The sequence below is a fragment of the Silene latifolia genome, chromosome Y, assembly GCF_048544455.1.
Source record: "Silene latifolia isolate original U9 population chromosome Y, ASM4854445v1, whole genome shotgun sequence".
Lineage (NCBI taxonomy): Eukaryota > Viridiplantae > Streptophyta > Magnoliopsida > Caryophyllales > Caryophyllaceae > Silene > Silene latifolia.
The window spans coordinates 42,655,746-42,727,834 of NC_133538.1; the positions used below are offsets into that span (position 1 = coordinate 42,655,746).

The 72,089-nt window shown below is 40.2% G+C and overlaps 3 protein-coding genes across 3 annotated transcripts; all 3 read right to left on the reverse strand.

The window, feature by feature from the left end:
• Nucleotides 1-40,430: 40,430 nt before the first annotated feature.
• Nucleotides 40,431-41,482, reverse strand: LOC141627932 (uncharacterized). Its single transcript, XM_074441125.1, has 2 exons — nt 40,868-41,482; nt 40,431-40,523 (listed from the first exon to the last, which is right to left on the reverse strand). Exons 1-2 carry the CDS (start codon nt 41,480-41,482, stop codon nt 40,431-40,433), a joined length of 708 nt encoding a protein of 235 aa, XP_074297226.1.
• Nucleotides 41,483-48,020: 6,538 nt separating this feature from the next.
• Nucleotides 48,021-48,686, reverse strand: LOC141627933 (uncharacterized). Its single transcript, XM_074441126.1, has one exon. It carries the CDS (start codon nt 48,684-48,686, stop codon nt 48,021-48,023), a length of 666 nt encoding a protein of 221 aa, XP_074297227.1.
• Nucleotides 48,687-50,745: 2,059 nt separating this feature from the next.
• LOC141627934 (uncharacterized) lies at nt 50,746-51,789 on the reverse strand. The gene is made up of 3 exons (XM_074441127.1): nt 51,339-51,789; nt 51,166-51,221; nt 50,746-51,060 (listed from the first exon to the last, which is right to left on the reverse strand). The coding sequence occupies exons 1-3, from the start codon at nt 51,787-51,789 to the stop codon at nt 50,746-50,748; spliced, it is 822 nt and encodes a 273-aa protein (XP_074297228.1).
• Between the last annotated feature and the right edge of the window lie 20,300 nt (nt 51,790-72,089).

Sequence of the window (72,089 nt, forward strand, 5' to 3'; positions counted from 1 at the left end):
TTAGGTTTATTTACATGTGAAAAGGCCAGATAAATAAATTATACAAGAACGATATGAAATAAATATGAAATACAATTACAATCAATTACATGATATGAATAAAATACAATAACTATTGAATTTACATCATAAACGTGCTCAAAAGGGATATTAGAAGTAAAAGAAAATAAATAAAGCAAAAGGAATAAGATAATTAAAGTTTGAAATATAGAAATATGCCGGAAATATGGCAATAATACGGATAATAGTTAATTAAATGCCTAAAAGAAAGCCTACGTCAGGACGAGAAATAGTTCAGAGACAGAACCCATGTAATACCTCAGATTTATGAGCTGTTGGGTACTCTATCGACTAGGACTTACTCTGTCGAGTAAGTTAGTTTTGCATTCTAGAGTACGTTCTGCCTGATGGGTACTCGATCGAGTAAGGTCAACTCGATCGAGTAGGCGGTACTCGATCGAGTACCTTAGTTACTCGATCGAGTATGTCGGGTTTTACGAGTTTTCGGCCGGGCTTGATAGTAACATGTGAAGAGTTATATAAAGAGTTTTCGTCAGTTCCTTTTTACTTTTACCTTATTTCTAAACCTTTTTACAAAAGAAAAGCAAAGCAACGTCAAATTCTCTTCTCACATTGCTATCAAACCAAGGGCTAGAGTTGTCAGATTTCGGAGTTCTTTATACCTTTGTGATCGTCGTATTGTGGATAAGATCTTTGTACTGTTTTTATGTCAAATAGTTAATATTGTTTAAAACCCTAATTGGGTAATTTGGGGGTTGTTGGGTTTGATTATATGATAGATTGTAATTATGTGATTAATTGATTATAGGAGGTGCTTTCATAGAGGAAGGTTTTTGATCTGCTGTGTTTGGTTGATTGTTGGTGATTTCGCCTTAGGTAGGATTTCCCCACTCAGTTATTGTGTAAATATTATAAGATGGTTGTTTGATTGATTGGCATGTTATTCTATCATTAATTGGTATTGGCATGGTTTACATTGGTATTGTGGTTGGTGGTTGTTTGTCTATGGTTCGCGAGGTGCGCCATCGGCTGAGTGGAGTCACTTGGCGGAGTGGCTTCACGCCCTTGATTTGCCCCTTGCAGTTCCCATCACAATGGGGATGTGCACATTAATGGACATGGGTTATTCACTCGATGGAGATGAGCGGGGCTTAGGTGGGAAAGGCTGCGGTCCCCCACTGGCGGTGTGGAATATCTTTTACGATGGATATTCTGGCAAGGCTACACACTTTAGTGTGTAGTCAGATGTTTGGTAATGTGATGGGGTTAGAGAATTGTGATTGTGTAACTGTCTATTGTATTGTCTTATATTGTTTATGCAGTAACTAACCTCGTTTAAATGTTTTGAAAACTGTGGTAATCCATTAGGGGATGGTGAGAAATTGTTTAGCAGGTATATCTTGGATACGCGTGGGATCTAGCTGGGGATGGAGTCACCACGTGTCAGAGTCGTAGTCTTCCGCTGTTTTGTCAAAACACTTTTTGTTATAGTTGGATTTTGGTTTTGAGGCTTTGTATTTTACATTTCAGTTGGTTTTTATGTACGCATATTTAAACTTAAGTACTTAAATATGTTTCTTGATGGTCACTTTTTATTATTATTCCTCGGGTAATCGAGATGGTAGCATTATCGTTTAGTAGGTGGTCTTGGTAAGGCACCTTGGTGTATGGGGGTGTTACAAAGTTGTATCAGAGCGACGATTTTTTACCCTGTAACTAATGAACCCAATGAATGTAGAGAGTCAAATTAAAATGAACCCGGGTAGGGGTTGTTAGGAGCTAATGAAAAGGCTTGGGAGACATCCTAAGGTCGCGAACTCGCCCTACAACTTTGGACCGGTCATTATGAGGTGTCATGGGATCGCTACTTGTCTATTGTTAATTCATATGCATATGTTGGATGAAGTGTATGATGGATGATTCGGTGGAAAAGGTGAAGTAATATTGTATAAGAATATGATTTCATGATTTAAGCATGTTTATGTGATGGAAGTGAATTTATAATGTGGCTATACTAGTAATATGCGGTTAGGGAAATGTGATGTCGTATATATATGTTGTTGTTTTACGTAAAGTATAAAGGCATGTGGGTATTGTAATCGTGAGCATGACTTGATCGAGTAGGGTGGACTCGATCGAGTAGGCCTGGCTCGATCGAGTGGATATGTGTATACGTTGGAGCAGTAGATACTGGAGTCGTGCTACTCGATCGATTAAGGGGAGTACTCGATCGAGTGTCTGGTACTCGACCGAGTACGTATCTGACTCGGTCGAGTATGTTTTATGTCAGTTTTGGGCAGCTTCTGGACTTGGGGTACTCGATCGAGTGTGTCGCTTACTCGATCGAGTGACTCCTACTCGATCGAGTATGTGTGGTTACTCGATCCAGTTCGTCCTTGTTCGGGTCATATTTGTTTTGAGCCATAGGCTATGTGCTTACATTTATCTCCCTTTTATAGCTCAAAGATATGCCATCAAAGAGATCAGCTTTGTATGTTAAGGCTCAAGAGATGAGCATCGAGGATATTGCCAAGATGCTTGAGCATCAAGACGCGCTTACTGAAACTCTCGAGAATATGGGGAAACATAAGGAGGCTGGGGTAGACTTTTTCAAGATGAGAATTACGATATCTCGTTTCAATCCCACTACCTATGTTGGTACAGTTGCGCAGATTTTGCTCGACAACTGGCCTCGTGAGATTGAGAATATCCTAGGGGTGGTACATTGTCCGGAGGAGTTTAAGGTGGAACAAGTTGCGTTCTACCTAAGAGATTCAGCCGGAGAATGATGGGATAAGGTGAAGGACAATGCCTTAGACATCTATAGGAAGTAGGGTAAGAGTGCAATCCCATGGTCCGAGTTCAAGAGAGCTATGAGGCGGGAGTTCATTCCGGAGCATGTTTGCAGCAAGCTACGTGATGAGTACGATTCTTTTAAGATGACCGGGAACATGACAGTGACGGAGTACTACTACAAGTTCAACAAGAAGGCAAGGTATGCTGAGGATATGAGGCTAAGTCAGGAGAACTTAGCACTTCGTTTTGAGAAAGGGTTAACTTATCAGATCATGGAGAAGCTATCGGCGGGGACTCTTACTAATGTAAAGGAGGCTTATGAGAGAGTTGGACAGGCTGAGAGGTTGGTCAAAATGGCCAAGGAAAATAAGGAGAAGGGCTTGGAAAAGAGGAAGGCTGAGATTGATGGCGGTGTCCAATCTGGTTACAAGCGTGGTAACCATAATCAGTCAAGGGCTTATTCATTTGGGTCAGGTTTTAGTGGAGGATCTTCTTATGGGCGTGGTTGTGGTAGCAGCGGCAGCAAGGGTATCGCGTGTTTCAACTGTGGCGGTGTAGGTCACAAGAGGAATGAGTGTACTAGTGCAGTGGGGAAGGGCTTTCAGAGACAGTCTCAGGGGACCTTTTTTCAGGGAGCGACGCAAAGCTATGCTAGTAACCGGCCAGCTGGGTCGTGAAACAACCAAGGAGGGCATATTAACAACAATGGTGGGTTCAACCGCAATGGCGATAATTATTATCAGAAACTGGCGGCTATACCAATCAGGTGTCAGCTACCAAGCCTTGTACATCAGCTAGTATAGTGCAAGGGGGAGGTCAAAAGAGCAGTGGAAAACTGTTTATGATGGACAAGCAAGCTCTTGAGGATGATGCACACGTGATCACCGGTACTTTTTTTGTTAACAACGTCTCTACATTTAATTTGTTTGATTCAGGGGCGTCACATTCGTTTTTATCGTCAAGTCAATGCTAAGTCTATGGGTTTGAGAGAGTTTGAGTCGGTAAAAGATGAAGTTTTTATACCGTCTGAGGAGTCAGTGTCTTGTAGGAAACTGTATAGAGGGGTGTCCGTGGTTATTGGGCAAGTTGATCTTCCAGTTGACTTATTGGAGTTTTCTATGGATAGTTTTGAGATGATAGTCGAGATGTGATGCGTGCATTTTATATAGACTTATTGTACCATATTTGCACGCATCTTTATGCATATTTATTAGTAGTGTTTAGCTACAAATGTCCCCCGAATTGTCTACTTTGGTTTCTCTTGTCTTATTTGCAGGTATGAACCGGAGAGAAGCATAATCAAACCTAAAACGTGCCCTATTCATGCATTTAGGAGATGAGTAGAGTCGGAGCTTGGAAACTACTAATTGTGATGTGCAAAGAAGTAAGATAGCTAGGCGAGCAAAATAAGAACTTAAAATTACTAGTGCCTAATTTGAAGAGTCATATCTCAAGTTCTACAACATATTTTCAAATGATTCCAAAAGTAGGTAAAATCCTGTCCTCTTAGATTTCCAACGCCACCGGAAACGCTCTGTTTGCCCAAGTAACGAAGAAATGGCGGCCGTTTGAAGTTCAGTGCGCAAAGCAGAAATTATGCGCTGGAAAACACTCGATAGAGTAAATTAGTGTTCGATCGAGTAGTTTAAGTCTTCGATCGACTGGCTTATTTTAGATAGTGTTCGATCGAGTACCTAAAGTCCTCGATCGAGAGGTTTTAGCTTGGATTTGTTCGATCGAGTGATATAAAGTTGCTCGATCGAGTGACTAGCTTATATACTCGGGATTTTTATTCCGTGTTAGGTTTAATTTATGTTAATAATTACTTCCCTATATAAAAGAAGTCGGGATTAGGTTAAAAACATCTTATCATCTCATACACTCTAAAAACACTGTTTTTCTCTCTTAATTGCTGCTACTTTGTTCATGCCTCTCTTTACTGCGGATCTTAACTTCTAATTCTCTCTTTACCCTCTTTAATTTGCAATAGTTATTATTTCTTCATCTCTTGTTCTTGCTTTATTTATATTTATACGTAGCTAATTCCCGAATGCTAGGATTAGGGGAGTCATGGTAGTATAGCGATGATGCTTTATTGGTTAGGAGATTTTATGTGAGAATTGTTTCGTTAACAATTTAATTACAATCGTTTGGTTGAATGCATGCAATTGAACTAGTTAATCTGGTTAAGTTCAATCCTAGATCGGAAGATTGGAATGAATAGACCTGTTATGAGCAATAGACTACACTAGTGAGGGCGGAAGCTAAGCTAGTTGTATTTTAGGGCGGATAGCGGACCGGAAGGACCTTTCCTTTACCCTTCTCACATTAGGTCGACTGGCCTATCTTTAGCTGACTTGTGCATCTATCATGATAACCCGACATCCTGGCATTTTTCTCTCTTTTTGATTTCTCTCTTACTTCATCCCTTGCCTTGCCTTCATTAATTTAGTAACAACACTCAAACCCCCAAATTGTGACCGTAGACAGATCGAATTGACAAGTAGATAGTGACCGCCTCTCTGTGGAGATCGACCCTACTTACCGCTGATTTCTCTTAGTAGTACTTAGGTATTTATTTTTGGTACTAAAACAATGGTATCAAATTTTGGCGCCGTTGCCGGGGAGGCAACTATTTTATTTACTTGTTTTATTTTTGTCTGTCTTTCGCCTCAAGAGATTTATTCCTTGAGGCAGTTCTTATCTTTTTCCTTTAGTGTTGTTTTGATAGGTCCTTCAGGTCCTACCTAGACAGGATTCTAGGGAAAGGTCGTCAAAGGGAAGGCTTGAGTACCTTTGATTCTTCTACCAAGATGACTAGCGTCTCCAGAATTATAGCACAGTTTGAAGCTCAAAATGCAAGATCTGACCAGCTGGAGAGTAGGATCTTGGGGTAGTTCACCTAAGTCCCATACTATGGCGCATCAGGTGGTCCACTGTGAGAGATGTGGTGCTGCGGAGCACGATGCTGTCATTTGTTTAGCGGATGAAAATGTAGTCTATGCATTCAGGCGGCGTAGACAAGCTAGTCAATCTTTTGCTTATGTGCCACCACATCCGTTGCAGCAACGAGGCTATCAAAAGCCTCCATTTATTTGGCCACCACCACAACAAACTCCTCCTCCTCCTGATAAGCAGAAAGAAGAGATTGTTGAATTGACATCTTTAGTAAAGGCATTTGCACTGCAAATGCAAGAGGTTATGCAATCTAAAGACGCCATTATCAAGAGACTTGAGACTCAGTTGGCTCAAGTAATTGTCGAGCAAACTTTTAAGCAACCTGAGACGGTCTATGCTATTTGCACCTGGATTGATACTCCCTATGAAGGACCAGTTCTGCCTATTGATGCTGAAAATGATGGCTCAGATGCCGAGGATACCGTTCAAGACGGATAATACAATGCAGTCTCGCCTACCCATGTTCAAACATTCGATCGAGAGCCCTGCTTTGCTCGATCGAATGAAATTACTGAGTTAGTACTCGATCGAGAGGATTACTGTTCTCGATCGAGCAATGAGGAAAATCAGGTCCTCGATCGAGTGACACAAGTTGCTCGATCAAGTACAAATGCTGAAAAAGTACTTCGATCGGGTTACATAAGTGCTCGATCGAGTAATTTTTTTGCTGATAATAATAAATGGTCATCTAAATTTATTTCAGACGATCATTCTTCAATTAAGGTTAATTTCTTTGTTACTTCTTCTGCAGGTACTAATATTTTGACGGACCCAGGAGGTGGGCATCATACATTGAATTTGGAGACTGGAACAGTGTGGATTGATGACCCAGGCGGAGGATTGGACGAGGCTAGGCTGTACACGAAGAAATCGCGAAAGAGAGACAAAGGAGGAGGCCATTATGCTGTAATAAGTTGTTGTTCTCCTGTTGATGCGATGGTATGGAGGCTTAAGGTCAAGCTGATGGACGCTGAGGGGACCTCATTCAGTCAACAGCCTTGTCGTGGGCCATTGATTTCTGTCAGTGGATGATAAGAAGAAAGTCGAGCTAGGACCTATCCGAAACTAGTGCTGTCCGGGAGGCAACCCAGAGTTTAAACTATTTAGTTGTTTTTTAAAACATTTTAGTTTTTATAGCATGCTTAATAATTGGCTTTTACACCCATAGACTATGAACAATTTTGAACTTGGTTTTTGGTCGAAATTTGTAGCCTGCAGGACCATTCGATCGAGTAATTCTTTTCTTCGATCGAACATTTTGGAAACTGATTGTACTCGATCGAGTATTATATCTTCTCGATCGAGTATCACGAGTAGGCCTGTTTTGTGTTGCTTCTTGTGACGCTATTCTGGAGCTATTTGTGACCTCTCATGCTGCTGGCTTGTTTGGGGAGGTCCCTACTTCGCGTACTTTTGTAAGTTTTCTGAGCCTCCCTCTCCGTTTTAGTTTCAATTTCCTTTCTCTATTTTTGGTACAATGAGGGAATTGTACGGTTTGGTTTGGGGAGATTATGCATCCATATCTGTGTCTGCATGCTGTTCTTATTGTATTTCTGTTGTCACGTTTAATTTCTGTATGCATGGTTGTTTATCTTTATAAAATTCAAAAATCATAAAAATTATAAAATTTCAAAAAATTCAAAAAATTTCACGTTTATTTTTGTATATAGGTTGAGTCGGAACGGTGTATTTCGATGATGATATTACACTATAATTCGTCCTTTTGCTTAAGCCTTGCATAAACTAATTATCTTTTGCTTTGTCTTCTGCATATCTACGAGTTTATTTTATCATTTAGCTGAGCGAATAGACTTGACCTGAAATTTTGGCAAGCTACTTAAATTTCTAAGTTTTAGAGCCGTATAAACTGGTGTCATTTATGACCGGTTTCATGTAGGATTGTGAGTAGTATACTCCTTGCATAACATGTTCACTCATTTGCAAGTATATGAAATTAAATTACTTTTTGCCTACATACATTTGGGTTAGTGGTTGGTGTCACATGCAGGGAGGCGCTTACATTCCCCTTTCTTTCATTTTTACCCATTTAACTCCACATTTAGCCAAATTTGCCTTTTGACCCTTAACTACATCCAGATTTAGCATGCCTTGTCAAGCTAGTTTAGATTGTTTTGTGGTATATTGTTTATTGTGCCCAGTTTGGTTCGTACTGTACTGTCTTGGAGTTGGTAATTTATGAAGGAAGGAGGATGATAGTTACAAAAAAAAGGGGGGGGGGAACGTAAAGAAAAAGCGTAAAGAAAAAGAAAAAAAAAAAGAAAAATCCGAAAACCGTGAAAAAAAATGAAAAGAAAGAAAATGGAAAAAGTTTGGTTGTTGACGGTTTTTACTCCTATGCTTTTACCATTATCTATTGAGGAGTATGTTTAGTTTGGTTTGGTGAGTTTGTATGCCAAATTTAGGGCATTATGCTTGAATTTTAAGATGGCTAAGAATCGGATGTTGTCGTATGGTTCCGTTAGGTAGCTAGCTTGACTATTACCTCACATTCCCAAAAAAATTTTGCCTTTTCTTACCCATAACCTCACTTTACCATATTTTTGTAAGCCCTCGACTGTGACGGACCTTGTTTGGTTGGAGTGTATGTGTACGGTAGCTAGAATTGTCTATCATATTAGTTGCAAGCATGTTTATGTGGGTCATAGTTTAGGTGATCGACTATATTTCTTTCTCACTTACACTCATATGATTACCCTTTGCTTCATGAGAGAAGAGTGACCCGTGAGAGTCCATCATTAAAGGTCTTGCAAGGTCGACGGTTCAGCTTTATTATAAACATCTCACAACTCGTTTGCATTAGACTATTTCGCTATAAGTGTTAGTTGCTGCACTAAATTGGTTTAAGTGGACAATTTGTAGCTAGCTCTGAGTTTTCCTTTCTGTTCCGTTAGTTTTGCATATAGTTTGCTTAGGGACAAGCAAAGGTTTGGTTTCGGGAAGTTTGATGCGTGCATTTTATATAGACTTATTGTACCATATTTGCACGCATCTTTATGCATATTTAGTAGTGTTTAGCTATAAATGTCCCCCGAATTGTCTACTTTGGTTTCTCTTGTCTTATTTATAGGTATGAACCAGAGAAGAGCATAATCAAGCCTAAAATGTGTCCCTATTCATGCATTTAGGAGATGAGTAGAGTCGGTGCTTGGAAACTAATAATTGTGATGCGCAAAGAAATAAGATAGCTAGGCGAGCAAAATAAGAACTTCAAATTACTAGTGCCTACTTTGAAAAGCAATATGTCGAGTTCTACAACATATTTTCAAGTGATTCCAATTAGAGATAAACGCTTGTCCTCTTAGCTTTCAACGCCACCAGAAACGCTCTGTTTGCCAAGTAACGAAGAAATGGCGGCCGTTTGAAATTTAGTGCGCAAAGCAGGAATTATGCGCTGGAGACCACTCGATCGAGTAACTTAGTGTTCGATCGAGTATTTTAAGTCTTCAATCGAATGGCTTATTTTAGATAGTGTTCGATCGAGTACCTAAAGTCCTCGATCGAGAGGTTTTAGCATGGATTTGTTCGATCGAGTGATATAAAGTTGCTCGATCGAGTGACTAGCTTATATACTCGGGATTTTTATTTCGTGTTAGGTTTATTTTATGTTAATAATCACTTCTCTATATAAAGGAAGTCGGGATTATGTTAAAAACATCTTATCATCTCATACACTCTAAAAACACTGTTTTTCTCTCTTAATTGCTGCTACTTTGTTCTTGCCTCTCTTTACTCCGGATCTTAACTTGTAATTCTCTCTTTACCCTCTTTAATTTGCAATGGTTATTATTTCTTCATCTCTTGTTCTTGATTTATTTATATTTATGCGTAGCTAATTTCCTAATGCTAGGATTAGGGGAGTCATTGTATGTAGTATAGCGATGATGCTTTAATTGGTTAGGAGATTTTATGTGAGAATTGTTTAATTAACAATTTAATTATAATCGTTTGGTTGAATGCATGCAATTGAACTAGTTAATCTGGTTAAGTTCAATCCTAGATCGGAAGATTAGAATAATAGATCTGTTATCAGCAATAGACTACACTAGTGAGGGCGAAAGCTAAGCTAGTTGTATTTTAGGGCGGATAGCGGACCGGAAGGACCTTTCCTTTACCCTTCTCACATTAGGTCGACTGGCCTATCTTTAGCTGACTTGTGCATCTATCATGATAACCCGACTTCCTGGCATTTTTCTCTCTTTTTGATTTATCTCTTACTTCATCCCTTGCCTTGCCTTCATTAGTTTAGTAACAAGACTCAAACACCCAAATTGTGACCGTAGACAGATCGAATTGACAAGTAGATAGTGACCGCCTCCCTGTGGAGATCGATCCTACTTATCGCTGATTTCTGTTAGTAGTACTTATGTATTTATTTTTGGTACTGAAACGAGTATCAGGATGGACTAGTTGGGTAAGTATAAGGCTAGAATAGACTGTCACCAAAAGAAATTTTCTTTGAGAGGTCCTAAGGGGGGCTAGTGTGTCTTCGTGGGTTTGTCATCAAATCCAAAGTCAAAGTGATTGCAGCGGTGACATTGAAGTCTTACTTGAGAAAGGGATGTCCTTTGATCCTATGCCATGTAAAAGATGCTAGTATGGTAGAACCGACAGCAGCTGAGATACCAGTGGTGGGAGAGTTTCTAGATGTTTTTCCGGATGAGATATCAGGTTTACCACCGAAAAGGGAGATCGATTTCAGTGTGGAGTTGAAACCAGAGACGGGACCTATCTTTAAGGCCCCGTACCGTATGGGTCCTAAGGAGTTAGAGGAGCTGATGAAACAGCTAAATGAGTTGGTGGACAAGGGGTACATTAGACCTAGTGTATCGCCGTGGGGTGCACCAGTCTCTTTCGTGAAGAAGAAAGATGGGAGTTTGAGGCTGTGTATCGACTATAGAGAGTTGAACAGTGTTACAGTGAAGAACAGGTATCCTTTACCAAGGATAGATGATCTTTTTCACCAGTTGAGTGGAGCAGGTGTCTTTTCAAAGATTGATCTAAGGTCGAGGTACCATCAGGTGAGGATTCGGGACGAAGACATACCAAATACAACTTTTTGATCGAGGTATGGTCACTATGAGTACGTGGTGATGCCGTTTGGGTTGACTAATGCACCAGCAGTATTTATGGATCTGATGAACCGGATTTTTAGCCAGTACTTGGATCATTTTGTGGTGGTTTTTATAGATGACATCTTAGTTTATTCCAAGACTAAGGAGGAGCATGAGGAGCACTTAGGATTGGTGTTATAAACTCTACGTGACAACAAATTGTATGATAAGTTGTCTAAGTGTGAATTTTGGTTAGAGAAAGTGGCCTTTCTGGGCCATGTGATCTCTAAAGAAGGTATAGTTGTTGATCCTAGCAAGATTGAGGCGGTGTCTAACTGGGAGGCACCAAAGAATGTGGCTGAGATCAGGAGTTTCTTGGGTTTGGCATGGTACTATCGACGGTTCGTGGAAGACTTTTCAAAGATTGCCAGACCTATGACAACTTTGATGAGGAAAGAGAACGGGTTTTGTTGGGACGAAAGTTGTCTCTAGTCTTAGCTTTATCTGAACGGAGTGAGAATTTTGAGGTGTATACAGATGCTTCAAAGAACGGGTTGGGTTGTGTGTTGATACAGAATGGGAAAGTCATTGCCTATGCTTCTAGGCAATTGAAGTCTTATGAGCAGAACTATCCGACGCATGATCTAGAGTTGGGTACAGTTGTGGTTGCTCTCAAGATTTGGAGACACTATCTATATGGGGGGACCTTTAAGGTGTTTTCTGATCACAAGATTTTAAATTACATCTTTACTCAAAAGGAGTTGAACATGAGACAGAGGAGGTGGATGGAGCTCATAGGAGACTATGACATGGATATTATATACCATGAAGGGAAAGCTATGGCTGATGCGTTGAGCAGGAAGAGTGTGCATTCTCTATGCACAGCTATGTCACTGATGAGACTAAAGGATGAAATGACCAAGATGGGGATACATGTGATCCAGAAGGGGGGTGCTAGGGGAGATTTGACTCAACCGGATCTCTATGATGATATTCGCAGGAAATAGGCTCTTGATTCTAAGATTCAAGAGTGGAGAGCTGGTGTAGAGAAGGGGACATTGTCTCGTTTCTCTATTCATTCTTATGGGAGTGTTCGGTTTGATGGGGGAGATGGTGTGTACCTAAGGATAAGGAGCTGAAAAATATAATCATGACAGAGGCTCATTGCACACCGTATTCAGTGCATCCAGGTGGTGAAAAGCTTTATAGGGATCTTAAGAACACGTTTTGGTGGCTTGGGATGAAGAGGGAGATAGCTGAGTTTGTGGCTCAATGTTTGACTTGCCAGAGAGTCAAGGGGGAATAGCGAAGACCGCAAGGTAATATTCAGTCTCTTGAAGTACCTAAGTGGAAATGAGAATCAATCTCCATGGATTTCATTGTAGGATTACCGATGAGTCGGCAAGGTAATAACATGATATGGGTGATCGTTGATCGTTTGACCAAGTCAGCTCATTTTATTCCCATGAAAGATACGTGGAGTAAGGTGCAGTTCGCAAGTGGCTACAAGAAGAATGTTGTGAGGTTACATGGAGTGCCAAAGGACATTGTGTCAGATCGGGATGCGAGGTTCATTTCTCTGTTTTGGCAAGAGTTGCAGGAATTGATGGGGACTACCTTGAAGATGAGTACTGCATTTCATCCTGCGATAGATGGGTAGACAAAGAGAACAATCAAGACCTTAGAAGACATGTTAAGGGCTTGTGTGATGGATTTTGGTGGTAGCTGGGAAGATAGGTTGGATTTGAGTGAGTTTTATTACAACAACAGCTACCATACGAGTATTAGGATGGCTCCGTTTGAGGCATTATATGAGAGGATAATAATAACAACAACAATAATAATAATAATAATAATAATAATAATAATAATAATAATAATAATAATAATAATAATAATAATAATAATAGTAATAATAATAGTAATAATAATAGTAATAATAATAGTAATAATAATAATAATAATAATAATAATAATAATAATAATAATAATAATAATAATAATAATAATAATAATAATAATAATAATAATAATAATAATAATAAACCCAAATCCTTATAATTATAACCCAAAATCACACCCATTATAAACCCAAGATTCCTTTAAGCCCTAGATGAGAACTACTCACACATGTTTAACAATGAAAACCCAACAATAAGATGGAATAAAACACAATCAAACATGGTAAACATGGTAAAGTTTACTACTTTGGATGAATAATAATTAAATAACATAAGAAATATAAACTAATGAAAGTAAATGTAAACAAAAGATGAGAATTATACCAACTAAGAAGAAAGTAATAAACTTGGATTGATAAAGGAGATGAATTTCTCTTTGTCTTCCAATTACAACCCAAAACTAAATGTAAACTAATGAAAAGAGAAGAACTTGGATAAACTAAAGAGTAACTAAACTATTAATGACGAAAGATTACAACTTTTATTAACGGAGAAAAATAAGAGAGGAAAATAAACTAGGGTTCTTATCACTAGAAAAGTAAACTAAGGTAGTCTAATGTAATGTATCCTCCTAAAAATGAGAGAGGGGCAATATATAGCATCCTCTAATTACAAGTTTAATTACACCAATAATAACAATAATAACAACAACAACAACAACAACAACAACAACAACAACAACAACAACAACAACAACAACAACAACAACAACAACAACAACAACAACAACAACAACAACAACAACAACAACAACAACAACAACAACAACAATAATAATAATTAATCGAATAATTGGAACAAGGCAAAAGACGGAAGCAGGGGACACATGCCAGTCCATCGGCGGGCGGGGTAGGGGCCGCAACGAGCATATGGATCAAGGGGAAGGAGTAGTGTTGCTGGGTGTTGCGAGCCGGCTTGCCGGCATAAGGTAAGCCGACATAGAGAAGCAATTGCTTCATGTTTTATACGGTCTTGAAAAGGGAGAGTTGTGGGAGCCACTTGGTCGGCCGCCGGTTACTTGGTCGGCCGCCTGTGACCAGGTTGGCACCGAGCATTTGAGGAATTGGAGAGAAGATGTGGTGCTGCCAGCCGGTGGAGAGGGCGGCTGTCGGCATCACATTAGGGGCATCAACAACCCTTCATATGTATGTCGATTAAGGAGAGTTGTGTCAGTGGTTGCTGCCGGTGATGGTGGCTGATGATGGTCACGGTGGATAGTGCACAGTCAGGAGAGGAGTGGCTGCCACGGAGGTTGGCTTCAACGTTGATGTAGTTAAGTCATTGGTTGGAATTTGTCAACCTTTGACTTTGCTATATTGTTTATTTGGTTTTCGTCCCGTCAGCAAGCTTGATTGTAATAAAAGTGTGGGCTAGGCTTGTAACAGTGAACCTCTTCACAAGGGCAAGTGGTATGACACTCACACTTGCTAGGTCACACAAGGCACTATCTACCTTTTGGTCACCGATGGTACATGGCATTAAGAAACTCCCAGGGTCATCAAGTTTGAAGGTGATTTCTTTATATTTGACCACATTGCACTCCTCACTTGAGGCATCAAGCTTATGGCCACCAATGTCCACCCTTCTAGAAATGACTTCTTCAAGGAATTCGGAGTAAAGAGGCATGTCTACCAAAGATGGGTTAGAGACCTCCATTTTCATGATCAAGTTCATAAATCAATCATATCTAGAAGTGTCATTTGCTCCTCCTTGCTTGTCCAAGGAGTGTTCTTCTACCATCACCATCTCTTCTTCTTTCGGGTTCTTATCATCATCACCCCTTGCATTTCTTGTTTCAAGGATCTCTTCTAGCACAAATTCTTCACTCATAGTGATTGGTGTAGTCATAACCATCTCTCCCTTATCTAGGTCGACTTCAACATCCAAGCTTGTACCATGAATTGTCATTATTTGCTCAAGCACATAGCCTCCCATGCTTTCTTTTCCGGGCTCATGGTCAACTTCTTGGAATGTTTCTATAGCCATGGAAAAGGGAGTAGTGTATGATGACTCATCTTGACTTGGCAAACCACATGTCTATTCATTTTCCACTCCAACTCCAACCATGATAGCATTGACTTCCTTGGCCTTTATAGGGTCTCTTCAACTTTGCCCTTGTCCTAAAAATCCTCTCGGTGGTCTTTGAGAATTTATGAGAGCTTGTGGAGCCACTTTAGCTTCAAGATTCTTCATTTGTTGTTAGGTATTACTTGCCAAATCCCCTATTAACTTTACTAAGTAGTCATATTTAGCATCTCCCATGGAATTACTTTCTTGGGGTGGTGGTTCTTGGTTGAAGGTTTGGTTGGCAATTGGAAGAGGAAAGCCATATCCTTGATTTCTAAAGTTGGAAGTTTGGTTGTTCCATTGTTGGTTTCCTTGGTTTTGCCTTTGGTTATTGTTGTATCTTTGATAGTTGTTGTTGAAACATTGATTTTGGCTTTGATTGTATCCTTGGTTGAACCCTTGACCAAACCCTTGGTTGGCTTGGTTTTCTTGGTAAAATTTTTGATTACCTTGTGTGAATACCCAGTATCTGCACCTTCCAAAAACCACCCGATGATGATCGGACTATAACGTGTTTTTGATATGCGTACGTGGGTTGGCTACATCAGATGGTTTAATGCATTACTTAAATATGAAAAATGATTTCAAAAATGGTTTTCTAACTTCATTTGCATTAAAATAACACTATTTCGAGTTAAAACCGTCTTCGGACCCAAAACCAACTCAGAAACCCGCGACTCGAGTCAACCTGAGTCAACCCGAGTCAAACCAAATCTCAAATGTCGAAAATAATGCCATGAATGTTTTTATCATGCCATTTGCATTAAAATGACCCTAATTAGAGTCAAAACCGACACCGGGCCAAAAACCGACTCCAAATTCAAATCCCGACTCACACGGGTCAAACTCGAGTCAAGCACACAAATTACCTACCCCAAGTAACACCAAAATCATCTTATTAGATACCCATATTGTTACACGACATCTTATATAAACACCACATATCAAACCAACCAAACAAGGGATAGAGCAAAGGCCATGTCCAAATTGAAAAGGACAATACACCCATTTCTATCACAAGGTAGCTCGCGCCTAAAGCAGGTGTCTGCTTAGCCTCTAAGCAAACTCAACCAACCTACCTCCCAACATTTCTCTATAAATACCCACCATCACACATCATAATACTCACGCGAACGTCCGCCCCCTCGCCTCTCTCTTAAACTTCTAGACTCGACTTCCTAAGTCACAAAATCGACACGTGTTTACGACCTACCGATCGTAAACACAAGCCTTACACATTTTGTTTGTTACCGTCACCGTGCATTCGACCGACATATTTGACCAACTCAATTCATCAATCAACATGTTTTTCAACAAACATATTTTCAAAACAAAATCCTTTTTTAAGGCACTCTTTTAAACTTCTTTGATCGCGAGTAGTCACAACGAGAAAACCGTCTCTAAAGTCGTCTACGTCGCAAACATCAATACACGTAAGTTTGAGGGTGTAAATATCTCATTTATTTCATGTCTTTACTGTTTTTATGAGTTTATATGCATGAACAATTCATGACATGATTCAAATATAGGTTAGACGAGCCAAAACCGAGTTTTAGCCCGAGACAGAAGCCCTTTGCTATGCAAAGAGGCTCGTGCCTCTTGTGGGTCTCGGGTCAGACTCAAAAGTGTTTGTTCTCGCCTTTCCTCTTTATTTCATTTCTTATTTGTAATCGATTTTTACCATTTCAAATGTTCCAAATCATTTTTATGACAAACTTTTTAACCATAAATCATAATCATCCTTGGTTCCTTATACCATGACGGTTTATTCCGTGACTCCATGATATTATTGGTTAATTACATTTTAATGGGTATTTTAACACCCTTTTATTTTACTTAGAATCTTTCTCATTTATTTACATTTGCAAACATATTAGTCATAATCGAAAATCATCCTTGGATCTTTATACCATGTCGGTTTAATCCGAGTACGATGATTAACTTGACTAATTACAAATAATTGAACTTAACATAATTAGTTCAAATCAAACATTTTCCTTTTACACATTTTATTATGCTTTTCAAACTTGCAAATCCAACAACGAGTATTACTAACATAATAGTAATTATTCCGAGGCATGCAAACAATACTTGCAAATCATTCATTACAAAATACGGTTTTTTCATAACCTTTTTAACAACCAGAAGACGCCCCTTGGGTCGACTCATGGCTCGCGCTCCAAGAGGTCGTATGTTTTCATGTTTCAAAACCTGGACAGGCCCCATTCTCTCGCCAATAAGCTCGCGCCCCAATGTGGCTGTCTGGCACTGTTCTGTCCCGTTTTAGTACTTGTCTAGGACGATCTCGATTATGGTTAATCCAAATACACGATGGATCAGATTGACAAGTTTATTTTTTTACACTTTATCCTTTAAACACACTTTTTCAAATAAATGGATCGTGTTAAGCACCATAACCCGAATTTGGTAAATGGATGTTTAATTTTCATTTTCACATGCAAATCAATCTAAATCCAACTTTGACACCAATTTCTTGGTACATGCATAAACAACTGACTTAGGAAATGTAATACTACGGTTTTCATGAGTCTCTAGGTACTCTATCGAGTTGGGCTTACTCTGTCGAGTAACTGTGTTTGGTATACGAAACAGTAGTCTACCTCTAGGGTACTTAATCGAGTAGCCTTGGCACTCGATCGAGTACGTGACTTACTCAATCGAGTAAGTCGGTTATCGGGTGTTGTTTGACGGGTTTTGTTAATAAGGCGGATTAATATATAATACCTTTCGTCATCTTCTTGAAACACTTTTACAAAACCTAATTCACTGACTAAGAGAGATTTCAAGTTATGTTGCTTTGTTCTTCCGCTTTATTGGCAAATCCCGGAGCTAGAGATGTCGGTTTCCTTTGTTCTTTATACCTTTGTGATCCTTGACCTTTGTGATCCTTGCGTCAAGGGAAAGTTCTACATATCATTTTTATATCAAATGTTTAATGTTGTTTAAACCCTAATTTGGGAATTGGGGGTTTTATGATTGTATTGTTGTGGTAGTAATTGTATGAATATGTGTATATGAGGAGGGTTCGTAGAAGAGAGGTTTTGAGACAGCTGCTAAATCGTCTGAGTCTGTGATTGCATTCCAGGTAGGTTTTCCTACTCGATATTAATTACATGATATGTGTGGTGGTTGTATTATTATTGTTGATTTATCGGACTGTTGGTGATTGTGACGGTTGTTGACTCATATCGTTGACTGTTGTTGTTGTATCTGTCTGTGATCTTCGGGGTACGTTCCTGGCTGATTGGAGTCACTTGCGGGAGTGGCTTCACGCCCTTGATTCGCCTTCTGTGGAACCTGACACAGAAGGGATGTGCACATTAAGGAACATGGGTTTATCGCTCGATGGAGATGAGCGGGGCTTAGGTGGGAACGGCTGCGGTCCCCCACTGGCAGTGTGGAGTATCTGTTGCGATGGGTACTCTATTAGGACTACATACTTTAGTGTGTAGTAAGTTGTGTGGAGTTTGATTATAGAGTTTGGGGTTTTATGTGACGATTGAACTGTTTGGCATTATTTTATCGTGATTTGTATTGTCTAATTAGTACTGACCCCGTTGTTTGTTTTGTAAAATTGTGGTGATCCATTCAGGGATAGTGAGCAGTTATTAAGCAGGTTTGATATGATGCATATGGGCTAGCTGGGATGAGTCATCACTTGCAGTTAGAAGAGTCTCCCGCTGTGTCAAACGATGTCCTTTAGTTATTCAGTTTTATTAGTAGACAGTTTTGGTTTGGTTGTATTTCACTTTACAGTTTGGTTTGAGACATGTAATCACTTAACCTATATTTACTTTTAAAGTACGTTTCTTTATTGTCTTATGATATTCATTGCCTCGGGTAACCGAGATGGTGACTGTGGACATGGGCCACGTCACGTCTCGGTCTGCGGATTTGGGCCGCAAGCCGATCTGCGGTCACGGGCCACCTGCACGCCCGGCCAATCTGTGGACATGCAGCGGTCTCTTGAAAGCCAAGCTCGGCGGCGTAAAATGCTTTCGACCGGATCGCTTTAGATCGGTCGGTTTTGTCTCGGTAAAGGTCTCAAAACGATGCAGAGATGTTCGGAGTTGCCACCAAACATTTATGGGATGCTTGGAACCCATTCGAAATCCACTTTATACCTCGATCAAACGAAGCACAAAGCAGTGTTTGACATAGGTACTAAAGATAAAGACTTGTCCCCTTTTTAGCATTCTATGCCTAAAATGACTCTCGTGCGCCCTGGATAAGGTCATCCACTATCCAAAGGTTCTGAGTAAGGGGTGAGGGTACATATTGGGAAGCCCTTTAATCGGACACCCAATCCCGCCCGCGTTAGCGGCCTCTACTGATCGATCGTGGTTGTTTAAGTGCAAGAGTTGATAAAACGGTGTAAATGCATGAATGCACATCCAAAAGTTTTAACCTAACACGTGAGCTTTCTAAGTCGGTTTTTTAATCCAAATATCAAGCATAAGATGTCAAGTTGGATTTAATATTGATTTGCATGTGAAAACGGAAATTAAACATCCATTTACCAAATTTGGGTTATGATGCTTAACACGATCCATTTATTGAAAAAGGATGTTAAATGATAAAGTGTAAAAACGTGAGCTTGTCAATCTGATCCGTCATGTATTCGGATTAACCGTAATCGAGATCGCCCTAGACAAGTGCTAAAAACGAGGTAAAACAGTGCCAGGCAGCCTTGTTAAGGCGCGAGCCTATTGGCGATAGAAGGGGCTCTGCCCTGGTTTTGAAATGTAGAAAACAGACGGCCTCTTGGGGCGCGAGCCATGAGCCGACCCAAGGGGGCGTCTCCTAGTTTTTGAAAAGGTTGTTTAAAATCGTATTTGTGATTAAATAATTTGCGATATTGTTTGCATGACTCGGAATAATTACTATTATGTTAGTAATATCCGTTGTCGGACTTGCATGTTTGAAAAGCATAGTTTACAAATAAAAAAGTAAATTGTTGATTTGAACTAAATATGTTAAGTTCATTTCTTTGTAATTAGTCAAGTTTGTCATCGTACTCGGATTAAACCGACATGGTATAAAGAACCAAGGATGATTATGGATTATGACTAATATGTTTACAAATTTAAACAAATGAGAAAAATGGTAAATAAAAGAAAAGGGTGTTAAAATACCCATTAAAATGTGATTAACCAACAATATCATCGGGTCACGGAATAAACCGTCATGGTATAAAGAACCAAGGATGATTTTCTTAATGGCCAAAATATGTTTATCATAAAAATGAATTAAAATGGTAAATAAAAGAATAGAAATTCCTTTAAAATGTAATTAACCAATTAATATCACCGAGTCACGGATTAAACCGTCATGGTATATGGAACCAAGGGTGATTATGATTTATGGTTAAAAAGTTTATCATAAAAATGGTTTGAAACATTCGAAATGGTAAAAACCGTAAAAGGAAAAAAGTAAAAATGAAAGAAAGTGTTGAAGGAAAGACGAACTCAAACACGTTTGAGTCTGACCTGGGCACCCCATTGAGGCGCGAGCCACGTTGCACATTAAGGGGCTTCTGCCTCAGGCCAAAACTCGGTTTTGGCTCGTCTAACCTATATTTGAATCGTGTTATGCATTGTTCATGCTTATAGACTCATAAAAACAGTAAATACATGAAATAAAGTGAGTTCTTTACACCCTCAAACTTACGTGTATTGATATTTTGCGACGTAGACGACTTTAGAGACAAGTTTTCTCGTAGCGACTACTCACGATCAAGAAGTTTAAAAAGAGTGTCTTAAAAAAGGATTTTGTTTTGAAAATGAGTTGAAAATATGTTAATTAAAACATGTTGATTAATGCTGAGTTGGTCGAATGGGTCGGTCGAATGCACGGCGACGGTACCAAACAATATGTGTAAGGCTTGTGTTTACGATCGGTAGGTCGTAAACACGTGTCGATTTTGTGACTTAGGAAGTTGAGTATAGATTTTTAAGGGAGATGTGAGGGGGCGGACTCTCGCGTGAAGTTTATGGTGTGTGATGGTGGGTATTTATAGAGAAATGTGAGATGTTAGGTCGGTCGATTTTGCTTGGAGGCTAAGGAGACACCCCATTGAGGCGCGAGCCACCCCGTGACTCAATGGGGTGTACTGTCCCTTTCGCAAATTTGGATTTTGCATTTGTTCTAACCAATGTTTTGTTGGTTGTGATTTGTGGCCTTTGAGGTTTGCTTAGCCTTGTAAGCTTCCTCTTAGGTGATATTTGGGGTAGGTATTTTGTGTCTTTGACTCGGGTTTGACCCGTGTGAGTCGGGATTTGAATTTCGAGTCGGTTTTTGGCTCGGTGTCAGTTTTGACTCTAATTAGGGTCATTTTAATGGAAATGACATGATGAAGACATTCATGGCATTATTTTTGACATTCGAGATTTGGGTTGACTCAGGTTGACTCGAGTTGCGGGTTTTTGAGTCGGTTTTGGGTCCGAAGGCGGTTTTAACTCTAAATAGAGTTATTTTAATGGAAATGACATGATAATGACATTCATGGCATTATTTTTGACATTCGAGATTTGGGTTGAATCGGGTTGACTCGAGTTGTCGGTTTTGGGTCCGAAGACGGTTTTAACTCTAAATAGTGTTATTTTAATGCAAATGAAGTTAGAAAACTTTTGAAATCATTTTTCATATCCGAGTAGTGCATTAAACCGTCTCATGTATAGCCAATCCACGCACGCATATCAAAAACACGTTATAGTCCGATCATCATTGAGTGGTTTTTGGAAGGTGCAGATATTGGGTATCTACAGAGCCCCCACTTTGACTGAGGCTTGGACAGGGCGAAAGTCAAAGTATGATCTCCAGGTCAATCGAAGATTACAACCTGAAGACCATTACGACGTTGAGGCGACTCAAAAAAGGTTTGAGCCAAGGACCTGCCGTCGGGAAGGGCGACGTCGAGGTGACTCGAGGATTCGAGTCAAGGACCTGTCGTCGGGAACATTTTAGAGTCTGTCGACTTCCGATTCGGGTCGTTTAAAGTCCATTAGACTACGTATAAAGGCTCGCCAGCCATAAGAAGCAATCATACCTGAGGCATCTTCGGGATACGTCCTTTAATCATTTGCGCGCAAAGGCTCGCCAGCCGGTGTTGAAGGTGATGTGTTTTGAGGCTCGTCAGCCATAGAAAGGAGTCATACCTGAGGCATCTTCGGGATATGTCCTTGAGTCGTATCTCGTGTGCGTGCAAAGGCTCGCCAGCTGTGATAAGGAGTCGTACCCAAGGCATCTTCAGGATACGTCCTTGAGTTGTACCTTGTTTGCGGACAAAGGCTCGCCAGCTTGTGAAAAGGAGTCGTACCTGAGGCATCTTCGGGATACGTCCTTGAGTTGTATCTTGTTTGCGGACAAAGGCTTGCCAGCCATGGTGGTCGAAAGATCGACTGTGGGAAACAGCATGTGTGACATCCATTTGAAAATCGGCACTCGCTGGGGAGTTAGAAACTTCTCAGGACTCGTCGGGGATATGAGTTGCTGCTCGCTAGGAGGTAGCGTATGCCATGTAATCGACGGGGTTAAAGCCCTTGGACTTGATGGGTCACCGTTTGTTGGAAAGAACCCAGTACTCAATTGGAGTGAGTTTGTCTTCTCATGATTATCTGTATGGTTAGTGACCACACAAATCCGCAGTCGCATAGATAAGCACGTTGAATGCAAGCATATAAGCACATAAGCATGTAAGCATGTGAGCATGTGAGCAGTTAGCATATAAGCAACTATCATGTAAGAATATAAGCATATGATCACATAAGCATGTAAGCAATTAGCACGTAATATCTCGCGTGAGAGGAGATATGAGTTTTGATAGTTGTGAAGCTTAAAGACGAGTCTTGTTACTCGTAGATCTGTGATTTAATAGATTGGAGACACGTGGCCGTTGGGACACGGACTCACACATACGCATACTGATCGACTGACAAATGGGCAGTCGTGAACGTGATGCCAACTCAGTATTGACATGACACGTGGGTGACTCTGACAGACTTTGCACATGTAAGTGCAACTCCTAGCCAAGAAAGGGTGTCAACGCGCATAAGATCATCGGAGTAGAAGATCCGCTCGGCTGGGGAATAAGAATTGATTATCTTCGTCAGACACCTTTGCCTCCGTTTGCTTGTTTGAGATCCCTCCTTGAGGCATGATGATTCGAAAAACGGAACCAAGACCTTGTCATCGTCCGAACCGAGCACTAGGCTAAAGGTGGTTTATTTTGTACTGTAGTCGAGACTCAAAAGATGTTTGAGGATAAAGGACGGGTGACGTCTCGAAAGAGAAGCCCCTAGAGTGAGAAGGTGGGAATTTGACAAAACAAGGAATGGGCGACATCTTAAGGAAGAAGCCCCCAGTAAAGAAGTATAAGATTAATATTTGCAACTGGGTGGGCTACTTTTGAGGATTGATGTTGATGGTTGAGATTGAAAGAAATATGCGGTTGTGTCCTTGTTGGGGGACTGCCTACGTATTCGCGTGTTTGCGAAATCAAACCAGATCGTAGTTTCGAGCCGGTTATTGAGGATTTAAAATTGGAAATGTTGTGAAAGGAGCATGCGGTTGTGCCCTTGTAATAGGACTGTCTACGTATTCGCGTGTTTGCGAAATCAAACCAGATCGTAGTTTTGAGCTGTGTGTGTAATGGGTTGCAAATTGAAGGTGTGAAAATTGAATGTGTGTGGGGGTGTGGTTGTGTCCTAGTAATAGGACTGCCTACGTATTCGCATGTTTGCGAAATCAAACCAGATCGTAGTTCTGCGAGTGTATGTGCCTAAGCGAGATGTTAGGACCTTAAAGTGATTTTGAGGTGTATGGTTGTGTCCTTAAAGGACTGCCTACGTATTCACGTGAAGTGAAATCAAACTAGATCGTAGTTCTGAAGTGTGTGCCTAAACGAACTGTTAGGACCTTAAAGTGTGTGGTTCACGACGGTAAATGTCGTTTGATGACTCGAAAATTGATTTGAGAAAATTCCCCTCGATCATGAATCGAAGAGGTGTAGTTTGTGAAAATGTTCCTTATCATGTGAGCACACTAAAAAGTGGACCCTAAGGGTAGATTGGGTATGTCCCGTTCTCGGTAGCAAAGCATTCGAGGACTCCGTATCCGGGCCAGGGTGAAAATGGCTTCGACATTAGGGAATGTGGAGCTTGGTAATAATAGGTTTGTTTGACAGATAAAAATCTGGAGTTGAGGGTCACGACGGAAAATTCCGTTTGGTGACTCAAAGGTTGATGGAGAGAATTACCTCTTGATCATGAATCGAAGAGGTGTAATTTGTGAAAATGTTCCTTATCATTTGTGCACACTAAAAAGTGGACTCTAAGGGTAGATTAGGTATGTCTCGTTCTCGATAGCAAAGCATTCGAGGACTCTGTGGGGATCGTGGTGAAAAAATGGCTTCAACATTAGGGAATGTGGAGCTTGGTAATAATAGGTTTGCTTAACAGATAAAAATCTGGGGCAAGAATTTTGTGGTGTTTAGGCCGAAGGGTAACGGCTTGTAGTGTGGTGCGGAATGGGGTCTCCGACTTGATGTGGCCTGAGCACGAAATGGTTGGTAAATAACATGGGATCAGATTTCCATGTCTGGACCATAAAGGTTAAGGTGTGATATTAGAGCTTGAGGGAAATCCTCAGAAGCCTAGATAGTTCTCCTTATAACAGTCTCTAGAAGGACTTAAGGGTGAAGCGATGTTGGTTTTGTTCTTAAGGAAATCCTCAGGATCCTAGATAGGTCTCCTTGTAACAGTCTGTTGAAGGACTTAGGGGTGAAGCAGTTTTGGTTGAGGTTTTAGTGTTTGGTGTTTTGGACTCGTGGGTCCTGGTTTTGGACCTGTTGGTCCTGGACTTGGTGTTTCGGACTCATGGGTCCTGGGCTGTGGACCTATTGATCCTGGACTTGGTGTGTTTGACTTCGTTGGTCCAAAGTTGAAAGGTGACGGTTTTTAAATCCGTCATTTGAGATTGTGGGAAAATAACGAACTTGAATTTCGCTATTTCATTTTTGTTTGAAAAGGACGGTTTTAAATCCGTCGTTTGGAATTTGTGAAAGTAGCGAATTTGAATTTCAGTATTTCGTTTTTTGTTTGAAAGGACGGTTTTAATTTCCGTCGTTCGGAATTGAGAGAAAATAACGAATTTGAATTTCGCCATTTCTTTTTTGTTTGGGAAAAGACGGTGTTTGATTCCATCGTTTGAAATTTGTGAGGGATAGCAAATTTGAATTTCACTATTTTGTATTCGGTTTGAAAGGACGGTTTTAATTTTCGTCGCCTGGAATCGAGAGAAAATAACGAATTTGAATTTCGCCATTTCTTTTTTGTTTGGGAAAAGACGGTGATTGATTCCGTCGTTTGAAATTTGTGAGAGATAGCGAATTCGTATTTCACTATTCTGTTTTTTTTTTGTGGTTTGAGAATGACGGTGTTTGATTCCGTCGTTTGAAATTCGTGAAAATAGCGGTTTTTAATTTCACTATTTTGTGTTTCTGATTTGACTTTAGCCTTGGGTTTTGCTTTTGCTTTGGCTTTGGTTTATTGGTTCTTTGCCGTCCTTCGTTTGAGGTAGGTAAAGGTGCGGACGGAGATGTACCCATTGGTGAAAGGTTGATAATTGGCGATGGGATGTTTTTGTGGGGAATGGGCTTGCCTTCCGTCATTGATCATGAACAAGGAGATGTTCTAGTTTGTTATATGGGTTCGTCGTAGGATCCCCTTGATAGAAGCTCGTTCTAAATTGGGTGCTAATGAAAGGTTTCTATTGCCAGACATGGAATAGGTAAAGAAAATGGACACGGAGTTTCGAGTCCTCTGCTTACTCGGTACGGAACGTCACTCGAGTGTACTCACATTGAATTGGAACATATTGTTAGTTTTAAATCAATTCTCAAATCAATTCTCGTTGTCAACGGGAAACGGTAAAGAGGAGAATATATGATAGATGGAAATTGTGCTTTTATTTAGATAAATAAGATGTTAGCACAGACTCGATGAATACATGTGACTCATGGGGACAGCCCCCAGTTTGTCACTTAAGAATAAAAGGACAAACACTAGGATAGATATGAGAAAGCCTAAGACTCGAACTCGGACTTAATCGTAGATACGAACTCCTAATAATCATGTTCCTCCTCGAAGGTTTCTTTCGCAGCATCCAGCGGCTTGATTGTCTGGTTTTGAGCATTGACCCACTTGAGCACTTCACTCTCGCTGTTGGGGATGATATGAGGACAACAGTCCATGAGGCTTTTATCTCCTTGCAAAAAGAGATGTTCATCAGGGTTATTTTCATTGGTTGGCATAGGGATGAAGCTATATGTTCATGATTGTCGATCATATTTTGAATAACATGTTTCAGTTTGAAGCATGTTTCAGTGTCATGACCATTTCCTTGATGATATTGGCAATAGGCATTGCCGTCCCAAAAATGGGATTTCTTGCATTCAGACGGGTCCGGAGTGGGCCCGATTGGTTGTAGCTTCCCTTCAGTCATGAGCTTTTGAAGAGCTGCGGCATAGGTTGTGTTGAGTTTAGTGAATGTCCTTTGAGAACGCTCAACCTTGCTGTTTGACTTGAGACATCCAGAAGGATTGTCTTGACTAAGAGGTGCAATTATGATTTTGCCAGCCTCGATCATATCTTGAATGGCGTTCTTGAGTTTGAAACAGGTTTCGGTGTCATGGCCCTTGCCTTGATGGTATTGGCAATAGGCATTACCATCCCAGGATCGGGCTTTTTTGTGTTCGGGTTTGTCCGGAGTCGGACCAATGGATTGCAGCATTCCTTCTAAAACAAGTATCTCCAGAGCGGTGCCATATGTTATTCCCATATCTGTGAATACCCTTTGATGTTTTCCAATGGTTCCCACATTGGTGTTTTTTGGGATATTTTTGTGAGTTTTGTTTTTGATTTTGATTTTGTCAATCCTGGGCGGAAACAGGATTTGGTCATTGTTAATGGGAAGTTTTTGGGATGTTGCTTGATATTTTGAAGGGTATTTTGGTGAGGCAATTTCATGTTCTTTGTTGGTGGGCTTGTGGATGTGGGAACCATCAGATGACTCCTCATTTTCAACAGTTGTTGGTTGGTGAATGGAGGGTTGGTTTTCTCCTTGGTGATTAGGTTCATTTTCGGTAGTACCGACCCTTTTCTCCAAATTAGCTACCCGAGTGTTCAAATCATCGATAGCCACTTGCAACTTTGAGAATATGTTGTTGATAGAGACGGAGAGCATCATTATGGTGCTTTGCATGCCATCCTCATCAATTGCATGAATTTTCTCGTCCACAGGAGAGATGAGATGAGAGCAGTCTAGGGAAGATTCTTCACTGTGTTCAATAGGGTTTTCAGGATGGTTGTTCTTGTGGTTTGTTGAGGGAGGTAATGGTAACTCGCCCTTTTCGATCATATCAAGGATGGCGCCTTTTAGGGGAAGACACATTTCAGTGTCATGTCCGCGGCCTTGGTGATATTGACAGAACAGTTTTTCGTCCCATCTTCGTCCTCGCTTGTTTGGTAGAGGGTCTGGAGTTTGACCAATTGGTCGAAGTTCTCCTTGGGAGATTAGCCTTTCCAAGGCTGTGGCATAAGGCATACCCAGATCAGGGAAGGAACGATGAGGTCGTCTGGTTTTGGTTTTGTCCATGGCAAGTAGCCGGCTTTCAAGGAGCTTAACCCTTTGTTCAATATCGGAAGAGGGAGAATTCTCGGTTATCATTTTTTCCTCAACTTGGGAGAGATGAGTGCTCAAGTCTTCCACGGTAGCTAGGAGTCAAAGGACCATGTTGTTGGTTTCAGCAGAAGTCATGGCAGATGCAGATTGATCGGCTTCTTGAGTTTTTGGTTGGCGATTGATGGCACCCAAGGGATTCCTATTTGACATAACGATAGGCGTTATAACTTGTCTTGGCAGGGGATTGCACAAACAAAGGCAAGTACGACATATATGTACAAAAGGCAGTTTTGTCGTGAAGACGCGACGGTGTGACTAGGTTACGAGTTCATTAAAGATCGTGAATGACCTCTTGTGTTTGAACTCTTAGTGCATGACTTGAATTTAGACTCTAGTGTCGACTTTGGCATAGTGATGCCTAGACGGACGACTCTTATCTTAGTTTGGATGTTTGTCGATGGAGTGACGTCATTGGACAAGACATGTACACAAACTTGACCTTTGACCCGTAATGTAGGGGAAATGCGGGTTTAATACCCGTCAGGTTTTGACTCTGCTAAGGCCATTGAAGATGTCTCGTCAATTAGGCGACACGGCCTGGACCAGAGGGTAGGTATTAACTTCGGCGGAGATCCGACGTTATCTAGACGACTTGACTTGAAATCGACTGGACTCTAATCGACTCGAGGCCGAATCAGAAAGGTGGATTGAAATTTTCGAAAATAGAAATTTTCAAAAAGATTCATTTGTCGTTTTATGGACGGCTTCCAAAGAGTAGGGATCTCCGAAAGTCGATCAGTTGAAGAGTTGTCTTAAGTTTGTTTTCAAAATACGGTTTGAGTTGAATTTGCGGCGGCTCTGAAAACACAGTGTTGTTTCCAAAGACGGTTTTTTAAAATTCCGAATCACGGATTAGAAAATCGACAATCGAATAATTTGGAATCGTCATCACAATGGCCATGAAAACGGTTAAGTTTGTTTTCAAAGGATTTTAAAATTGGGTTAAAAATTTGAAAACGGTTAGATTTGTTTTCAAACAATTTGGAATCGGATTGAAATTTGAAAACGGTTAGATTTGTTTTCAAAGATTTGATTTTGATTTGAAATTAGAAAACGGTTAGATTTGTTTTCAAACATTTGAAATTTGATTAAAATCTGAAAACGGTTAATTTTGTCTTCAAAGATTAAGTTTTGATTTGAAATTTGAAAACGGTTAAATTTGTTTTCTAATGATTTGATTTTGAATTGAAATATGAAAACGATTAAATTTGTTTTCAAATGATTTGAAGTTGGAGACGAAATTCATTTTAAGGGGGGAAGACTGTATTTATTACCTTGGTCAAAGGCTAGTCAACGGTAAATTGATAAATATATTTTATAAAATTATAATATATTGCATTTATACGAGTTATGTATGAGATGGAATAATAATAATAAAATAATAATAATAATAATAATAATAATAATAATAATAGTAATAATAATATACGATACATATATATATATATATATATATATATATATATATATATATATATATATATATAGAGAGAGAGAGAGAGAGAGAGAGAGACTAGTTCTAATAAGTCCACAATTTTGGTTGAGTCCCTAAGTCCTAATCTTAGCCACTCATTTTTTAGATGTAACTTCAGTACTTTATGAGTGTAACTTTTGTGTATGAATGTAATTTTAGTACTTTATGAATGTAATTTTAATTAAAATTTGACATTTTTTATATAAAAATTTGAATTTATGTTATACAATTTTGTTTTTAATAAAAAAATGTATTTATGTAATTTTAATCATTTATGTAATTTCAACACTTTTGAATTTTTGTAATTTTAACAATTTATGTATTTTCAACACTTTATAAGTGTAACTTTACTACTATATAAGTGTAACTCTAATATTTTAAAATTGTAATTTTAATATTTTAAAGTCATTTTTATGTAAAAATTTAAATTTATGTAATTTTTATTTCATGTTGATTTTATATAATTTTAAGAAGTTTATGTAACTGTAGTGAGGTACGATTGTAACTGTAGTCATAATAAGTGTAACTTTAGTCCGATATGAGTGTAACTTCAGTCCGATAATAGTGTAACTTCAGTCCGATAATAGTGTAACTTCAGTCAGATAAAAGTGTAACTTCAGTCAGATAAAAGTGTAACTTCAGTTTGATAAGAGTGTAACTTTAGTCTGATAAGAGTGAGCACAATCATGACCACCACCACCACCACCCTGCTTTCTCACCGACCACTGAAGCACGTAACACAACACCTTTTGACCACCACCACCCTCGCCACCTTCTGACCACGACCATCAAGCCATCACCAGCCAATAAAAAAGGGAAAACTGGAAAAAAAAAACGACAACCACCATCAGCCTATGCACAAAAAACGGAAAACTGGAAAAAAGATTTAAAAAAAAAAGGAAAGAAAACGACAACACAACGGTCACCGCCGTAAACACCCACCAAAACCACTAAAAACGAAAAAAAAAAATGGGACGGCAGTATGTGCGTGGATATGACACCGACAACAACGAACAACACCGTCAATACCCACTACCACCAAAAAGGAACGAAATCTGAGAAAAAAATACACAAAAAAACGAGATCTGACAAAGGAGTGGGTTGGCCGTGGTGGTGGCATGGGAAGTAGGTCGGGATTGCGTTGGCGTGATGGCGGCGTCGGCGGCGTGGTGGCGGCATGGTGTGGTTGCCGGCAGTAGAGGTCAAGAGGAGAAGTAGAAAAGGGAAGAGGAGGGGATGGGGGCGTCGGGTGGTGACGGCGAGGTGAGAGGGCGTTGTGTGGTGGCTTTTTGTCGGTGATGGTGGAGATGTAGAGAGATAAGAGGGAGTATGAAGATGAGAGGAAGAGAGAGAAGTGAAAAGTGAGGCAGTGGAATGAGAGGGATGTGAGAGATTAGGGTTTTGGGGTATTTAAATACCATCCATTTATTTTACTCTAATCCTAGCCATCCATTATGTAAATCAAAAGGCTAGGATGAGGACTCAAGGACTCACCTAAATAAGGTGGACTTATAGGATCCTATTTATATATATATATATATATATATATATATATATATATATATATATATATATATATATATATATATATATATATATATATATATATATATATATATATATATATGGGTTTTTCTATCCTATGCCCACTAGGCATAGGATAAGAAACTAAAATAGGAAAGTATTAAATGTATTTCTTGTGAAGAAATGTAAAAGTGATTAGATATTACAATTTCCCATGAAAATATCATTTAATACTTTCTTTTTTTGGTTTCTTATCCTATGCCTAGTGGGCATAGGATAGAAAAACCCATATATATATACTACCATCCTTCCCTTATATAATCCACCCTACCCCTTATCCACTCACCTTATCCACTCATAAAATCACAACACAATCCTCACCCAACATTTTATAGAGAGAAAGAAGAGAGAAAGAGATAAAAGAAAAAGGAGATTTGAAAGACCGTCTTTTGTCCCTCCGCCTCGAGATCGTAAGGTAAGTCCGTCTTACACTAGTTTATATATTATTTAATTAATACCGTTGACCCGCCTTGACCTTGACCCATCCTAGGACCGTCGTTGACCACCATGGGACCACCGTTGACCGCCCAAAAACGAGTTGACTGAGTAGATCTAGGGCATGTATTTGGTTTGTGTGACTCGGTTTTGAGATGAGTTTTTTACTCCTCTTACCGTGGCTGACCTAGGGTGGTAGTGGGGTGGTTGTGTCTTGGGTGGTGAGGAGGGTTGAGTGGTGGTCAGTGGTGGCGGTGGGTGCTGCAAATGGGATAATTAAAGAGGGTGTCGGTTGTGTGTTGTTGTTGTATGTTGTATGTTGTCGTTGGTGTTGTTGTTGTTGTTGATGGTGGTTGCTGTCGGCGTGCTGGCTGGCTACTGAGTCCACCGTTGTGGTGGCCGGTGCCGGCGAGGGGTTGCTGTGTTGGTGGAGTTTGGTGATGCTTGGTGTGGGTGTGTGTCGTGTAGGTTGGTGTTGTGCCGTGATGCTTGTGGGTTGTGGGGGCTGCTGGCCGTGGTCCACCACAGCTGGTGATGGTGGTCCACAATGGCACCGGAGGTGGTGGTTATCGTGGTTAATTAATACCGTTCACCCGCCTCGACCTTGACCCACCCTAGGACCGTCGTTGACCACCATGGGACCACCGTTGACCACCCATAAATGAGTTGACTGAGTAGATCTAGGGCATGTATTTTGTTTGTGTGACTCGGTTTTGAGACGGGTTTTGTAATACCCGTCCTTTTAGGGACCCGTTGACCGACGTTGACTGATCTCAAACACCTTCCTTGACCTTCGGAAAACTTATGAGCAATGACTTGTGACGATGTGAGTCTTTGTGTGCTTGTTACTCGATCTAGCTGAGGCTACTCGATCGAGTAGCTTGGGAGCTCGATCGAGTAGAGGTCACTCGATCGAGTAAGTGCGTGTTACTCGATCGAGTAACGGGTTTGCAGCGGGAAATTATAAATCGTAAATCGTGAAACCCAAATCATTTCCCTGCCTTTCTTCCTAAACCTAAATGTCGTCATTCCACTTCTTCTCCACCATATTCCTTTCCTTGAGGCCTTTGAGGATGCTTATACCATAGGGATGGGATGCTTGAGTCGGGTAGCGGTCTTGACACCGGATTGCTTTGTATAGGTATGTTGTCATCATCATCATCGGCTCCTTTGATTTTAGTTATGGCTATGGTAGTAGTAAAAGATGGTTGTAATGGCTGCTATAGGTGGTATTGATGGTTGATTGTTATCTTGTGGTAGGACGCGGAATCGCTGCGGTTGCTAAAGGTAGGTTCGCCTACTCAGTACTGTTGTTTGTCTAGAGAGTATGTTGTTGTTGTTTGGCTGGTTTAGTGTCTTTGTTGGCTAGTTGGTTGTGGCCGATTGATTTGACATTGTATTGGGATAGTGGTTGGTGATTGTTGTTTTTACAGCTGGTTGTGACTGTTGTCTATGGTTCTCGAGGTGCGCCCTCGGCTGAGTGGAGTCACTTGCAAGAGTGGCTTCACGTCCTTGATTCGCCTTCTGTGGAACCCGCCACAGAAGAGATGTGCACATTAAGGAACATGGGTTATCGCTCGGATAGATGAGCGGGGCTTAAGTGGGAACGGCTGTGGTCCCCCACTGGCAGAACTGGACCTTCGGGCAGTCATAGATGTGTGGTTGGTTGGAGGAGGTGGTGTGTGTGTAATGTTGTAATTGTGTTGTTTCTGCTTTTGTATTGTTACCTCAGTTGCTGACCTAGTGTGGTTTTGTTATGTTGTCTCTCTATTTTGTGTCTGTCGTGATCCACTATGGTGGGCAGTCAGTCTTAGCAGGTTGGTGTTTGGATCATAGTTGGGTGCTTGGAGGGACGAGTCTACCACGAGTCATGGCAGAGATAGCTTCACATAGTTGTAGTAGTCTTGAGTTGTATCTTTTATATCGTATGTTGGTTTAAATCACTTGTAATATAACATTAAAGTTCTTTTATCGACATTTGATTATTACTTTCCTCGGGCAACCGAGATGGTAACGCCCTTATCTTCTAAGGAAGGTCTTGTTAAGGCTCCTTGGTAGATGGGGGTGTTACAGGTTTTTACCCCTCTTACCGTGGCTGACCTAGGGTGGTAGTGGGGTGGTTGTGTCGTGGGTGGTGAGAAGAGTTGAGTGGTGGTTAGTGGTGGCAGTATAGGTGACAGTAAGTGGTGCAAATGGGCTAATTAAGGGAGGTGTCATTGTGTGTTGTTGTATGTTGTATGTTGTATGTTGTCGTTGGTGTTGCTGTTGTTGATGGTGGTTGTCGCCGGCGTGGTGGCTGGCTACTGGGTCCACCGTAGTGGTGGCCGGCGCCGGCGAGGGGTAGCTGTGTTGGTGGAATTTGGTGATGCTTTGTGTAGGTGTGTGTGTCGTGTAGGTTGGTGTTCTGCCGTGGTGGTTGTGGGTTGTGAGGGTTGCTGGCCGTGGTCCACCACGGCTGGTGGTGATGGTCCACAGTGGCAGCGGAGGTGGTGGTTGTCATGGTTAAGGAGGGAGTGCGGGTGTGAGTGAGTCGGCATTTAATTATTAAATAATGAGTGCGAGTCGGGATTTGAATTTAATTATATTAAATTATATAATAATAATTTAATTAGATTAGTTATTAAATGTATTTAATTATTTCATTTAGGTGACGGTTTTTGTTGAAAATTATTATTATTCGGATTGCTTACGCAGTATGCTAAAAGGTAGGTTAATCCTACTCAGTTTTAATATATTTAAATGGTCATGTGAGTCGTGTTTTAGTGGTCATTGCATTATAACATGATATCAGTTAAGATGACTTGATGAGTCGGTAATTGGCATATTAGGTGGTATCTTGCATTTATTGTGTTTGTCATGTATATTGGAGGGCATGACGGTTTATGTTGGTTACTTGTTTTTGACGAGACGTGAGGCGGTTGGGAGGTCGTCTCACGCTCGAGTCGCCTCTTGGAGTTTCCCACTCCAAGAGGGATGTGCACATTAATGACTTGAGTTTGGAGGGACTCGTGTAGTTGAGACACGACGTCTTGCAGGAGACCCGATTAGCTTCTGGGCCCGGTACGTCTGGACGTGTCCCGGTACCTGTTTGTGTGGTATGGTGTCGTAGGCGTATCCGTGGCACCGGTGGTTGTGGGTACGTCTGGGCGTGTCCCGGTACCGGCGTGGTAGTTGTTTGATTTCATCTCATTCATATCATAGGCATGTTGCATACTCACATACTTTGTGTCGTGTCTTACTTTATTTATTGAAACTGACGTGTTGTGTGTCTGTGTAATTGTCACATATTTCCGGGTTGGCCTGTGTCGATCCATATGATATTTCCGATCATATGGGGAGCATGTTGAGTACAGGTTTTGCTTATTGACGTGATCGGGATTTGGGCCGCGCCTTGGACTCAGAGTCGAGTAGCGTAGCATAGATGACATAGATGGTAGTTGACTTGTAATTTCTATATAGTTCACATTTATCATTTGTTTACGTCTATGTAATCACTAAAATCATTATTTATATAAAGAGTTTCTTAGGTGTAATTCCGATTTAACTGCTTTGGGAAATAGAGACGGTAACATCCCTCAATTACCTTGGCCGGATAAAACGGGTGTTATAGTTGCGATGGTTGGGCATGTTTGTATTAATGGTCGAAAAGGATAAACCAAAATCGGTTGGGCGTGTTTGTATTAATGGTGGACAAGGATAAACCAAAATTAATGTCTCTTCATTTTGTGCTCAAAAGACAAATAAGGGTAGAAGACATTAAATAAGATTTAGGTGGGGGTAATAATTTTGTTATAGGGGGGGGGGGGGGGGTGTTAGGAAAAAAAGTGTAAAATGATAATTACTTGTTGAAGAGGTAGTCGGTCATCTGATTTTAATTTAAGAAGATCGTACTCAAAATTGAGTTTATTCTGAGTTAAAATATAGTTTGGAGTATCATGAGGACACCTATAGTTCAGAGTATTTATGTTAAATAATCCAATTAATTATCTTTCCGAAACTATGGCTCCGTTTGGTAAATTAGCTGATAATGTAGCATATATAAAACTGAAAAGGTAGCTTAAAATTGAAAAGCTAACTGAAACCTGAAAAGGTAACAGATAAGGTAGCCACTAAGTCTCATGAGAGATCGTATCTCATTATATTAATGACAGATAACCAATAAATACACTAAAAACTAAGTATAAAAAAAACAAGATAAAAATAAAATAAAAATAATAACTACCTATAATGAGAGAGGTATTTCACTAACATTAATGAAAGACCGTCTATCCAAAGTCTTTGCTGAAAATTAGGAGCTGATAAGGTAACTAATTATATAAAAAATATTTGGTAAACTAGTTGAAAATGTAGCTGATTTTAAGTAAAATGGCGTAAAAGGATATGATAATAATTTAGTATTATTAAGGGGTAAAACAGAAAAATTAAATGAGTTCAGATACTTAAAATCTCAAATACATTTCAAACCCTTGTAAAAAAATAAGGTATTTGAAATATTGGTCAAATAAGCTACTTTGGTTAAATAAAATACCTGAAATGGCTTGCCAAACAAAGCCTATGTTAGATTCTCCGTATGTAGTTCCAAAAGGGGGTTGCAAAAGCAGTTAATGTATTATACAACCGGTTGTATATACAACTTATTCACTGTTGTGGAGCTTTGTTACAAAGTTGTTGAGCTCTATTAACAAATTTATCGAGTTATGATACAAAGTTGTTGAGCTTAACAGAATAATTATTAAGCTCAATAACTTCGTAAAATAGCTCAATAACTTGTAAAATAACTCAACAACTTTGTGTGAGAGCTCAATAACTTTGACGCGGTTGTACATAGTTATTATACAACTAGTTGTAGGATAGTATTTGTGTTGCAAAAGGTCGTCGACGTTTTTTTTAAAAAAAAAACCATCATTACCCTTGCTCACTCTCTCTCTACTCTATTCTCTCCCATATCCTCCCAAAGTACAAACTTTAAAATAAAAAATAAAAAAATAAAAAAAATCAAGACTTTGTTAATCAAATTCAATGTCAAACAACGAACCATCTAAATCAATGACTACCGATAAGTCTAATTAACTACTTAATAATCTATGGAATTGTAATTTTTCGTTTGATTTATCGGAGATTGCCTAGTATGAATCGTTGAATCGGACATTGCCTATTATGAATCGATTATGAATGTGGACGTTGAAATTAGTATGAATCGAATTGTAATTTTTTTTTTCTCGTATGAATGGGACGTTGAATCTGCACGTCCCCAATGGACACAAACTTTGAATATGAACGTCCTTAATGGACAAAGACGTTGAATGTGCACGTCCCTAATGGAAATGGACAATGAGTCTCCACGTCTGGGCTGGCCATAGACGATGAATCTGGACGTCTATTGGGCCTGGGACATTGCTTCTGGGCGTCATTAGTGGGCATGGACGTGGACTCTAGGCGTCCCTCAAGGGCCTGGGCGTTGGTTATCATCGTCACTCTAGGCGTCCCACGCGACACAAACATTCAACGTCCTCTTGCCTTCTCGACGTTGAGATTCAACGTCCCTCACCAACCATGACGTTGAATTTCAACATCCCCCTCCCTCAACGACAATGAATGTCAACGTCCCCCACCCTACCTGGCATTGATTTCCAGCGTTCATCAAATACGACCTCCAACAACAACAAGAAATGCAACGACAACAACAATCAGCCAGCAACGACAACAATAATACATTCGAATTCAACAATAATATTAATTAAAATTAACCAATTAAATCTATAAAGCCAAATTCTTCATAAACTAATTCATAATAAACAAAAGATATGGATGTGTATTATTTACTTGGGGTGGTGCTGCGGTGGCGTTGTTGGTGCTGCGGTGCTGCTCGTTGGTGGTGGGTACGTGGTGGTGGTCGTAGGTTGAAAAGGAATTGAGTTGAGTGATTGAAAGAGAGAGCAGGATGGACTGAGATGCGGTGGCAAGTGCGGCGGGTTAGTGTGGTGGTGGTGGTGGTCAGAGGCGGCAATGCGGTGGGTGTGGGTGTGGTAGTTTGGCTGCTGTCGGGTTGAAATGGGAGAGGGAATGAGAGAATAGAGTAGAGAGAGTAAGGGTAGTGATGGTTTTTTTTTTTTAAAAACGTTGACAACATTTCACAACCTGGTTTTAAAATCATCCATAAGAATTGTATGACAAAACTGTTAAAACTGATACGGAGTATACTTTATTCATATTTTATTATATATAGTTATTATCTCAATTTCACAAAACTGGTTTTAAAAAAGACTTGATTATGCAATTTTTATCTTTTTTTTTATACGGAGTAGTAATTAAAATTCTAATTTTCTAAACACAAAATTAGGATCCCCTATGAACGTATGATATATTCAATCTTCTTCATACAACAAAATTTAAACACACGAAACTTCATAAACATGAAGTCAACAAAAAAGACAATAATACTCCCAAGTGAGCTTCCGCGAAATTAAGTGGCAGTTACTTGAAATTGGCCGACTTTGCAAAATATAGGGAAGTTGCATCCATGACTCCCTTTCTCCGCAAGTCCCCACCTTTTTCCCTTACCTTCCTCACAAAGTCACACCTATATATATTCCCCTCAACAATATTCACTAATCACATCACAAATTTCTTACAAAAAATTCACACATTATATGTTAACGTAGAATGTCGTCCATAAATAACCCAGAAGATGGCTAATTCGTCGATCATCTACCATTAATGGAGGAAAAACTAGGTGGGGAAGCGTTTGATAGTTTGAAGAAGAATGCAGCTTATATGGGTTTGCAAAATTTAAGTGATAAAGAATTAAGAAATATGATTAAGGAAGGTGATTATGATGGTGATGGTGCAATTAGTCAGATGGAATTCTGTGTTTTAATGTTTAGATCATGTCCTAGATTGATGGAACAAGCTGAAGATTTGCTTCAACAAGAACTTCATTTCTTGTATTAATTGTCTTGTTTATTCATTTTTAATGTTCTGGAGTATTTTTTTAGTTGGATATTTTTTTTTTTTTTTTGACAGCTGTAAAAACAGATTGTTACAATTCATGGCCTGACGGGCCAGGCCATGTGCTAGAATATTAAGATGTCTCGGGATAAAATTAATACATAGAAATAAGCCGAAGTTGCCCCTCATATCTGCCAAGATATCTGCCAGCAAATGATCTTCTTTTTCCACTCCTGCAATTTCATTGATAAGTTGAAGACAATCTGATGAAATATCCAGATGTAGTATGCCCTCCGAGGCTGCCCATAAAAGTACATCGCGCATTCCTGATGCCTCCGCTTGGAGAGCAGCTTCCGCCCTAATTTTCACACTTCGTCGCAAAAGTTCTTGTCCCATCGAATCAACCGCCACCCACCCAAACGCCGCCATATATGTTTTATCCCAGCTAGCATCCACTTTAACTCTTATCACCGCACAATGATCCTGCCTACCAATTAAGTAAAAAGGATACCCTTCCTTGATCCTCCATCTTACCGTATCCATCCTTTCCTCTGGGGCTCCCTTCATAAAAGCCCTAAGTTGTCCTCTATCAACCTGCTCATTGAGGATCCGAACCTTTTCCCCAATATTCTCATAGAAAAACTTCACAATGCTTCGCCAATTCAGCTCCAGGCCATCAAATTTGTTCCTATTCCGAAGGTTCCACAGGCGCCACAAAACAGCCACAAACATTATCACCCCCTTTCACCCCCCTCTTTACCAGAGAGAAGCTTGATCCAGTCAGTGATACTCAAGGATCCGACATTATCCACCCTGATTCCTAGTTCTGATCCTGCCCAAATTCTTCTTGCACATTCACCATCTCGAAACAGATGTTGAACTGTTTCCAAACTGCAAGTAGAAACCCCACACATTCCACAGAAAACATCCATTTCCAACTTTCGTCTAGAAAATTTCATACCATCCGGCATGGTACTGGTAATGATCTTCCACACAAGGATTTTCCATGTATTTGGGATAGGAAGATGCCATAGTCGCTTCCTACAGAAATCCTTTCCCCGGCCGCCAATCCTCGAATTATCTTTAAGTGAACCCCTCCTCTGAATATAATCATCAAAAATTAACCCATACCCACTCTTAACTGTATAAATCCCGTCCTTAGTGAGCGGCCAAAAGACCTTATCAGTTTGCCATGAATCCCTTAGCTGCATTGCCAAAATCCGTTCTGAATATTCTTCCTTAAAAAGTGCCCGGACATACTGCTATTTCCACTCACCATTTGGCATAAGGAGTTGCCGCACCTGCAGATTAGCCATGTGAGCCTCATTAAGACCCAGCCAACAATCCTTTGGTTCCGGTCTATAGCCCCCAACCCATCTAGCCAGCCATACATTGAGCGTAGAGTTCCTGCCAGGCTTCCACCCAATATTATTCCGAATCATGTGAAGCCCATGTATAATACTGCGTACCCCCCACGAAGTATCGGAATCCTTGGTTTGACGACTGCTAAGAGAAAAAGTATTTGTCCCAAACACCTTGACACGAAAAATCTTACAAAACAAGGAAGAGTCGCCGGAAACTAACCGCCATCCATGCTTGGCCAATAGGGCTTGATTTAAATACTCCACATTACGGATTCCTAAGCCTCCGCCACTTTTAGGAATACTCGGGAAATTTTTACTACACCAGTGAATATTTTTCCCCAATTTACATCCCGTCCACCAAAATTGCGACAAAAGGGAGTTAATCTTCTTTGCCACACTTACCGGAATTTTGAAAACCGATAGAAAGTAATTTGAGAGGTTTGATAGGACTGATGAAATTAAAGTAAGTCGTCCCGCTGGTGATAGAAAAATCCCATTCCATGAAGAAATCCGTTTAGTAATGTGTTCCACTAATGAGGTGAATATGTCTTTTTTCGATTCCTGAAATTCTGCCTGTATTCCAAGGTACTTTCCAATGCCTTTATTGGTCGTAATCATTAAAGTCTTCAACAGATTCTAAACATTCGCTAAAGTAGTATTTGGACTGAAGATGATACCTGATTTTGCAGGGTTTATCCTTTGTCCCGAAGCCTCACAGTACTCATTAATAAGGCTCATAAGGTAGGTTACCGTTCCCCCTTTATCTTCAAAGAAGAAAACCGAGTCGTCATCAAAAAACATATGAGTTAAAGGCCGGACTCCTCGACAAAGCCGAAAACCATGTATCCTTCCAATTTCATGGGCATGGTCAATGTTAATCGAAAGAACCTCCATGCACAGAATAAACAGGTATGGAGAAAGTGGGTCACCTTGTCGTAACCCACACATCGGACGAAATTAAGGCAGCGGTTTTTCATTAAAGAGGATTTCATAGCTCACTGTAGTAACACAATTCATAATAAGCTTTACCAGCTTCAGGGGAAAACCAAATTTGAGCAAAACCGATTCCAAGAAATCCCACCTAATCATATCATATGCTTTACTCATATCAGCTTTAAAAGCACATCTCCCATGTTTCCCATTGTGAAACTTTGAGATGTTATGTATAGCCTCATGCGCCAGCAATATATTATCACTAATATTCCTACCCGGTAAAAAAGCGTTTTGGGTTTCACTAACAAGGGCCCCCATAATCTTTGACATCCGATTGGCAATGCATTTGGTCACAACCCTCATTATCACATTACAGAGGCTTATGGGTCGATAGTCCGAAACCCCTTCCGGTGTATCCATCTTAGGGATCAGCGTAATAAAAGTTCTATTTACCTCTTATAAGACCCTACCAGAGTTAAGAATAGACAGTACCGCACTTGTAAACTCATCTTTGATCATAGACCAACACTTTTGATAAAAGCAAGCCGGAATACCATCCGGGCCAGGAGCTTTAAAAGCACCCATTTGAAACACAGATCCCCGGACCTCTTTGGCTGTGAAAGGTTTATCCAGATGGTCCACCTCATCATGTGATACGAAATGGTTAATGTGCGCGAGAACATGATCGAAAGAAGATCTATCCCTTACCTCCAGGCCATCCCATGATGCTCTATAGAGATCCTTGAAAGTTCTTTGGAATTCACTACATACCATCTCTTCCTCATAACACCATTGCCCAACCTCTCCCTTCAGCCCATGAATATGATTTCGACCTGCCCTACCTTTAACCCAGTTGAAGAAGAACTTAGTACATGTATCGCCATCCATCATCCACTTAACCTTTGCCCTCTGTTTCCAAAACATCTTCGCCGCTTTGGGAAACTCCCGCACCTCCTCATTCACCCTAGAATACTCCTCATCACCTCCTCCCAAACATGCTAAATTCATTCCATGCTCTAATTTTCGATCAAAATCCTCCCATTTTATTTGCCATTCAGCTTTTTCATCAAGAGTCCACTTTTTAACACTTGTTCTAACTCTTGCCATCTTCCTGACAAGGTAGAAAGCCGGTGACACTCTATCACTTGTACTCCAAACCTTGCGGACCGTCTCCAAGCAATCCTTATAATCCAAAGCCCAAGCATCAATTTTAAACGATCTTTGTCCCCCACTTCATGTAAGATTCAGATCAACTTCCATGGGGGCATGATCAGAAATCTGAATAGGATAGTGCTTAATACCCGTATCCGGAAAAAGAGATAACCAGTCCTTAGACCCCATAGCTTTGTCAAGCCGCTCATAAACCCTTTTATCCCCATGACGATTATTACACCAAGTAAACCGGGGTCCCTTAAAAGGTATATCCACTAACTCATTTCTTATTTTCCATAAGCTGAATTCCTCCGCACCATCAATTTTTCTTTGACTTGAACTTAACTTATCACAGCTAAATTCCACTTGATTAAAATCCCCTACCATAAGAAAAGGGTATTTACATGTATCAAACCATTGTTCTAGATCCATTAAAACGGATGCACGCATACTAAGATTCGGGGCACCATAGAAAACCACAAGATACCATAACCTTTCGTTATATTTTTCAACTACTAAAATGATAAAATTATTACAAGCCTTAATCAACTTCATCCTTGACTCCTTTCTCCATCCGACCCATAAACCACCCGATGCCCCCACAGCATCCACCCCAAAATGATTAACAAAACCCGCCGACCTAAAAACAGGGAAAACTTGGCTTGCACTACATTTCGTCTCGATTAAAAACAAGAAATCATAAAACTAACTACCTAATAACGCCCTTATTTTAGGAATTGTAGGGGAGAGCATGTTATTTAGGCCCTACAAATTCCATATAGGTCCCATCATGGCGATCGAGGAGGTTGTGAAGACCCAACCTCCGCAAAGCCATCCTCATCAGCTGCCCTACCATTGACAGAAGGTTCAGAGGATTCACTAGAATCCAGCATGATCACGTCTTCAACATTCACCCTAATTCCCTAGTTCATCTGCTTCTCCACCCTCTGATTACCTTGCTCCCAGCGTCCTTTCTTGGCCAAACTCTGTAAGTATTTCTTAGCATTATCCAAAGATAACCTAGCTTCCTCAGGAATAATATAGTCCCCAGCTTCCGTACAACACTTCCTTTTTCTTGCAGCAGAGATTGCCTCCTTGTGTTCATCACGCAAATCAGAGCCATGATAAACATCAGCTAACCCCAAGAAGCCATTAGACGTACTCCCAACAGGTAACGCTGCAATTTGCTTTGATTTTGCCCCAACTTCTGGTACATCAAAAATTTTTAATCCCAGGTTACGAGAAAACTTCAAACCCTTTACCATCTCCAGCTCCTTTTCATAAGCATCCTGAACCAATATTTCCAAAGGGACTAAATTAGACGACCCCTCATCAATTTCCTTGCCCTTCCTGAGAATAGCTGCTGAAACTAGAGAGACTTGTCTACTAGCAATCAACTCATACCCATTTGAATCCTGTTGCCCAGCTTCAGAGCCACCCTGAATTGCCAGCTGCAGCTCAGTATTAATACCTGAAGAACTATCAAAGGAAATGATAATAATCTCCTCAGGCCCCCTTTCAGAAGAAGAATCATTAGACATAAGAGCCTCTTGAGCATTGAACCACTGATTAGCAAGCTATCAGCATCAGGTCCAGAAGAAGCCTCATCATCAGCATTAGACTCATCCATACCAGTTGTGCCATTATTCACCTCTTCCTCTGCAACCACAGCTAACCCATTCATCTGTCCTAAATCCTCTTCATACTCCTCATTACCTTGACCTTGACCTTGGCTAGAGCTTTGCCCCACCTGCCTACTCAGAGATCCACCCGGATAATGATACCATGGAGGTAGACCCCCCTCAGGTAACTCAAAAGTTTGATTATACCCTCTTTGTTCATCTTCCAACCTTGCTCAATCCATATCCCCTTCTATCCTGTTGGAGATAGCTGCTTGGATTCTCTCATCCCTATCCACCAACCCACTCAGACTATCATGAGTTGAACAAATAACATATGTATCTTCAGCTTGTAACTGCACCAGAACCCCCTGCTGCAGCAAATTCAAATCCTCATGCATCTCCATCTCCTCCCCTCCACTATGAAAAGCCTCGTTATTATTGTCCTCTTCAACTAGCCAGCCCCCAGCACTAGGTAGGCCCCCACCATTAGCATTCTGAATTTCAGAATTCATGTCAACATTCTGAGCAACAGCAGCAGTAGCATCTTCCTGAACATCACCATTTCCCACCCCCTGAACATCAGTCATGACCACATCTGCAACTCCATTATCCTCAGGACTATTATCAGAGATGATAATCCAATTAGAACTTCCCAGATTAATGCCCTGGCCCTTGGTTCCATTGCCACTACCACCAGCTCCCATCCCATTTTCAGCACCCCCTATACCTACCTGAAACACCACAAGCCCAGCAAAAGACTGAGTCGTAACTGCAAAAGACATACCAGGGAGCACTCTCCCCCCTGGAGTGATTCCTAAATCAAAATCAACAGCTCTCTCAGGTGATTCCCACCTTCTCCTTCTCCTTTGCATACTCCTTTTATTAGATAACTTCACCCTTGAAGAAAGGAATTTTGTAGTGGAAGAAGTAGCACGCAAATACAGATTAAACATGGTGTGATTGTTGTTAGCCTGATACACAGGAAAACCTTTTTCCACAGATTTGTCCAACATGCTGTTGATACTAGTGATCACATTCATCAGAGACTCCCTACACTGAGACCCTCTATGACCAATCTTCCCACACTTAACACAATATTTAAAGACTTCCTCATAACGGAACTGCACCCACAACAAATACCCCCCCCCCCCCCTCCCTCCCTCCATAGCCAGGAAAAAACCAGGCATTAAAGGCTCATTAAGTCTTAGGTAAACTTTCAATCTCAAATAGTCATAGTCTGGTACCAACTCAAAAGGTTCAACATAATATTGGTGGCTTAGCAACTTACCCGCAATATGAGCCACTTCCATAGTCAGATATTCAAACGGGAGACCACAAACCCGTACAGCCATCTCAGCATAAGGAAACCTCACTGTGTGTGGAATAGTATCAGGGAACCACTTGGAGAAGGCCATGACAGCTCCATCAATGGTGGCAGTTGTCCTCTGAAGTAACCCCTCCATGTCTTCCTCCTCAGCATAATGGAAAACATAAACCTCACCCATACGAAAAACAGTAATATCGCCCCTTGTTGTCCACTTCCTCCTTATAACATCATTTGCAATCTCCGCCTCGAACAAACGGTAATCCACAAGGAAGCCCAAAACACAGCAACCCCAAAACTCCCTTGATTTCCCTAAAGCAGAGGGATCGATATTAATAACCCCCCCAGAGCGTGGATACCTCCAAATGTTAGCATGAAACGGATTCATAGGTTGGAAAGCCGCATCAGGGAAAGGCCGATGAATGCTCTGATGATTCAGACCAGACTGATGACCCTCCATGCCATGCATCTCTGTAGAATAATCATTTCCTCCATTGTTTCCTTCAGAAGCCATACTAATGCCCGTTGATGAAGTATAGTAGAATTTATGTGAAACCATACTAACTTTGTCCTGATTTTTGTGTTGAGATTTTTCTTAGGATTGATTAGATTAACAAAATGAGACGAGTGAGATGAAAAACCCACTACCATTTAATCGGGTTTAAATAGGGAAGAAAGAGCAACCTTGATACACGTTACGAATTGGAAGTAGCAAACGACACTTCCAATCAATGCAACCAAATACCCAATCAGCTCAGCAATTACTCCTCGAGCCACTCTTGCCTCAACTTCCGCCAATTAAAATTACCAGCACACAATGATTGTGAGAAAACGAAGAGGTGTGCTCGAAAAATCCCCAATGTAGCTGTAGAATCTAGGGTTACAACCCCCCAATAAAAACCCCCAAAACTAAATGATGAGCTGAAGTGTAATTAAAGATTAATGTAAGAGAAAAATCTGCAGATGAGAGAGGAGAAATCCCTTTGCATCCCCAATCAAAAGAAAATAGTAGCTGAAACGGAATATGGGGGAATGTAAAAGCACGATTTGAGAAGCCAAAGAGAATAAAATTAATTAGGGATCTATGATAGGAATAATAATTAAAGCTCTCACAGGAGAGAAAAGCTCTCTTTTAGAGATAGAGAGAGATACTTAAAGTTAGCTACTATTTTTTTTTTAGTTGGATAGTTTACTTAAATTATGATGATTCATTTTCCAACGTTTTTATCTAATAATAATTGATTGAGGCTTCGAAATTTAGATGTATTTGTGGTTTTATGTTTTCATAATATGGATTAAATTTAACTGAACTATAAGGCCGACATTATGGAGAAAAAGAATTACGCATCTGAGGTAGTACCTCAGACCTTGTAGTTTTTGAGCATATACACATTTTTTCTGAGAATATTACCATTTATAAATATAATTTTTTAGCAATATTATATTTTTTTAGTGTAATGTTTTAGTAAATGTGCTCAAAAACTTTATACTAAAGCAGAACTCAAAAAATTTAAAATAAAACTCAGAAAATCAATAATAAGAGGTACTACCTCAGATGTATAGTCTATGAACTGGACATTATGAGATGGTAGAATTATGTTTTTTATTTTTTGGGGCAAACCGGGGTGTCCACCGTCGACAACAGTGTATAATTCCCTCGCCGCTGGTGCTCTCACGAAGAGGTAAATGGCTGGCCAAAGAGTTCGCTCTATTCTCATGGGCAGGAATCGAACCCCTGACTTCATGGATAAGGGATGAGGTGAGGAACAACCACACCAAATTTTAACATGCAGGCTAGAATTATGTTAACATGCATGTTGCCCATCATAGCAAATTTTTAGCCAACTTTTTTGCGACAAATAGCGAGGCATGTCACTCTAATCCGCAAATAATTACGTTTTCAGTAAGTCTTGCTTATAACTATAGTAAGTTAAAATACTTTAATGTGGGGTGATATGCATCTATCACCTAAAAAAAGGGTTAGTTTAGATAGCTTTACAATCCTGTTGTAAATTATTCTTATTTACACCCGATGTAAACAAGAATTGTGAATCACGCAAACATAAACTAGAGAAAATTGACTGTCAAAACCAATGAAAACATAAACGTTACCTAAAACATTGTAATTATGATTTTTAGTTTATTTATAGGATCTTATGATTCTATGTTTAACTCAAGTCACCTCATTGATACATAGTCGAATCATATTCCTAACAACACTGAGTCTCTCAGTCAACTCTTCATTTGAAGTACTCTCTCTGCCCCAGTTATTTATTTACTTATTCTATTTTTGTGTGTTTCACTTTTTTGTTTACCTTTCTAATGTGGAAAAGTTTTTCATAAGTTACTTAGTCATTCACTTCCCCTTTGGGCGGAAGTGATAGATAACCCCTCACTACTTTGCTTACTAGTGAAATTCACCCCCTTAACTTTGCCTTGTAGTATTTTACCTCTTAACTTTGCTATTAGGTGAAGTCAAACCCCTCTCCATCTCCAACCAAAATCTCACCAAAAATTCAATATCTCATTAATATCTCACATCTTGTTATAACTCAAATAGTATAAAAATACTATCTATCATTATAATACGTATTTGTGTAATGTATTCTACTATCAAATACATACGATTCCAACACTACCCCATTCTTATTTTCCTTACTTCTTTGACTTGTGTTTTCCTCTTACCTGCAAATCCCACTGCCACTCCTCTTACTTACCTCCAAAATAACCCAATTAATTCCACCCAACCTCAACGCTCAAAATCTCAACTTTTTTTTCCGTCAATCTCTTGCTCTATGAAATTTCTTGATCATTCTCAAATTTATGTCTTTATCTTGCTAGTGTAGTAATATAATGTTTGAGTTGAAATCAACCAAAAAAAGCGATTTGCTTATCCGAAAAACATGAATTCAGCTGATTTATGTTGCCCAAACTTGTACGGTGCAGAAAGAACGATAGATTATTTCTCTGTCCGGCTCAGATTTCTCTCTCTTGTTTTGATGCATAAGAGATTAATAGATTTAAGTTAATAAATTTGGTATGTAGCTTAGTTTATTAGGGGGAGTATGATTGTCCTTTTAAGATCTGATTGTTCGTTTGGTTATTATTTGTGATTTATCTGAGATTCTATACTGATAAGCACTATTAGATTAGTGGTACAGATTTGTTATATAAGCAAGTACTATTATCATTTTACAAATATGTGCATCTGAACTCGTCGTGGACAATGCTGACAAATCATTTAGCTCAATGTACAAATATGAGGTATTGATCGTATAAAATCTATCAATTGAACCAATTTGCTACTATGAGTTGTCGGGGTTTGTGCTCTATCCTACTATTCTATAAGAAATAAATAAATTTCAATGGCTTTGTTATTGAAAGGTATCACAAAATCCTAATAAAATTTGTATACAAACTAAATAAAATAAGCAATGCTGCATAGAAATGTCTAAAATAACAACTCGTTTTTGACCAAGCAGAAACCCAGCTAAGCTAAGTTGAAGATCAAGTACAAGTATACTCTCACTGTTAAAGATCAAGTATACTATGACTGGTCAACACTGACTTTATATTTGCACGTGCGACTTTTATGTCCCGGTTCTTTACAATTAGAGCATAGTTGTTTTCCTCTCTTTAGAATTCTATATGTATATGTTTTCCTCTTAGTTTCCGCAAATGCTCTTTTTCTTTTATTTAAAGGACTCCCGTACTTTACTCTCAGATCACTTGGTAAAATTGAACTCCCATCAACCTTTTTCCATATGCTTTGGCCATTTAATGGCTCTAATGAGAATGTATATGATGCCTCATAAGCTTCCTTACTATACCAAGATGCCACATAGCTATCTGGACTTTCATTCTTAGAGCATATGGTCGTTGTCGCATGTTCACAGGGAATCCCATTTATGTCCCAATATATACATGTGCATGAAGATTCATCCAACCTAACTGCGTAGGTCAGCGTACTATTCTGAACATGTTGTACTTCATACACATTTTCACTAGCCTCAATGGCCTTCCAGTTTCTTGTAGCCTGCATATGGTCATTTATTATCGCTTGGACTCTAGGGGTGACAATGTCATTACATCTAGTAGCTTGCACTTTCTTGTCGACCATCCTCAACATAACCTTCTGCCTTATTTCTTCCAACATAGTTAGAATAGGTTTCTCCCTAGTTTCAAGGATCCACGAGTTGAATGTTTCTGCCATATTATTGCAAGCAACATGCAGCGGGAACTAGGACTATGGGTCCCGCATTTTCTTACCAAGCAAATATAACAAGTGAAAATCCAAGCATTCATATAGTTCAATGCAAATTCATTGGCAATATGAACAAAGCTGGGTATTCTTCTTGTTCTTCTGGTAGGATATGGGCTGTGTTCAAGAGAGCATATATCCCACTTTGGTTGCTCAAATGCCATGGTATTTATATGTTTAGAAAGCCTGAAATGTTAACAAGCTATGAGCTTTGGAATAGGACCAAAAACTATTTTATTTTGAATGAAATGCCATTTCCAAATGAGCTAGGCAAATCTGAAATGCCCCAACACTTTCAGAATTTCAGTTCTGAATTCAACTCCTCATATCTAGAGTTCTACTTGCTTAAAATTTATGTTCTTTATATGGATAAAATCTTGAATATGTCTACTTTCCTATGGAGTTGGAATCAATAGAAGTTAATGTGTAGATTTCTCATAATGAAGCTTCAAAGTCTATCATGATTGAATGCAATTCAGTTTCTGAAATTGACCTGTCAGTGTTCAAACTTGAATAACTCAAAATCTACTGGTTATTTTTGGATAATTCTTTTTGGAGGTAAAAGCTGATTTCTTTTGCTTTCATTTTAGATATCATAGGTATTTTTAGCCAACATTAGTTGGGAGATATGAATTTTTCAAATTGTTGATGCTGCACAGGAAAACTGTTGAACTCTCATTCTGACCTGATCTTACTCAAACTTCAATATCTCAAGTTCCAGGCCATATTTTCATATGATTCTTTTTTTATATTAAAGCTAACTCCTTTAGCTTTCATTTGGCACATGTGAGGTATTTTGTTTCACCCTGAGAAGAAAGTTAAGGCTCCTGTAAGAAGCCCTAGTTGCTGAACTGTTACAGCAGCATGTCACTAACGACCTCATGTCACTAGTGACCTGATAATGCTCAAAATTTCATATCTCAAGTTCTAGGCCTTATTTTCATGTGATTCTTTTTGGATATAAAAGCTAACTACTTTAGCTTTCTTTTGGTACCTTCGAGGCATTTTATTTCATTTTGAACAGAGATTTATCAATGCTGCAAGAAAGGCCTGATTCCAGGATGCTATGAAAAAACTATCAGCACTGTTCTTATTCTATCAATAATTAATCTCCTTCCTTTTATGTAATTGGATCCTAGTCTCTAAATAAAACTGTTGAGGGATCGTAGAAGTCCTAATCAAGCCAGGAAAAAAGCATCAAGGAAGCCAAACACAAGCCTCAAGGGACCTGAGTTGTCTTGCCATTTCAAGAAAGAAACAAAAGTGCTTTATTATGCTTTTTCTAAACTTTTCAGCAGCCTATTTGTATCAGTTGTATTCGTTCTTATTAGTAGACTTTTGCTATGATTTTAACTTCTTTCTTAAGGCCTTGTCAGCCCTTAGATGTTACTTTAAATTAAGGGTAGAGATTAGATTTATAAGCTCTATATAAAGAGCCATTTCTCCATTGTAATATTCAGATTATGTTGAATGAAAAATTGAGTTTTCTCTCAAAAATTAAATCTTATCAACTTGGGCAAATTGCTTAGTTGTAAGTCAGGCTTGGGGACTCCTTGTGCTTTCTTAGGAGTTGATTAAGTACCTGGTGGCAAGTCCCAAACAGTCTTGTGCTTGCTTAGGCTGTTTTGAGTCTTGTTGTTTGTTTAAATTAGATTTAACTATGTGCTTGCTTGAGTTGGTTTAATTTAAACCCCCAAATTATCAAATTAATTTCATGTGCTTGCTTGGAAATTAGTTTGTTAATTATATCCCATTTTTATTTACAAAAATCAAACAAAAACAACCACACAACTCTACTGAGAAAACTGTTTGAAATTCCATTAGTTTCAGTCTGGTTTTTAATTTATTTAAAATACTTAGATTTATTGGATAGTCTTGAAATTTGGCACAGAATCAGTTTAGTCATTGCACTACTGTGTCACCAAATTTCATGAATTGTCGTGGTCATTTGCTATTTTTATCAAATTTATAAAGTTCATTGCATTATGAAGAAGTGTCATTTGAGTTCTTGTCAGAATTCTTCATTTCTGTCAAGACCCCATAGATTACACTGCATAATACCTGTACATGCCCAACTTTTATAGAAACGTCTACAAAACCTTTTCACATCTCTTGAGCACATTTCAAGAAGAGCTTTTGAGCTTCGTTGTCGTAACTCATTCATTGCATCATTGAACCCTTCTTCTGTATACGATTTCACTGCCTTCCAAAAGAGCTTGTGTAAAGGAGCACCTTTAACAACCTTAGTCCAGTTAGTAAAGATATGTCTTGCACATAATCTATGCTCTGCATCGGGTAACAATTTAGCAATTGCAGGCAGCAAACCCTGTTTTTATTCATGTATAAAATAATTTTTTATGTTAATATTAAAGCACAAAATACAAAAATAACTCACAGAAGGAAACTATTAAAAAAAAATATCTTAATGTACCTTTTGTTTATCTGATAGCAAAGTCCATTCATTACCAGCTTCCATTTCAAGATCATCTATGAGATGTTCAAGAAACCAAGATCAACTCTCTTTAGACTCAGACTCTACTACGACCCACACCACAGAGAACATTTGGTTATTGGCATCCCTCGCCGTGGCACAAAGCAACTCACCCTTACAATAGCCTTTAAGAAAAACACTGTCTAAACCAAGTACTCTTCTGCAACCATTCAAGAATCCTTTCCTTAGAGCTAGAAAACTGACATAAAACATATGAAACTGAGGAATTGGTCTTGATACGTGAGGCTTCAAGACTAAAAACACACTAGTCCCTTGATTGGATCTTCTTAATTCATACATATAATCTCTAAGGGAGTCATATTGTTTCCCAACTACCTTTGCACACGAAGACAAAGCATTTTTTTTTTGCACTAGAAGCTTGCACCTACTAATCTTCACTCCATATGTCTCTTCTACATCCCTTACGAATAATTTCAGTTTCCATGTAGGATGTTTAAGAAGTTTTTCTTGGTACTCTTCAGCAAAAAAGTTAGCATTAGCCCTTCTATTAATCTTTGTTGGCGCGCAAGTATGAATGTCTTTGAAAACCGTACCTGTAAACATCCATAATCATTGGTGTACCTAGTACTTAGCTTCCAATTACATTTAGGATAAGATTTACACTTCACAAGAACCCTCTTTGGTTCATTATGATAGTATTTCCATGCCTTGTGGGTTTGGCAGCTATAGTAGATTAGTGCTTTTCTTAGAACCTCGACTTTGTCAAATAATTGTCCTAACTCAATTTGTACCAAACCAAATGGTATTTCATGGTTATACATAGGCCACTCACATCTTTAAAGAACTTCAAGATTCTCGTCGTCATCACTTAAAGATAAAGAGCCTTCGTCATCAGACTCTCTCTCATAAAGATGTTCTTGGTTAAAAAGTTTATGATCATATTCGTCTTCACCCTAATAGTCATCTTTTACCCCTTTACGTGAACGTTTTTCTATTTCATCTTCTTTTCGTCTCATAATATTATTCTTTCCAAAACTATTTCTCAATGAAATCCACACTTTCTTCTTCTCTTGTGCTTCAATAAAATCTTCATCGTTGCTGCCAGCTTCTACGTCATCAATAACATTTTCAAAGTAATACTACGGATTTTATAGGCTGGTACTCGATCGAGTATGGACTACTCGGTCGAGTAGTGTGTGTTGTGTAGTCTGTTTGGCTACTACCGAGGAACACTCGGCCGAGTATACTGAATACTCGACCAAGTAGAGGATACTCGGCCGAGTATACTATATACTCAACCGAGTATCCGGTCTGACGAGTAATATTTCAGCGGTTTAATTCGGGAGTAATTAGGGCGTTATATAATTTTATTAATTAGTTTCCTAAACACTATTTACAAAACCTAATCATCGTACGACGCTCTAATCACTCCGAATCTCTACTCTGTGTGTGTGTATAATCGTAGCAATCGCATTCAATCCATTATTCCTCCGTTGGTAAGTCTTTATCCCCTTGATTGTTGGTGATTATTTTCTAGGGTTGTCTTTAATCATGTATTGGGGGAAATGGGGTTTTGCAATTAGTAATTGTGTTATGTGATTATTGTTTAGGCAAAGACTTCGTAGAGGAGCCGTTCTAGTTGCATGATTCTCTTCACTGCTGTTGCTGCTAAGGTAGGGTTTCCCTACTCAGTTCCTGTTAATTGATTTAAGATGTGATTGTATTGTGTATGCCCGTTTCTGCTGATCATCGGAGTGTTGGTGTTGTGGTGGTGGTTGTGATGTTGTTGTGTTGGTTGTGGTGGAGTCACTTGCGGGAGTGGCTTCACGCCCTAGTTCGCCCTCCGTGGAACCCGTCACGGGAGGGGATGTGCACATTAAGGGCAGAGTTATCGCTCGTTGATGAGCGGAATTTTGGTGGGGATTGGCTGCGGTCCCCCACTGGCGGCGTGGACTACCTGTTGCGATGGTTAGTCTGGCAGGGCTACACACTTCAGTGTGTAGTCGGTTATTGTGTGAGATCGGGAGACTGGGGATGGAGGATGATCAGCTGGTTACTTGTGCCTTGTCTTATTTTAATTGAGCAGTACTGACCCCGTTGTTTTTTAAAATCTGCGGTGATAAATTCAGGGATGGTGAGCAAGCTGTGACAGGTAATGCATTTGGTGAGCTTGGGGCGGTCATGGGAGAGTCGTCACGCCAGATTTAGTATCACCATCATGAGTCTTAGCATTTGTTTTGTATTTGATAGCATTTGGTTTTACATTTTTGGATTTTGGAACATTGTAACTTTTAATACCTTACCGTATCTTAATAAATGTGTTTGGGACTGTTGCTTTTGATATGTACTAACCTCGGGCAACCGAGATGGTAACAGCCTTTCATGCTGGGGTAGTCCTGGTAAGGTACCTTGGTGGTATGAGGGGGTGTTACAAAGTGGTATCAGAGCCGACGATTCCGGCACCTAAACCAAATGAACCCAATGAACTTAGGGAATCTAATTAAAATGAACCCGGGGAGAGCTGTTTGGAGCTACCGCAAAGACACGGGAGACGTCCCGGAGTCACATTATGGCCCTCCCGAACTCAAGCCGGTCACGGTGGGAATGTGTCGTGTGTTTATTTAATATATGTGTGTGGTATGTTGAAATTGAATGCTTGGAACATGTGGTTGGAGGTGTAATATGTGGAATTCGGGAAGGACATTGAGAATTGGTAGAAAGGCATGATGGAATTGTTATACGAATTTAATTGAAAGCGGTTTCGGCATGAAAGTGATTGGCACGTTACGTGTTTACTATGTGGTTTTCATATTCATGACGTAATGTGTTTTATTTTGGGTAGAAAGCATGATAGGATGCATTTTCGTACTGTTTGTAGCTCGTTTTGGCATGACTCGGCCGAGCAGGACGGGTACTCGACCGAGTAGGGGGTACTCGGCCGAGTAACCAGGCACTCGACCGAGTGTTGTTTGGCAGTGAGTAGGAATGTCTACTGGATGTGTTTACTCAACCGAGTACTTAGGTGTACTCAACCGAGTAGGGCATACTCAGCCGAGTATGGCTTATACTCGACCGAGTATGTTTCTTTTGAATTTGACGTTGGCTACTGGAGTCGACTACTCGACCGAGTGTCAGTGATACTCGACCGAGTAGTCCTTACTCGACTGAGTATTGCTATATGCTCGGCCTAGTGCTTCTTTGGCGGAGGGTCAACTACATTTTGAGCCGTAGGCTTTTGTGCTTACGTTTCTTTACTTCTTATCAGCTCAAAATGCCGCCAAAAAGAACTGCCGTGCAAATTCAAGCTTCTGAGATGACCATAGATGAGATTGCTCGTATGATCGAGCAACAAGAGGCTCTTCATGAGGCTCTCAAGAACGTGGGAAAGGGGACGGAGAAACCTGTGGATGCTACCCAACTTAGCATCATCATCGCCTGCTTTAACCCACCTACCTATGAGGGCATTGGGGAACCTAAGTGGCTCAAGAACTGGCATCGTGAGATGGAAAGTCTCATGGAAGTGGTCAAGTGTCCGCAAGATATGATAGTTGAGTAGGTAGTGTACTATCTGAGGGGCGAGGCCGCTGTATGGTGGCAAAATGTCAAAGAGGACGCCAGAGCGTACTACCAGGCTGAGGGTTTAGGGGCTATACCATGGTCGGGTCTGAAGAGCGCTATGAGAGAGCAGTTTATGCCGGAGCATATCCATCACAAGTTGAGATCTGAGTTCGATTCCTTCACTATGACCGATGATATGACCGTCACAGAGTACTATCACCGGTTCCATGAGTTGTCTCGTTATGCTGAGGACATGCAGCTAGGGCAGAGGGGTTTGGCTCTTCGCTTTGAGAGAGGTTTGTCAGCTAAGATCATGAACCGTTTACCAGGTAGATTCATCAGTGATCTCAAGGACGTGTATTTGAGGGCTGGTCAAGCTGAGAGAATGGTAGATCTCTCAAAGGAAGCTACAGAGAGGTCTGCTGCTGAGAAGAGAAAGGCTGATAGTGGGAACAACAATCAGTCGGGTAACAAGAAGGACAACTTCAACCAAGCCAAGGCTTTTTCTGGTGGGGCTGGTTTCTCTGGAGGATCTCGAGGATGGGGTAGAGGTGGTGGTCGGAGTGTGAGTGACAACTCCAACCTGTCATGTTATAACTGTGGTGGCATAGGCCACAAGAGGCGAGACTGCACGAGTGCCAAGACTGGAGTTGGCTCGGGAACTTTTCAGGGGAACTTCTCACAGGGTCCGAGTCAGAGCTTTGCTAGTAATCGGCAGGGTGGATCATGGAGTAACCGTGGTGGACACAGCAACAATGGCGGTTTTAACCGCAACAGTGGAGGATCATATCAGCGCCCGAACAACAGTGTCACCCAGGATTCGGCAACCAAGCTGAGCACTTCTAATGCTTCGGTTCAAGGGGGAGGCCAAAAAAGCAGTGGGAAGCTCTTCATGATGGATAAGCAAGAAGCTCAGAACGATGCACATGTATTTACCGGTACCTTTCTTGTTCATAATGTACCGTCTTTTGTTTTGTTTATCTCGGGGGAACCACACTCTTTTGTGTCTAGGAGTCATGCTTTGTCTGTGGGTTTAGGAGAGTTTGAACTTGTAAAGGACGAGGTGTTTATACCTTCCGGGGAGTCAGTGTCATGTTTTAAGTTGTACAAGGGAGTGCCTATGTTGGTTGGAGGGGTAGATTTACCGGTAGACTTGCTAGAGTTTCCTATGGATGGGTTTGAGGTGATTGTCGGGATGGATTGGTTGGGTAAGTATGATGCCAAGATAGATTGTCGGCAAAATAAAGTGTCTTTAAAGGGTCCAAGGGGTATAAGGGTGTCTTATAAGGGGTTTGTTGTGAGACCTAAGTGTAAGTTCATAGCGGTAAGGACCTTAAACTCATGCTTGAGGAAGAAGTGCCCCTTGATTCTTTGTCAAGTGAGAGATCGTCGAATAGAGCCGCAGACAGCTGCTGATATACCTGTGATGGGAGAGTTTGATGATGTTTTCCTGAAGAGATACCGGAGTTGCCGCCAAAGAGAGATGTTGACTTCAATGTGGAGCTTAAACCGGGAACAGGCCCTATATCTAAAGCGCCATATCGTATGGCACCTAAGGAACTAGCTGAGTTGAAGAAACGGTTACATGAGCCGTTAGACAAGGGGTATATCCGGCCTAGTGTGTCGCCATGGGGAGCTCCAGTTTTGTTTGTGAAGAAGAAAGATGGGAGCATGAAGCTATGTATCGACTACAGGGAGCTTAACCGTGTCACTGTGAAAAACAAGTATTATTTGCCTAGGATTGATGACTTGTTTGATCAGCTGAGTGGAGCAGGAGTGTTCTCTAAGATCGACTTGAGGTCAGGTTATCACCAATTGAGGATAGCGGATGAGGATATTCTAAAGACAACTTTCCGGTCCCGTTATGGCCACTATGAGTATGTGGTAATGCCTTTTGGTTTAACTAATGCACCAGCATCTTTCATGGATCTGATGAATCGGATTTTCAGTCTGTTTTTGGATAAGTTTGTGGTTGTCTTCATTGAAGACATCTTAGTCTACTCTAAGACTAACGATGAACAAGAGGAGCATCTAAGGATCGTTTTGCAGACTCTGAGAGAGAACCAACTTTATGAAAAGTTATCAAAGTGTGAGTTCTGGTTAGAAGAGGTGTCTTTTCTGGGTCATGTCATATATAAGAAGGGAGTATCCGTGGATCCTAGCAAGATTGAGGTTGTGACCAAGTGGGAATCACCAAAGAGTATTACTGAGGTTCGAAGTTTCTTGGGCCTTGTTGGCTACTACAGGAGGTTCGTGAAAGACTTTTCCACCATAGCACGGCCTATGACTGATTTGATGAGGAAGGAGACTAGATTTTTTTGGGATGAGATTTGTGAGACGGCGTTCTAGACCTTAAAGGAGCGTTTGACTACAGCTCCTATTCTAGCTTTGCCAGAGGGATGTGAGAACTTTAAAATATATACTGATGCTTCAAAGAATGGTCTGGGTTGTGTGTTGATGCAGGAAGGGAAGGTTATAGCTTATGCTTCGAGGCAGCGGAAGCCATATGAGGAGAACTACCCTACTCATGATCTAGAAATGGGTGCAGTTGTTTTTTCTCTTAATATTTGGAGGCACTACCTTTATGAGGCAACCTTTAAGGTGTTTTCAGATCATAAGAGTCTAAAGTATATCTACACTCAAAAGGAGCTTAATATACGACAGATACGATGGATGGAGCTGATCGGGGACTACGATATGGAGATCATCTATCACGGGGGTAAGGCTAATGTTGTTGCAGATGCTCTGAGTAGGAAGAGCGTTCATTCGCTATGTACAGCTATGTCTTTGCTCAAGCTAAGGGATGAGATGTCTAAGATGAGGATCTTTATGATAAGGAAAGGGGATGCCATCGGGGATTTGACGATCGAGCCAGATTTGTATGAAAACATCAAGAGTAAGCAAGAGCTTGATCCTAAGATCCAAGAGTGGAAGTCTAGAGTGGAGAGTGGCACAATTTCCAGGTTTTCTATCCACGCAGATGGGAGTGTTCGTTTTGATGGGAGATGGTGTGTTCCCGATGATGCAGATTTGAGGAAAGTGATCCTGACAGAGGCTCATTGTACTCCTTATTCGGTTCACCCAGGTGGTGATAAGCTGTATAAAGACCTTAAGAAGACTTTCTGGTGGCCAAACATGAAGAGGGATGTAGTTGAGCTCGTGGCTAAGTGTTTGACCTGTCAGAGGGTCAAGGGTGAGTAGCGAAGACCACAAGGTAAGATTCAATCTTTGGAGGTACTTGAGTGGAAGTGGGAGTTGATCTCTATGGACTTTGTGGTTGGATTACCTAGGTCACAGCAAGGTAATAACATGATCTGGGTAATTGTTGATCGGTTGACAAAATCAGCTCATTTTGTTCCTATGAAGGATACTTGGTCCAAGATGCAGCTGGCCTTGGGTTATAGGAGACATGTGGTTCGGTTACATGGTATACCTAAGGATATAGTGTCGGATCGTGATGCAAGGTTTATATCCAAGTTTTGGCGAGAACTGCAGGAATTGATGGGTACTACCTTGAAGATGAGCACCGCTTTTCATCCTGCAACTGATGGTCAGACTAAGAGGACTATCAAGACCTTGGAGGACATGTTGAGAGCATGTGCCATGGAGTTTAGGGGAAATATAAGGATAGGCTTGATCTGATCGAGTTTTCGTACAACAACAGTTATCATACTAGTATCGGGATGGCACCTTTTGAGGCTTTGTATGGTCGAAAATGCCGAAGTCCAGTTTGTTGGGACAACAGTTCAGAGGCTGTGGTTTTAGGACCACAGCTGGTGCAGGATATGGTTGAGCAAGTTCGGTTAATTCGTCAAATGATAAAAGCAGCTCAAGATCGTCAGAAGAGTTATGCCGACTTGCACCGCAGAGACATAGAGTTCGCAGTAGGTGACAAGGTCCTTTTGAAAGTGTCACCTATGCGAGGAGTGATGAGATTTGGAAAGAAAGGCAAGCTGAGCCAAAAGTTTATAGGTCCTTATGAGATTTTGGATCGCATAGGCGAGGTAGCCTACAGGTTAGCCTTGCCACCAGCTTTGGATAGAGTCCACAATGTCTTTCATGTTTCACAGCTCCGGAAGTATGTGAGTGACCTGTCACATGTACTTAAGGTTGAGAATATCGAGCTTGATGAGTCCTTGTCCTATGATGGGGTTCCTAAGGAGATCCTAGACCGCAAAGTACGCAAGACAAGGAATGGTGAGACTGTTTTACTCAAGGTACTTTGGTCGAATCATAATGTGGAAGAGGCCACATGGGAACTAGAGGAGGCTATGCAAGAGCGTTTTCCTAACCTTTTTGATCAGGTATGGTTGGTTACGGGGACGTAACCGTTGTATTTTTAGGGGGGTAGGAGATGGTCGCATGTGTGTTTTTGGGGTAGTTTGAGTCGGGTTAGTTGGGTTTTGTGATGTTTTGTGCTAGTATATTGTTGTTATGATATGTCGGGAGGTCGTTTTGTTGTGTTTGTTTTGGGTAGAGTGTGAACATTGGGGACGAAGTTCTTTTTAAGGGGGGAAGACTGTAATACTACGGATTTTATAGGCTGGTACTCGACCCAGTATGGCCTACTCGGTCGAGTAGTGTGTGTTGTGTAGTCTATTTGGCTACTGCCTGATACCGTCGTTTGTGTACCAAAAATAAACCTAAATATACTAACAGAAACCTCTTTGCTGAAATGGATATGGCGGCACATATGCAGAAGAATGACTAGCTTGTCTACGCCGCCTAAACGCGTAGACTACATCATCGTTCGCTAGACAAATGACAGCTTCGTGCCCCGCAGTACCACATCCCTTACAATGGACCACCTGTTGTGCCGTAGTATGGAGCTGAGATGAACCACTCCAAGACTGTCTACTCTCCAGCTTGTCAGATCTTGCATTCTGAGCTTCAAACTGTGCTATAATTCGGGAGACACTAGACATCTTGGTAGAAGGGTCAAAGGTACTCAAGCCTTCCCTTTGACGATGTTTCTCCTAGAATCATGTCTAGGTAGGACCTCTAGGACCTATCAAAACAACACTGAAGGAAAAAGATAAAAACTGCCTCAAGGAATAAATCCCTTGAGGCGGAAGACAAACGAAAATAAACAGATAAATAGGCCAATTGCCTCCCCGACAACGGCGCCAAAATTTGATACAGTCGTTTGTGTACCAAAAATAAAGCTAAATATACTAACAGAAGTTAGTGATAAGTAGGGTCGATCTCCACAGGGAGACAAGGTATCTATCTGAAAGTCCGTCTATCTAAGTCACAAATGGGGGTTTTGTATTTGATTTTCTAAACTACTAAAGGTTTAAGGGGAAGAGAAATAGGGAAAGAGCGATAAAGCAAGAAAATGTGATAAAAGTGATTAGATAAAGAAGGTATGTCAGGATTTCGGTTCACCATGGCAGTTCATCGACTCAGTCATAAATAGCCTAGACAATCTACTGTGAGAAGGATAAGGGAAAGGTCCTTCCGGTCCACTTTCTATCCTAGAATTCCACTAATTTAAATTTCGTCCTCATTAGGGTAGTCTACTGTTCATAGCAGGTCTATTTACTCCAATCTTCCGATCTAGGGGTAAGATTAACCAGATTAAGCTAATTTAGAAGCATGCATTTAACTAAATTGGTGTTACAGTTATATTGCTATGGGACAGATTCTCACAAGTAAACCATCTAGTTTATTCGCTATAACGTCACAATCCTACCATGGATTCCCTAGTCCTAACATAGAAGAAATTAGCTACTCATACTACTAATGGTGTCAACAATAATAATTAATAATGAGCATACTAATCAAAAGCATGATGGAAAAAAAATGATTAAGCATAAACTAAATTAGGGCAGAAATATTAAAGAGAGAAAGCAAGAATTTAAAGCAAGCAAACAAAAAGATTAAGATTAAGAGAGAAAAGTGATTATAATCTAAAGCAATCCGGCGTAAAGATCAATCCAGTAGCAAAGCAAGAGATTAAAGGGAAGAGAAAAAGTGACTAACAGTGAAGAGTGTATGAGAAAGGAGATTTTTTGACCTAATCCCGATTTCCTTTATATAGGGAAGTCATTATTAACATAAAATAAACCTAACACGAGATAAAAATCCCGAGTATATAAGCTAATCACTCGATCGAGTAACTTTATATCACTCGATCGAACAAATCCAAGCTAAAACCTCTTGATCGAGTACTTTAGGTACTCGATCGAACACTTATCAAAAAGGCACTTTCGATCGAGTAGAAAAAGAAGTCTATCGAACACAATTGTACTCGATCGAGTACTTTCCAGCGCACAATTCCTGCTTCGCGCACTGAACTTTAAACGGCTTCCGTTTCTTCTTTAGTTGGGAAAACGGAGCGTTTCCGGTGGCGTTGGAAAGCTAAGAGGACAATATTTCATCTCTAATTGGAATCACTAGAAAATCAGTTATAGAACTCGAGATATGGCTCTTCAAAGTAGGCACTAGCAATTTGAAGTTCTTCCTTTGCTCACCTAGCTATCTTACTTCTTTGCGCATCTCAAAATAGTAGTCTTAAGCCTTCGACTCAACTCATCTCCTAAATGCATGCATAGGGACATGTTTTAGGCTTGATTACGCTCATTTCCGGTTCATACCTGTAAATAATACAAGACAAACCAAAGTAGACTATTCGGGTGACATTTGTAGCCAAACAGCACAAAAAATGTATTGAAATGCGTGCAAATGAAGTACAAAATACCTATATAAAATGCACGCATCAAATCTTCTCAAATCAAACCTTTGCTTGTCCCCAAGCAAATTAAATGCAAACTAATAGAACGGATATGAAAACTCAGAGCTAGCTATAATCTGTCTACTTGAACCAAACTAATGCAATCAAAAATTAACAATCATAGCTACAGTAGTCAATACGCAAACGAGTTATATGATGTCCATAAACAAGGCTTACCTATCGACCTTACAAGACCAACAAAATCGGACTCTCACGTGGTCACTTTTCTCTCATGAAGCAAAGCGTGAATAATTATGTGTAAGAGGGAAAGAGAATACAGTCACTCACCTAAACTGCGACCTATATAACATGCATGCAACAAAACTGATAGACGATTCAAGTACTACGCATACACTCTAACCAACAATGTTCGTCATAGCCGAGGGCTTACAAATAGTATGGGAAAGTGAGGTTACAGGTGAGAAAAGGCAAAATAGATTATGGAAATGTGGAGGTAAAGCGTCAAGCTAGCTCCTAAACAAGACCATATAAACACCATCCAAAACTCAGCTGTCTAGAAAATAAAGCTCAAGTGCCCTTCATTGGCACATATCTCACTATCCAATACACTATCTCCTCAAAAATATACGAATAGATCGGAGGAGTGAGACCGTCACAAGATAAAAATAAGCATATACAGTCTCTTTTATTCAACAAACTCAGCCCCTTTTTTTCAACTTTTCTTCTTCTGCTCACGTGTAACTCAATCTTTTTTCATTTTTTTCTTTTCTTTTTTCTTTTTCACACGTGTTCTTTTTTTTTTCATTTCCACGTTTTTTTTTCTTTGTTATCCTTTCTCATTTTTCTACCAACTCCAATCAATTGGACAACCGAGCCAAACTCGCAACATGGATATATATATACCACAAGAAATCACACTAAACTAGCTTGACAAGGCAGGCTTAATTTTGGGTGTAGCTAATGGGTCAAAAAGGCTATATTTGGCTTAAGTGGAGCTAAATGGGTGAAAAATGAAAGAAAAGAAAATTTGCAAGAACCTCCCTGCATGTGACACCAACCACAAACCCGAATGTATGCAATTGACAAGAAATCGAATTTCACAAATGTGCAAAAGTAATGGACATGTTACGCAAGGAGTACTACTCTCAATTCCTCATGAACTGGTCATGAAAGTCACCAGTTATAAGGCTCTAAATCTCAGAATTTGTAAAGTAGGTTGCCAATTTATCAGGTCAAGTCTACACAGTTAGCTAAATTTGAACAAAAACTCGTAGATATGCGCAAGACTCAGCTAATAACTATCAATAGAGTGCAAGGCTCAAGTTAAAATGACAAGTTAAAGTGCAATTTCATCATGGAAATCAACCGTTCCGACTCAACTTATATGCTAAAATAAACGTGAATTTTTTGATTTTTTTGAGTTTTTTTTTTTGATTTTTATGGGAATAAACAAGCAATGCATACGGAAATTAAACGTAATAACAGAAATGCAATAAAACAAGATGCAGACACAGATATGGATGCATAACCTCCCCAAACCAAACCGTACAATGCCCTCATTGTACCCAAAAATAAAGAAAGGAAATGCAAACTAAAAAAGAGAGAGTGAAGCTGTAGAAAACTTACAAGATAACGCGAAGTAGGGACCTCCCCAAACCAGCCAGCAACATGGGAGATCAAAATAGCCCCAGAACAGCGTCACAGGAAACGAATCAAAACAGGCGAACTTGGTGCTCGATCGAAGAGATTTAGTACTCGGTCGAGTACATTAGGCTGCAAAAGTGGTCGATCGAAGGAATCAAGTACTCGATCGAGTGGTACGTGCAGACAAATGTCGACCAAAAACCAAGTCTAAATCGTTCACAGCTTGGAAATCCGCAGACCTTCCTGATCAGTATCGCATCTAAACCTGACTGTCAGGCTGTCAGGGTGTCAGGCTATCAGGGCACATGAAGATAGGCGCCAGGCCATGGAGAGGACAACGGTCAAAATATCAGGACGATATTAGACCATATACGCGTATTATAAAGGAATTATATACGCTAAGACATTAAAGTGTGAAGATCTCGCAAAAATGCAATGCGAATCAAGGGAGGAATAATTAGCCATTATTATAGGCAATAATGGAGAATAATCCGTATTTAATATCATATCAAGCAGCCGTTCAAGATGGAAGCCTATATAAGGAACACTTTGAAGATATTGGAGACATATCATTCACACGCAAGAAGAAGTATACGCAATACATAGAGAGAAATATAAACATTGTTATTGTCATACAATTATTCTTCCAAATTACATAGTAAAATCCTCTCCTAGCTTGGTGCCCGTGGTTTTTTCCCATTCAAGGGTTTTCCACGTACAAAATTACTTGTCTTATTATTGTTGTTGTTATTTCATTTACACTTATTACTCGTACCCGACGACCGACCAACGGACTATCTATAGCTACTTAACCTTACACAACTCTACCACGACCGATTTCGCCTTGCGCAAAATCCACACAAAACAATTGGCGCCCACCGTGGGGCATCTAGCTCTTTAAATCCTATTTTCTTATCTTACAAAAATTCAAAAAACCTACAAAAATGGCCGAACCCACCGTTGAAGAACAATTGAATGCGCTCTCCAAAAATCGGCCGAGTTGGAAAGCCTCAAAGAAAAAGTAGCCCAAACCAAGCGAAATCCCGCAATTGAAAGAATCTGAGTCGGCTCTAAAGCAAAAATTAGAGAAGACCCAAGGGGCAGCTCTAGATTCCAACCAGGAACCCCATTTTCATCAATCATTAAAAATATTGATTTTTCCATTTTTGGGAGCCCAAGTATTCCTAAATCCATTAATGTTGATGGTGATGATGAACCAAAAGATGATAAGGAGAAACCGATGAATCCGCAGCCCATCATGATGGCAAAGTGGTTCAGAGATCAAGAAACTCAATGAAAAATTCGATAAGATACCCGAGTACCGCCAAAGATGGAAGAAGTCGCCCAAATATCTTTGATTCGCCTTTCATAGACGAAATAGCAAAGATAGACCTACCCAAGAAGTTCACAATTCTATCCATGAGGGTCTATGATGGAACCACGGATCCACAAAATCACGTGGCTCTTTACAAGCAGAAAATGCTGGCTGCATCTATTCCTAGCGAGTTCAGACAAGTTTGTATGTGCAAGGATTTGGAATGACCCTGACTGGCCCTGCTCTGCAATGGTACATCAACCTGCCAACTGGGAGCATCCATTCCTTTGCCAACCTGGTCAGCAACTTCAACCAGCAGTTCGCGAGTAGCAGGGAGTTGGAGAAACGATCCAGTGATCTTTACCGAGTTACACAGAAGCCTGATGAAACTCTCAGGATATTTTTTGCAAGATTCAACAAGGAGAAAGTATCCATACCCAGGTGTGACGTTGGAACAGAAGTGGAGGCATTCAGACAGGGGTTACTACCATATAGTGACATATACAGCGAACTCACTAAGTATCCCTGCCACACCTTCGAAGATGTCCAGGCCAAGACTCTTGCCTTCATCAGGCTGGAAGAAGATAAAAGCTATAAACTTGGATCACCCAGCAGACCAAAAGATCATGAAAGGAGCAGTAGGAAGTGCAACAAAGGAAACAACTATAAACCTACTCCATATTCTAGGCCAGATCAGTCAGAAGTGAACCTGGCCCATGAGTATCAAGGTAAGGTTAAAGTTTACCCACCTATCTCTGAACATAACTTCAGTGTTGATATTGCAGGGTTGATCCAGAGACTTGACAACATGGGATCAGCTGTCAGATGGCCCAAGAAGTCAGAAAATCCAAATCCCAGGAAGTATTCCCAAATAAAAAAGAAAAATCAGCAGGCAAACTGGCTCCCACATGGGAAGGCCCACTTTAATGCTGCGTATATAATTCCTTTATAATACGCGTATATGGTCTAATATTGTCCTGATATTTTGACCGTTGTCCTCTCCATGGCCTGGCGCCTATATTCATGTGCCCTGATAGCCTGGCACCCTGACAGTCAGGCTCAGATGAGATACTGATCAGGAAGGTCTGTGGATTTCAAGGCCTAACAACACACACAACAAAAACTGAAAACTAAGTCAACTAAAAATTTAAACTTCGGGTTGCCTCCCGGACAGCGCTAGTTTCAGATAGGTCTCAGCTCGACCTTCTTCTTATCATCCACCGACAAAAATTAATGGCCCGCAACAAGGTTGTTGACTGAATGAGGTCCCCTCAGCATCCATCAGCTTGACCTTAGGCCTCCATACCATCGCATCAACAAGAGAACAGCGACTTATTGCAGCGTAATGGCCTACACCTTTAGCTCTCTCGCGCGCTTTCTTCTTGTACGGCTTAGCCTCATCCAATCCTCCGCCTGGGTCATCAATCCACACCGTTTCAGTCTCCAAGGTCAACGTATGATGCTTACCTTCTGAGTCCGTCAACCTATCAGTACCTGCAGAAGAAGTAATAAAGGAATTAACCTTGATTGCAAAAATATCGTCTGAAATAAATTTAGACGACCATTCATTGTTATTAGCAAAAAAATTACTCGATCGAGCACTTATGTAACCCGATCGAAGTATTTTTTCAACATTTGTACTCGATCGAGCAACTTGTGTTACTCGATCGAGGACTTGATTTTCCTCATTGCTCGATCGAGAGCTTTCACCCTCTCGATCGAGTACTTCCTCAGTAATTTCACTCGATCGAGTATAGTAAGGCTCTCGATTGAGTGTTTGAACAGTGGTAGGCAGGACTGCTTTGTATCCTTCCTCTTGAACAGTGTTTGCAACATTAGTAGGCAGAACCGGCCTTTCGCAGGGAGTTTCACTCCGGGCGTGGATAGCACAGACGGTCTCGGGCCGCCTAGAAATTTGCTCGGCCAATACTTGAGCCAACTGAGCTTTAAGTGACTTGATAGTAGCGTCTTTAGTTTGAATAACTTCTTGCACTTGCAGTGCAAGTGTCTTCACTATAGATGTCAACTCAGCAATTTCTTCTTTATGCTTATTAGGAGGAGGAGTTTGTTGTGGCGGCGGGCAAACAAATGGAGACTCTTGATAGCCTCTTTGCTGAAATGGATATGGCGGCACATATGCAGAAGAATGACTAGCTTGTCTACGCCGGCTAAACGCGTAGACTACATCATTGTTCGCTAGATAAATGACAGCTTCGTGCCCCGCAGTACCACATTCCTTACAATGGACCACCTGTTGTGCCGTAGTATGGAGCTGAGATGAACCACTCCAAGACTGTCTACTCTCCAGCTTGTCAGATCTTGCATTCTGAGCTTCAAACTGTACTATAATTCGGGAGACACTAGACATCTTGGTAGAAGGGTCAAAGGTACTCAAGCCTTCCCTTTGACGATCTTTCTCCTAGAATCATGTCTAGGTAGGACCTCTAGGACCTATCAAAACAACACTGAAGGAAAAAGATAAAAATTGCCTCAAGGAATAAATCCCTTGAGGCGGAAGACAAACGAAAATAAACAGATAAATAGGCCAATTGTCTCCCCGACAACGGCGCCAAAATTTGATACAGTCGTTTGTGTACCAAAAATAAAGCTAAATATACTAACAGAAGTTAGTGATAAGTAGGGTCGATCTCCACAGGGAGACAAGGTATCTATCTGAAAGTCCGTCTATCTAAGTCACAAATGGGGGTTTTGTATTTGATTTTCTAAACTACTAAAGGTTTAAGGGGAAGAGAAATAGGGAAAGAGCGATAAAGCAAGAAAATGTGATAAAGGTGATCTGATAAAGAAGGTATGTCAGGATTTCGGTTCACCATGATACTTCATCGACTCAGTCATAAATAGCCTAGACAATCTACTGTGAGAAGGATAAGGGAAAGGTCCTTACGGTCCACTTTCTATCCTAGAATTCCACTAATTTAACTTCCGTCCTCATTAGGGTAGTCTACTGTTCATAGCAGGTCTATTTACTCCAATCTTCCGATCTAGGGGTAAGATTAACCAAATTATTAAGGTAATTTAGAAGCATGCATTCAACTAAATTGGTGTTACAGTTATATTGCTATGAGACATATTCTCACAAGTAAACCATCTAGTCTATTCTCTACATCGTCACAATCCTACCATGGATATGGATTCCCTAGTCCTAACATAGAAGAAATTAGCTACTCCTACTACTAATGGTGTCAACAATAATAATAATAATGAGCATACTAATCAAAAGCATGATGGAATAAAGATTATTAAGCATAAACTAAATTAGGGCAGAAATATTAAAGAGAGAAAGCAAGAATTTGAAGCAAACAAACAAAAAGATTAAGATTAAGAGAGAAAAGTGATTACAATCTAAAGCAGTCCGGCGTAAAGATCAATCCAATAGCAAAGGAAGAGATTAAAGGGAAAAGAAAAAGTGATTAACAGTGAAGAGTGTATGAGAAAGGAGAGTTTTTGACCTAATCCCGACTTCCTTTATATAGGGAAGTCGTTATTAAAATAAAATAAACCTAACACGGGATAAAAATCCCGAGTATATAAGCTAATCACTCGATTGAGTAACTTTATATCACTCGATCGAACAAATCCAAGCTAAAATCTCTCGATCGAGTACTTTAGGTACTCAATCGAACACTTATCAAAAAGGCACTTTTGATCGAGTAGAAAAAGAAGTCGATCGAACACAATTGTACTCGATCGAGTACTTTCCAGCGCACAATTCCTGCTTCGCGCACTAAACTTTAAACTGCTTCTATTTCTTCGTTAGTTGGGAAAATAGAGCGTTTCCGGTGGCGTTGGAAAGCTAAGAGAACAAAATTTCATCTCCAATTGGAATCACCTGAAAATCAGTTGTATAACTCGAGATATGGCTCTTCAAAGTAGGTACTAGCAATTTGAAGTTCTTCCTTTGCTCGCCTAGCTATCTTACTTCTTTGCGCATCTCAAAATAGTAGTCTTAAGGCTTCGAATCAACTCATCTCCTAAATGAATGCATAGGGACATGTTTAGGCTTGATTACGCTCATTTCTGGTTCATACCTGCAATTAATATAAGATAAACCAAAGTAGACTATTCGGGGGACATTTGTAGCCAAACACCACACAAAATGCATTGAAATGCGTGCAAATGAAGTACAAAATACTTATACAAAATGCACGCATCACTGCCGAGGAACACTCGGCCGAGTATACTGAATACTCGACCGAGTAGAGGATACTCGGCCGAGTATACTATATACTCGACCGAGAATCCGGTCTGGCGAGTAATATTTCAGCGGTTTGATTCGAGAGTAATTAGGGCGTTATATAATTTCATTAACCAGTTTCCTAAACACTATTTACAAAACTTAATCATCGTACGACGCTCTAATCACTCTGAATCTCTCCTCTGTGCGTGTGGATAATCGTAGTAATCGCATTCAATCCTTTATTCCTCCGTCGGTAAGTCTTTATCCCCTTGATTGTTGGTGATTATTTTCTAGGATTGTCTTTAATCATGTATTGGGGGAACTGGGGTTTTGCAATTAGTAATTGTGTTATGTGATTATTGTTTAGGCGAAGACTTCGTAGAGGAGCCGTTCCAGTTGCTTAATTCTCTTCACTGCTGTTGTTTCTAAGGTAGGGTTTCCCTACTCAGTTACTGTTAATTGATTTAAGATGTGATTGTATTGTGTATGCCCGTTTCTGCTAAACATCGGAGTGTTGGTGTTGTGGTGGTGGTTGTGGTTGTGATGTTGTGTTGGTTGTGGTGGAGTCACTTGCGGGAGTGGCTTCACGCCCTAGTTCGCCCTCCGTGGAACCCGTCACGGGAGGGGATGTGCACATTAAGCGACAGGGTTATCTCTCGTTGATGAGCGGGATTTTGGTGGGTATTGGCTGCGGTCCCCCACTGGCGGCGTGGACTACCTGTTGCGATGGGTAGTCTGGCAGGACTACACACTTTGGTGTGTAGTCAGTTACTGTGTGAGATCGGGAGACTGGGGATGGAGGATGATCAGCTGGTTACTTGTGCCTTGTCTTATTTTAATTGAGCAGTACTGACCCCGTCGTTATTTTGTAAAATCTGCGGTGATCCATTCGGGGATGGTGAGTAGGCTGTGACTGGTAATGCATTTCGTGAGCTTGGGGCGGTCATGGGAGAGTCGTCACGCCAGATTTAGTATCACCATCATGATTCTTAGCTTTTGTTTTGTATTTGATAGCATTTGGTTTTACGTTTTTGGATTTTGGAACATTGTAACTTTTAATACCTTACCGTATTTTAATAAATGTGTTTGGGACTGTTGCTTTTGATATGTACTAACCGCGGGCAACCGAGATGCTAACAGCCTTTCATGCTGGGGTAGTCCTGGTAAGGTACCTTGGTATGAGGAGGTGTTACATTCAGGCTCACTCAAACATATTTCTTCATCTTCAATATCATCTAAAACTTCATTATCATTCTCAGTTTCTCTTATATCAGTCACATCCTTTTGTTGGTCCTCTCCAAGAAAATATAAGTCAATGGACCCATGTGTAACCCCTTATATCTTTAGCTCCTCTATAGTTTCTTTATCACATAATATTTGTATTCCTACTCCTTTGATGCGATAAAAACAGTCTGCATTCCCATGACCATACAACTCTTTGGCCATGTCGTTCACGTTTTTAAAAGTTAACTCGCATATATCCAAGACGCACTCAACAAAACATCCACCCACATAGTCTATCGTATTATCAGTTGCCGATAAATTTCCCCCATAATGATACTTACATGTAATGATATTTGGTGGTACATCTAAGAACACAACATAAACTAAAATTTAGTACGAAAGTTCATTAAATATAGCCATTAATACTCATTAGTTTATGGTTTCTCCTCATGTCAGAGAAAAATAAAGAAAATTGCAAAGCCGCACGGCTCTAGGAAGAGACAACTCTGCAGAGAGCAATGAAGACAAACCTCTATGAGACAATATATACGTACGCGGCGTATATACATATATACAGGTTTGGGCCAATCTATGAGTTCTGGTTTGAGTTTGATGCCTGGTTGCTGAGCTTTTTTTTAGTTCTCATTATTTTTTATCCATAAACATCAAATGTTTATAGGTTTCATGCATAAGATCATATTATTTAACTGATTCATGTAAATTGAATGCAAAGATGGAAATTTTGAACCTCTTGTATATCTTGATTGTGTTTACAGGTTTAAACCCTAATTATAAATCTATAAATTCAAGTACACAAATAGGACTCTTGAAGAATCTCAATCAAAAAGTAGGGAAAGAGATTGATTTACCTATGGCAGGGAGTGTAGACATGGCAATTGCATTGCAAAGGGAATCAATTAGATGATCAATGTGAGAAAGATGAACAGTAGCTTTGTTTTTATGTAAAACTAGTTGGAATCTCGCGTGCTACGCACGCGATATTCAACTCTTATCAGCTATAACAAATGGCAACGCTAGTCGAGGATCGATTATTGTATCATTGAGACACCATTTTATTTTGTCGTTATTTGTACGTTATTTAAAAGGCTATTTGTACAAGCACACATGTCCATCTATTTCAACCGAAAGTCCTCATAGGTTTTCCACTGGTTCTAGTAAGCATAAAGTCCTTGAAGTTAATGTACTCTTATTTCAATTAGTTTCATTGTTACGAGAGAGTTTTGCAGCAATAAGCAACAAACAGCACACGTGTAACACAAAGAATTAAATGAAGCTAAATAATTTACCATAATGTTTATAATATTTATGGCTTTGAAAGACCTTAGATTTGATTTTATAAGGTTTTTAATTAGTTTTGTTGCTCCAATCCTTCCTTATAGTATATAAGGACTCTCTTGTACACATTGTAATTCAGCAATATACATTCTCCAATCCTTTGCCTACACTCTTAATGACAATGGTATCGGCCACTTAACCACCCCTCTTCACAGCCCTGAACTCAACGGGTTTGCCAAAAGTCGTCAACGTCATATAGTTGAAACCGGACTTGCACTCCTCTCTCATGGCCGACTACCCAAGAATTTTTGGCCTCATGCATTCTCCACTGCCACGTATCTTGTCAATCGGCTTCCTACTCCAACACTATGTTACTCTTTCCCTTACTTCAAATTATTCGATCAACTTCCGAATTATGCAAAACTCTGTAGCTTTGGACGCCTCTGTTAGCCTTGGCTTTAGCTCTACACCAAACATAAACTGGAACCCCGCTCAAAGCCTTGCGTCTTCGTAGGTTACTCCCCCACCCATAGTGCATATCACTGTCTCGATCCCACAACCAAGAAAATATTTGTTTCTCATCATGTCGAATTTTGTGAAACAACCTTCCCCTATCCCGACCTTGTCCCCACGGCCACTCCATCACAACCACTACCCAATTACCTTAAGTGGTTTCATGAACCTATCTCATATCCCTCATCAACCACTTCTCCCACCTCTTCCCATTCCCATGCCAATCCCGCTGCCACCACGCCTGTCACTACTCCTACGCACACTCAACCTCATACTCCTACAACCACCAATACCACTAAACAAGCCTTGATCGACCCCCAATGGCGAGATGCGATGCTAACTGAATATAATGCTTCGCATAGTAATGATATTTGGATGCTGGTTCCCTTCGACCCATCCTTTAATGTTGTTGGATTTAAATGGTGTATCGGATCAAATATAATCCGGATTGAACGCTA

Coding starts and splice junctions, on each gene's coding strand:
- LOC141627932 (XM_074441125.1), bottom strand. CDS start 41,482: ATGGCAAGAGTTAGAACAAGTGTTAAAAAGTGGACTCTTGATGAAAAA. Junction 40,524..40,867: donor AAGATGAGTTTACAAGTGCG/GTACTGTCTATT, acceptor TGATATGATTAG/GTGGGATTTCTTGGAATCGG.
- LOC141627933 (XM_074441126.1), bottom strand. CDS start 48,686: ATGGCAGAAACATTCAACTCGTGGATCCTTGAAACTAGGGAGAAACCT.
- LOC141627934 (XM_074441127.1), bottom strand. CDS start 51,789: ATGTTTACAGGTACGGTTTTCAAAGACATTCATACTTGCGCGCCAACA. Junction 51,222..51,338: donor TCTTAAAGGCTATTGTAAGG/GTGAGTTGCTTT, acceptor AACATCTCATAG/ATGATCTTGAAATGGAAGCT. Junction 51,061..51,165: donor TGCTATCAGATAAACAAAAG/GTACATTAAGAT, acceptor GAATAAAAACAG/GGTTTGCTGCCTGCAATTGC.